General features: G+C 46.1%; 2 pseudogenes across 2 annotated transcripts in view; one reads left to right on the top strand and one right to left on the bottom strand.

The window, feature by feature from the left end:
• Positions 1 to 22,586, top strand: part of LOC309568378 (nephrocystin-4-like) — a 24,053-nt pseudogene extending 1,467 nt beyond the window's left edge. Inside the window, exons 2-4 of the transcript in view lie at positions 8,933 to 9,111; positions 16,208 to 16,349; positions 22,428 to 22,586. The product of the transcript in view is annotated as a nephrocystin-4-like (transcript). The remainder of the gene's footprint in view (positions 1 to 8,932; positions 9,112 to 16,207; positions 16,350 to 22,427) is intronic.
• A 17,097-nt stretch (positions 22,587 to 39,683) lies between these two features.
• On the bottom strand, positions 39,684 to 65,767 carry LOC309567909 (nephrocystin-4-like; annotated as a pseudogene). The gene is made up of 4 exons: positions 65,693 to 65,767; positions 55,496 to 55,674; positions 47,604 to 47,744; positions 39,684 to 40,012 (listed from the first exon to the last, which is right to left on the bottom strand). The product of its transcript is annotated as a nephrocystin-4-like (transcript).
• Between the last annotated feature and the right edge of the window lie 6,322 nt (positions 65,768 to 72,089).

The raw sequence follows: 72,089 nt of genomic DNA, 5'->3' as shown, positions 1-72,089 counted from the left end.
ATGGATGGCACCCCTGCTCCTGGACAAGCCGTGGTTGGTGATCTCTCTGCACCTGGTGAGGATGAAGATGCTGGATCCATTCGGGAGCGAGTGGTGGCCGGGATCAAAGTCCTCAATAAGGAAAGAGACAAGCTCTACAAGCTTAGAGCGGATTTAAAGCGTCTGAGAAAGCAGCGTGAAGGCTTGTTCAGCAAGAACCGCGGATCCATGGATTCAGAGGTCCAATTAGCTAAGGTCCGTGTGGAACATCAGGAAACCATCGTGGCCATAATGGAAGGCAGGGATGGTCCCTTCAGGGAGAAGTTTAGCAACGACCGAAGGTTTGCAAAGATGGAGGTGGAGGAGGAGACCCCATGTTCTGACCCCCTTCCCCCTCAAGGTGAGGTAAGCAGCCCATTGCCATCTCAGGGCTCAGGAGGCATGCTAAAGGTAATCCAAGTAATGGAGTCTCCAGTACAGGGAGATAAGCTGGTGTTTGGTGATGTGGAGGACTTGCCGGATCATGTACCTGATAAGATAAAAGCTATCAAGTCTCAGGTAATAGACAAAACTGTTTTTGTGCCTTTTAGCACCTTGCCTAATAATGAGGGTTTTCCCAGTGACACCCAGGATGATACCCCTGTGCTCAGCAATGCTTTGCCTGCTGAGAAAATGTTACGTTTAAAAAATGACATTTCTGCTCAGGAACTACAAAACCCAGAAGAGCCGATTAACCCTGCTTCTGCTGAGCCCAAAACTGTCTCAGTAATAACTAACCAGGACTCTACAGCGCAGCAGCAGGAAGCATTTGGTACTGCATTAGAAACAGTAACTACACCTAATAACATTGCAGGTGTGGTGGGACCCACCATTGTATGTTTAACTGATAATGCTGCTGATTTAGGCCAAGCTGAAAATAATAATAGAAATGTACCTGATAATGTGACATCAGTGTGGGGTCTTGGCCCTAATAAGCCTACATTTGCACAGGTGGTAAGCTGTGCTCCTGGCAATATCATCAAGCCAGGAATACAATCAAGGAGGAGCTCCGCTTCCAATCGGGGTTTTCCCTTGCAGGCTGCCACTATGAGCACCATTGGATCTGGTCTTGGGTCTATGGCTCCTGCTGGGGGTCCAAGGCGGAACGTAGTCCTCCTTAAATGGGAAGGTGGTGCAGTCCCTGTAGCACGGCGTATGGTTGTGGACCTGATCTTGGATATGGGTTTTGGGGCTAATGACCTATATGCCTTGATACATGTGGCTGGAAGTCGGGAGTACACGGTTAGTTTCACCAGACCAGAGGGTCTTGACCTGTTCTGGGAACGATATATGGCTCGGTGCAGGTCAAGACCCGAATGGGAAGGTCTGGTGCCAGTGGCAGTTTCCCAAAGGTCAACAGTAAAGAAAATCACTATTATCCTCACAAATGAGAGTGTTCCTGCTCGGGACTTAGAGGTCTGGTTGAGAAATTATGGGGATGTTTTGACCAGGCCAGATAAAATTTATGATGAGCGTGGCATCTGGACCGGGGGTTGGTCGGTAACGGTCAGGTTGGCTAGGGATGGGAATGTTGTCCGTCACCTGCCCTCCTCTGCCTTTATAGGGAGGGATAGGATGACCATTTTTTATCCCGGTCAGCCAAAACTGTGTCACCGCTGTGGAGAAAAGGGGCATTTTAGCTCCTCTTGTTCAGCTCTGATCTGTTCAGTGTGTCGGGGGCAGGGTCATGTGGCCAGGGACTGCACCCAGGCGATAAGGTGCAACCTGTGCCTGCGCCTTGGCCACCCCTACAGCCGATGTCCTGAAGCCTTACATAATATGGATAGAGAGGTGATAGATGACCTCTTAAGGCTGGACAGGATGGAGGATGAGGCCCCTGGTGTACCACCCTCCTCTGCGGTGACTGACCCCCCTTGTCTTGTTCAGGATCCCTCCCCAGTCCCTGTGCCCACCCCTCCTGTATCTGTAAGTATTCCTTCTGTGTCTGTCCCTGTGTCCCCCCAGCCTACTGTCCCTGCTCCTCTTGTGTCAGAACCTTCCAAGTCTGTGCCCCCCAAGTCAGTTATTCCCGATAAATCTTCCCTTCCTAAGTGTGACCTTAAAGAAGCCCCCCACCCACCAGGAGTGGTAGAGGGTACCAAAAAGGGTGCTGCTGCGGCTTCCTCTGTAAAGAAGTCTTCTGTGAATACTTCAAAGAAGAAGAAGAAAACAAGAGATGAAAGCATCTCTGAATCTGACCTGCAGTACCTGGAGGAGAGAAGGAAGGTTGTGAGGCGGAAGAGACAGACGGTGAGGACGGAACAGGGACAGGATGCCCCAGTGTCTGTCCCCAACCGTTCTAGGGCTTCTGCTTGGGATATCTCCTCATCTGGGGATTCTTCTGAGCAGAATTCAGAAATTGAAATGGAGTTGGAGGAGGCTTCAAGAAAGAGAGAGGCTTCTGGTGATGAGCAGCAGAGGGGAGCTAAGAAGCAATCCACTCAATAACCCAAATGGCGGTTCCCCCTCCGTTAAAAGTGGTGACAATAAATGTCGCCAGTATTAAGTCAGTAAGAGCTCGTTCTATGGCCTTCTTTTTGTTCAGCCAATTAGATGCTGAAATTTTATTTTTGCAGGAGACTAGGCTCACCTCCTTGGCAGATATTCATATGGCCAAGAGAGAGTGGAGGTATGGTCCATCTTACTGGTCTCTTGCGGCCGAGCCTTACGGCGGGGTGGCGGTGTTGTTTAAAACCGGCATGGTAACTGTCCGGCGGGTTATTGAGGTGGAGATTGGGAGATGTATGGTCTTAGACGTTCTTGTGGGAGGGCAGGACCTGCGCCTAATTAATATTTATGGGCCGCACACAAAGTGGGACAGGAAATGCCTTTTTACAAGGATCAAGCCATTTCTTTTTACATCCCGGCAAGTGGTTTTTGGAGGTGACTTTAATACTGTGACTAGGCCCAAGGACAGGAAGGACTTCAAAGACCGGCTGGGATATGATAGCGTTTTTTTTAAATAGTATGGTTAGGGATGCTGGTCTTGTGGATGTGCACATTAAGCACCTTCCGGATGACACAGGGTTCACATTTCATCGAGGTAATAGTCAGAGTAGAATAGATAGGTTTTTTTTGAAGGAGGCCTCTGCTTTCTCACCCCCAGTGGTGCAGGCAGTGGAGTTCTCTGATCACTGTATGCTATCTGTGGTCTTGAATGCTTCAGACTTCCCTCAGAGGGGCAAAGGCATCTGGAGATTAAATTCGACTCTCCTTGAGGAAGAACATGTTAGACAATCCTTTGAGGAATTCTTTCAGGCACAGGTGACCATCCTGGACTTTTGTAGCAGCAAGGCTGAGTGGTGGGAGCTGACCAAAAAGAGGATTGCTGGATTCTTCAGGGGCCTAGCCAATAAAAAACAGTTTAATAGATACATGACCTACCAACGTTTGCGGAGGAAGCTGGATATTCTTGTCTCGAGAGGAGGAGATCCTGGGGCAATCTCTGAAGTGAAAATCCTCCTCAGGAAGTGTCAATATGACCGGCATACCTCTTTGGTTCTGGAGCGGGACTATGGGAAATACCACTCGCCTGACCCTTACCAGAACTGCAAACAGGGTGTAGCTGTTAAGATGGTCGTTGGCCTTAAGGATAGTACAGGTTCCTTGACAAAGTCCAGGTCAGGGATCCTGGAGGTCGTGAGGTCTTTTTATGCTGAACTTCTTGGGAGGAAAGAGCTTGACCGAGACAAGATGGAAAGCTTTTTGGACTCTACTCCAGGTCTAAATGGTGGAGATGTCCCTTTGATGAATTTGACAGAAGAGATCACAGTTGAAGAGGTGACGAGGGCAATTGAACAGCTTGCCATCAAAAAGTCACCTGGACCGGATGGTCTGACGGCTGAGTTTTACAAAGCCTTTAAGTCTATTCTGGCCCCACATTTGGTAGAGGTTTTTAACAGTTGTCTTGCGGAGGGGGTGCTTCCCCCTTCCATGAGACACTCAGCTGTGATTCTTCTTTCAAAAGGTAAAGATCCTTCGATGATTGAGAATTGGCGCCCCATCAGCCTTCTCAATGTCGATAGAAAGGTGCTGGCGAAGATACTTTTCTGGCGCCTATCGGCAGTAGCAGAGTCTTTGCTTTCTCGCCATCAGCACTGTTCGATCCAGGGTAGGAGCACCTTCACAGCGGTTTTAGCTGTCCGGGAGGCCTTGGAGCAGTGCAGGGCTGCAGGCTGGGGAAAGTATCTACTGGCATTGGATCAGGCAAAGGCTTTCGATCGTGTCAACCATGAGTACCTTTGGTTGCTCTTTAGTAAGTACGGTCTGCCGGGTGGTTTTGTCGATTGGTTAAAAGTTTTGTATAAGGGGGCAGAAAGCTTCCCTCTTGTTAATGGTTGGGTTGGACAGTCCTTTGAGGTTGGTTCTGGGGTGTGCCAGGGTTGTCCGCTGAGTCCCCTGCTCTATGTGTTTGCAATCGACCCCTTCATCAGGAGGCTAGAGAGCAGCATGTTGTGTGGGGTACCAGTGGGAATCCCGGGTGAGCCGCCTTTGAGGGTTGTTGCCTATGCGGATGATGTGTCAGTGATTGTCACTGGGACAGATGAAGCGGAGGAGGTGGTCTCTCTGACATCACGGTACTCTGAAGCATCAGGCTCCAAGATCAATCAGGAAAAGAGTGAAGTTTTTTGGATGGGAAAGGAAGGTGAGGGGTTTGATCTCCCGGACACCTTTCCAGTGCCCCAGGAAAAAATTAAGATATTAGGCATTGAATTTGGACCTGGCGATTATGGCCTCAAAAACTGGGAAGGCAGGCTGGAAGTTGCCAATACTAAGGTGGTCAGCTGGAAGAGATGGAAGTTATCTCTGAGGGAAAGGGTTGATCTGATTAAGACTTGCCTGATACCGATCTTCTTGTATGTCAGCCCTGTCTGCATCTTGCCAGTGTCTCTCTATGCTAGGATCTATAGTGTGTTCTTCCAGATGCTGTGGGGGAACAGACTGAACCCCATCAAGAGGAATGTCACCTATCTATCCAGGAGGGAGGGTGGCTTAGGTATGGTCAACCCCGTTCTTTTCTTTTCACTGCTATTTCTCAAGTTTAACATTGGTAGTATGCTTGCAGTAGAACCTCCTGGATGGGCAGGCATGTTTAGATCTTGGTTTAGGCCTTTTCTGCGACTTTGGGAAGAAGGTGGCCAAGTGAAGAATCTCAGGGGTCATCGTGGTCAGCTCCCAGCATATGTCGCTCCGTGTCTGAAGTTGCTGCGGCAGTGGCGACTGTCGGCTGAAGATCTCAGATCCGCTCCGAGGAAAGTCCTTATGAGCCGAGTCTTGAGTGAAGTCTTTCATGACCCACTGGCCTTAAGGGATTGCCCAGGCCCAATTTTGAGGGAAGGGTTAAGATTGATTAATTTGGCTAGAGTCCCCCTTAAATTCAGGGATCTGGCCTGGTTGTGCTTCCACGGGAGGCTCTATGTTCGGGGCAATTTGAAATTCCGCAGTGGGATGGATCGTGGTTGTCCTCGGGAGGAATGTGCAGGTGAGGAGGAGACTATGGACCATTTTCTGCTTCGTTGCCCTTTTAACATAGAGGTATACAAACAGGTTGGGCGGGCCCTCTGTGTTCCTTTCCTCTCCAGGCTGGGTTATGCTGAGTGGGTGTACGGAGCATTCAATACTGGTGGGGGCTTTTGTTTGGATACACTTTTTTTAGTTAGTTTAGTAGTCCGTTATTACACATGGAACGCACGGTGTCAGGTCACCCTTCGGAGTAAAATCCTTCCTGTTCAGGTGGTGGTGTGTGACATTCTGCATGAGGTGGGGAAGATTCGGGCGCTTGAGAGAGACAAGTGGGGTCAGAGGTCTTGGCTGAAGGCGTGGAGGGGTTTCAAGCCTCCCTGACTGCCAGGAGTCTCTTTCCCGGGTGTGGCTTTCTGTCTCTTATCACCCTAGATTTTTTCTTAATGCTTAGTTTTTGATAAATGGCTGCATACATAGGTGATGGGTTGTGCCTCTTAGGCCCTCTCTGCTGCTTTATGTAAATAGTTTTCTAAGAATGTTGGAAGTGGATTATGTATATATTGTATATATTCTGCACATGGATGTGAATTCCTTTGTTTTTTTCTGTTGGAATATTGTACTATAGTTCTGTTTTTTACTTTTGTATAAAATATGTTGCTTGATTCTTTTCAATAAAAGATCAATAGTGCCCCATCATTGGTGTCAGTTGGAGGAATAGTGTCCCATCATTGGTTTCAGTGGGAGGAATAGCACCCCATCATTGGTGTCAGTGGGAGGTATAGTGTCCCATCATTGGTGTTAGTGGGAGGGATAGTGTCCCATCATTGGTGTCAGTGGGAGGGATAGTGTCCCATCATTGGTGTCAGTGGGAGGGATAGTGTCCCATCATTGGTGTCAGTGGGAGGGATAGTGGCCCATCATTGGTGTCAGTGGGAGGAATAGTGCCCCATCATTGGTGTCAGTTGGAGGACTAGTGCCCCATCATTGGTGTCAGTGGGAGGAATAGTGTCCCATCATTGGTGTCAGTGGGAGGAATAGCGCCCCATCATTGGTGTCAGTTGGAGGAATAGTGCCCCATCATTGGTGTCAGTGGGAGGAATAGTGTCCCATCATTGGTGTCAGTGGGAGGAATAGCGCCCCATCATTGGTGTCAGTTGGAGGAATAGTGCCCCATCATTGGTGTCAGTGGGAGGAATAGCGTCCCATCATTGGTGTCAGTGGGAGGAATAGTGCCCCATCATTGGTGTCAGTGGGAGGAATAGTGCCCCATCATTGGTGTCAGTGGGAGGAATAGTGTCCCATCATTGGTGTCAGTGGGAGGAATAGTGTCCCATCATTGGTGTCAGTGGGAGGAATAGTGTCCCATCATTGGTGTCAGTGGGAGGAATAGTGTCCCATCATTGGTGTCAGTGGGAGGAATAGTGTCCCATCATTGGTGTCAGTGGGAGGGATAGTGTCCCATCATTGGTGTCAGTGGGAGGGATAGTGTCTCATCATTGGTGTCAGTGGGAGGGATAGTGTCTCATCATTGGTTTCAGTGGGAGGAATAGCACCCCATCATTGGTGTCAGTGGGAGGTATAGTGTCCCATCATTGGTGTTAGTGGGAGGGATAGTGTCCCATCATTGGTGTCAATGGGAGGGATAGTGTCCCATCATTGGTGTCAGTGGGAGGGATAGTGGCCCATCACTGGTATCAGTGGGAGGAATAGTGCCCCATCATTGGTGTCAGTGGGAGGAATAGTACCTCATCATTGGTGTCAGTGGGAGGAATAGTGCCCCATCATTGGTGTCAGTGGAAGGAATAGTACCTCATCATTGGTGTCAGTGGAAGGAATAGTACCTCATCATTGATGTCAGTAGGAGGAATAGCGCCCCATCATTGGTGTCAGTGGGAGGAATAGCGCCCCATCATTGGTGTCAGTGGGAGGAATAGTGTCCCATCATTGGTGTCAGTGGGAGGAATAGTGTCCCATCATTGGTGTCAGTGGGAGGAATAGTGTCCCATCATTGGTGTCAGTGGGAGGAATAGTGTCCCATCATTGGTGTCAGTGGGAGGGATAGTGTCCCATCATTGGTGTCAGTGGGAGGGATAGTGGCCCATCACTGGTGTCAGTGGGAGGAATAGTGCCCCATCATTGGTGTCAGTGGGAGGAATAGTACCTCATCATTGGTGTCAGTGGGAGGAATAGTACCTCATCATTGGTGTCAGTGGGAGGAATAGTGCCCCATCATTGGTGTCAGTGGAAGGAATAGTACCTCATCATTGATGTCAGTAGGAGGAATAGTGTCCCATCATTGGGGTCAGTGGGAGGAATAATGTCTCATCATTGGTGTCAGTGGGAGGAATAGTGTCTCATCACTGGTGTCAGTGGGAGGAATAGTGTCTCATCATTGGTGTCAGTGGGAGGAATAGTGTCTCATCATTGGTGTCAGTGGGAGGAATAGTGTCTCATCACTGGTGTCAGTAGGAGGAATAGTGCCCCATCATTCTTGTCAGTGGGAGGAATAGTGCCCCATCATTGGTGTCATCGGGCAGAATAGTGCCCCATCATTGGTATCAGTCGGAGGAATAGTGCCACATCATTGGTGTCAGTGGGAGGAATAGTGCCCCATCATTGGTGTCAGTGGGAGGAATATTGTCCCATCATTGGTGTCAGTGGAAGTAATAGTGCCTCATCACTGGTGTCAGTAGGAAGGAAAGTGTCCCATCATTGGTGTCAGTAGTGAGTCAAGCAGAGTTCAGAGGTCAGTAGTAAGGCATACTCTCCCTAACCTAGGGGTAATAGAGCAGTTAAAGGGAAAGCCCTGTCCCCTCGCCTGGTCCATTACCCTTGGCGTGGGAGAGTATGCCTTACTACTGACCTTTGAACTCCATCTCACTTACTCCGGTTTCCTCGCACACTCCAAAGACATGCTGGGAGGTTAAATGGCTCCTGTCTAAATTGGCCCTAGAATGTGAGTTAGGGGCCTTAGATTGTAAGCTCCTTAGGGGCAGAGACCGACGTGAATGTATAGTATACAGTATATGTAACATACTGTGTAAATTGTCAGCACTATATAAATACCCGTAATAAATAAACTCAAAATTTAAATCCAAAATGACCCTTGCAGTGGGGGTCATTATATGTGTTTGTATGTGAGATAAGGACCTTAGATTGTAAGCTCCCGAGGATAGAGACTGATATGAATGTACAAAATGTAAAGCACTGTGTAAACTGTCGGCACTAAATAAATACCTGTACTAATACATATTAAGAATATACAGAAAAGTCATCTCTGCTCACTGCTCTCTCCACCTACCACCTGTCAGTACATACTGATTGGCTCTTAGTGCTGCTCCTCCCACTCCTGCTCTGCTGTGGGTGGCTGGAATGTAACATTTAGTTGTGTTGACTGGTGTATTTTATTATCTCCCCGGAATTCAGTTTTAACCCTTTGTTTGGTGTATAGGTGGATCCCAGTGACGTGTTTGTGCTCCCACCAACGGCATCCAAGACCTTCACATTGCTGTGCGCCCCAACAAAGCCGGCAGCAGATTCATCTACCTCAACATAGTAGATGTTGACCAACATCAGCTGGTAGCCTCCTGGTTAGTCTGTGTAATGAGCCGAAATCCCATCATTTCTAAGGTGAGCTGTGGATTTCAATGTTCTGTTAAATTGAATTTAGATATCTGAAGCCACATTTGTGTTGTGTGCCTTTAATTGGTTGTCACTCCCGGTGTGATTTAAAGAAACTGAGCTTTTACCATTTTATTTTCCATTTATATATATATATATATATATATATATATATATATATATATATACTATATTGTCAAAAGTATTGGTACGCCTGCCTTTACACACACATGAACTTTAATGGCATCCCAGTCTTAGTCCGTAGGGTTCAATATTGAGTTGGCCCACCCTTTGCAGCTATAACAGCTTCAACTCTTCTGGGAAGGCTGTCCACAAGGTTTAGGAATGTGTCTATGGGAATGTTTGACCATTCTTCCAGAAGCATATTTGTGAGGTCAGGCACTGATGTTGGATGAGAAGGCCTGGCTCGCAGTCTGCCCTCTAATTCATCCCAAAGGTGTTCTATCGGGTTGAGGTCAGGACTCTGTGCAGGCCAGTCAAGTTCCTCCACCCCAACACCACTCATCTATGTTCCTACAAAGTTGGGAGCATGAAATTGTCCAAAATGTCTTGGTATGCTGAAGCCTTAAGAGTTCCCATCACTGGAACTAAGGGGCCAAGCCCAACCCCTGAAAAGCAACCCCACGCCATAATCTCCCCGCCACCAAATGATTTGGACCAGTGCACAAAGCAAGGTCCATAAAGACATGGATGAGGGAGTTTGGGGTGCGTGTAAAGGCAGGCGTCTCAATACTTTTGACAATATAGTGTAACCTCTTTTAGGTTTTCATTGCTATCTCTGGCTCTGTTGGGGAGATTTCTCCTCATTGAGTGACTTAGTGGCTTCCTTGTAAGAATTGTGGAGACCGGGAGCACCAGGACAGGAGGGCACCCACAGCAAGAAAGTGTAACTGCCATTCCATCGCTAAAACTCTCGTTGGGGCTCTGTTGGAGAGATTTCTCCTCGTTTAGTGTGTTATTGATGTTCCTCCGACAACATGGTAATAAATATAGTGAAGGGGGTCACTAGGATAGGAGGGCACCCACAGCAATAAAAAAAACTAACTGCCATTACAGTACTAAAATTGTGTGCCGACCCTCTGTGTCACTGCTCAGGAAGTGCGAGAAAATTTCCTAGGGTGTGATTTAGGAAGTATTACCAAAAAAATGGTAGATGACACCATGTTGGCTAAGATTACCGCCTGGAGCCCATGACAGGGGCCACACTAATCCTCAACAAGCTCCTGCCAGCCTGAGAAAGGCCTAGCTCCCTCTGCAAGTCTAGTAGATAATTTGCAATGCTATGGAGGAAAGTGGGAAAATTGGAGTAGACAACACCATGTTGGCCAAGGTGACCGACTGGAGCCCATGACAGGGGACAAACTCATCTTCAACAAGCTCCTGCCAGCCTGAGAAAGGGGCCTAGCTCCCTCTGCAGGTCTAGTAGATCATTTGGAATGCTATGGAGGAAAGTGGAAAAATTGGAGTAGATGATACCATGTTGGCCAAGATGCCCAACTGGAGCCCATGACAGGGGACAACCTCGTCCTCAACAAGCTCCTGTCAGCCTGAGAAAGGACTAGATCCCTCTGCAGGTCTAGTAGATAATTTGCAATGCTATGGAGGAAAGTGGAAAAATTGGAGTAGATGATACCATGTTGGCGATGATGAGCGACTGGAGCCCATGACAGGGGACAACCTCGTCCTCAACAAGCTCCTGTCAGCCTGAGAAAGGACTAGCTCCCTCTGCAGGTCTAGTAGATAATTTGCAATGCTATGGAGGAAAGCGAAAAATTGGAGTAGAGGACACCATGTTGGCCAAGATGACCGACTGGAGCCCATGACAGGGGACAAACTCGTCTTCATCAAGCTCCTGCCAGCCTGAGAAAGGGGCCTATCTCCCTCTTCAGACATGCAGACATATTGCAACACCATGGAGGAAAGTGGAAAAATAGCACTGAACCCGTATCTCATTGGAATACCAATGTTGATGTAAATGACCTGGTTCCTGGGCAGGCGGCTTCTACACCCCTGAGGATCTCCGCTGTCTTCTTGGCTTGTAGTGTTATGTACCAAAAATTGAAATTGAAGAGCCACACCAAGAAGTCCAGATACAACTTTATTCTGATAAAAGTCAAGGGGACAAATACAAAATAAAATAAAAAAAGTAACCAAAGCATTTTGGGGGTCCAAAAGCACCCCCTTTGATCAGGGCTAGAAAAATATAAAAACATCTCCATATCAATCTGATATCAATACACTATCCCCTCCTTGGGGTCATATTTATAAAGAACAGAAATGGGAGTAGATGACACCATGTTGGCCAAGATGGCAACCTGGAGCCCATGACGGGACAACCTAATTCTCAACAAGCTCCTGTAAGCTTGACTAAGTGACACAGCGCCCTCTTCAGGCCTGCAGACATATCGCAACACCATAGAGGAAAGTTGAAAATAGCGTTGAATCTGTAGTTGTATCTCACTGGTATTATCTTCAAGTATTGATGTTGATGGAGGTGACCTGGTTCCAGGGCAGGCAGCTTCTATACCCCAGAGCAGGGATCTCCAGCTGTTGTGGAACTACACGTCCCATGAGGCATTGTAAAATTCTGACATTCGCAGACATGACAAGGCATGATGGGAATTGTAGTTCCTGAACAACTGGAGGGCCATAGTTTGGTGACACCTGCCCCAGAGGATCTCCATGGTCTACTTGGCTTGTAATGTAATATAACAAAAGTGGAAATTGAAAAGCCACACCAAGGCTAAGAGGTCCAGATACAACTTTATTTTGATAAAAAGTCAAGCGGATAAAAAAGTAGCCAATGCGTTTCAGCAGTCCAAGAGCGCCCCTATTCACCAGGGCTAGAAAAATATAAGGACCTTTCCATATCAATCCTATATCAATAAAATATCCCCTCCTTGGGGTCATATTTTGAAAAACATTGCAGTAGATGACACCATGTTCACCAAGATGGCAACCTGGAGCCCATGACAGGGGACAACCTAATCCTCAACAAGCTCCTGCCAGCCTGAGGAAACCACACAGTGCCCTCTTCAGGTCAGCAAATATATTGCAGCTCCACACCTGCCTACACACAGACTACAATGAAAACCCAACAGAGGTTCTAACCGGCCTCTTCTCTGTCCAAAAGTAAAGGTTAAATCTGAATCTGAGCTTTAAATTACTTTTTTTGCATCAGTTTTACGAAGGTGACGTTCTTCTCCAACACATGAGCAATGCGTATTTCCCAGCTCAGCACGGAAGGCTGCATGTAGTATTTGGCAGAGGATATGCATTGTTAATCTAGAAGAAGATAATTGTCTATGGAGTTATAGGACATTAGTGCCCATCACATGGTCATCCATCATCCAGGCTTCATTCCAGCTTTACTGCCCTCTCATGGACCGTCATACAAAGTTTCCAAAGTTTAGGTGGAAAACTTCCTCCGTTCCCTGACAGTGTTAAATGAGCTCCTAATGGGCAGCCATTAATTTTCATGGCTATCCTCTGAGTTTTTTAATCTCCGCCGAGTTTATTAAAACCATCAGACGCTGCGTCCTGAAATGTACTTGTGGCCTTTATAAGAGTCGTAATGTTCCAACAGAAAAATGAAGATTCTAATTGAGTGCAGAATGGAAATGGAATGTTCGGCTCAATACTTGTTTATTTGTAATATACCGATATCAGAGCGAGGGGAAATTAAAGGTGAATGCTGCCTGCATGATGTTTCTAAGAAGCACGGATTTTATATTAAACCTCTTGCCATCCGCAGAACGCATATGTACGGTGACAAATAGGGCGGGCTTTATTGACCCATCTGCTGCACATGTGCATTCATGGGCGGCGGAGGTAACTATGCTGCAGCACATCGTAGCAAAAAGTGGATGTGTTTTACATTCAGCTGAATATTGGCTGTGACTTAAAGTGATGCAGAGTTCAGAGGTCAGTAGAAGGTGAAGCAGAGTTCAGAGGTCAGTAGTAGGTGAAGCAGAGTTCAGAGGTCAGTAGTAGGTGAAGCAGAGTTCAGAGGTCAGTAGTAGGTGAAGCAGAGTTCAGAGGTCAGTAGTAGGTGAAGCAGAGTTTAGGGGTCATGAGTAAGTGATGCAGAGTTTAGGGGTCATGAGTAAGTGATGCAGAGTTTAGGGGTCATGAGTAAGTGATGCAGAGTTTAGGGGTCATGAGTAAGTGATGCAGAGTTTAGGGGTCATGAGTAAGTGATGCAGAGTTTAGGGGTCATGAGTAAGTGATGCAGAGGTCAGGGGTCAGTAGTAAGTGAAGCAGAGTTTAGGGATCAGTAGTAAGTGAGGCAGAGTTCACCCCCAAACCACTAACACCCCGTTCACGTCCAATTACGGACATCCATGACTGACCCCCCCCCCCCCCCCCAACTACTATGTGTGAGGGAATATTGGGACCCATGTTCAGGGCACACATATTGCACCCATAGAGGATACTCCACTGATTCTCATACATGTAATGTGGGTCCTTCATCACCCAATGCAAGCCTTGCTATAGCTGTGTGGGCGGAGCTTATTATGGAGGAGGAGCTATGGCATCAGAACAACCTTACAGACGTGAAACTCTTTGGTTGTAACTCACACTTAAAATTGTGAACACCGTTTTTTTTTCCTGTTGCCCCCGGCCTAGTTTGGCTAAGTGATAATTACTGCCCTGGTAGCGCGGTTCATGTCTATGCGGTTCCTCTGTAAATATAGAGCACAGACATCATTCTGCATTATGATAAATTGCTGGAGCGCTCTCTCTGAAAAGGGATTATTACAAGCTGACATGTATAATTTTGCTCGGCTGTTCATTGTTAAAACAATTTGAATTAGTATGTCTGGCATTCATTCCTAGGGGAGCTGCAATGAAACATTGCAATCTGAAAATATTAAAGCTCTCCTGTAATTTGTTTCTGAAAGTGCTGTGCGCGCCGAATCCACCGCCTCTGATGGAAATGGATTAACGAGCCGGAGAGCGGGCGCAGCCGCTACGCGGGGTTCTATGGCCTGACCACTACTTATCTGCTCTGCTTCCAACCACTCATTAAATCCGACCCGTGCTCAGATAAAGTTATATAAATGTCTTTCCGAGATCCTATTACCGAGGGTTCAAATGCATTCCTTCCTGGAGAAAATGCTGCTCTGGGCTCCCTACTGACCAGTCATGTGATTTGTATTGTAGGGGCGGGTCAGAGTTTGGCTGAACTTCCCATTTAGCAGAAAGCATTTTATTTAAATGATTATTTTATAGTATTTTTTAATGATTTTTTTATAATTATTTTATTTGATGATTATTTTATATAATGATTATTGTATAATATTATTATATAAAATGTTATTTTATTCAGAAAATGCTGGGGAAAATGCTGCTCTGGGCTCCCTACTGACCAGTCATGTGATTTGTGTTGAAGGGGCGGGTCAGAGGTCACATTGGCTGAACTTCCCATTTAGCAGAAAACATTTTATTTAATGCTTTTTTTATAATATTATTATTTTATAGGATTTTTTCATGATTATTTTATAACATTTTTAGTTAATGATTATTTTATTTAATGATTAATGTATAATATTATTATATAAAATGTTATTTTATTTAGAAATTTATATATAGTAATATTATTATTTTATAGGAATTTTTAATGATTATTTTATAACATTTTTATTTAATGATTATTGTATAATATTATTATATAAAATTTTATTATATTTAGAAAATGCTGGAGAAAATGCTGCTCTGGGCTCCCCAAACTGACCAGTCATGTGATTTGTGTTGAAGGGGCGGGTCAGAGGTCACATTGGCTGAACTTTCCATTTGGCAGAAAACATTTTATTGAAATTAATATTTTATAATAATATTAGTTTATATCATTATTTTAAGATTATTTTAAAATATTTTTCTTTAATGATTATTTTTTAATGATTATTGTATAGCATTATTATTTAAATTGTATTTTATTTAACGATTATTAATATAATTAGTTATGTATTATTATAATAAAATTTAAATAATAGTATTATAAAATGTTAATTAAATAAAATCATGAAATAATAATATAACACAATAATCATTAAATAAATAGATCATTAAATGAAAATATAATAAAATAGTATTCCACTGAAATAAACATTAAATAATAATATTGTAAAATAATAATATTAAATAACCATTAAATAATATTCTCATAAAATAATTAAATTACAGTATTTTAAAATAATATTATTATGAAATAATAATTAAATAATAATATTAAACAATAATAATAAAATAAAATAAAAAAATTATCATTTAATAATATACATATTTTTTTTATTTGCAAAAATTTAGAAAATACAAAACATAATACAAAATAACAATACATGGCAATACATTTACATAAATAATAGTATATAAAATGGTCATTAAATAAAATAATCATTAAATAACAATATTATATCAAAATCAATAAATAAAAATATAACAAAAAATAATAATCCAGTTAAATAATCATTAAATAATATTTTAAAATAATAATTAAATAATAATATTAAACAATAATAATTAAATTAAATAATCATTTAACAATATTTTTTTTATTTGCAAACTTTTAGAAAATACAAGACATAATACAAAATAACAATACATGGCAATACATTTACATAACTAATAGTATATTAAATAAAATAATCATTAAATAATCATATTATACAATAATCATTAAATGATCATTAAATAAAATTTAATAAAATAACTATCCAGTTAAATAATCATTAAATGATAATACTATAAAATAATAATATAACATCATTAAATAATAATATTATAAACTAATAATGAAATAATAATATTAAACAAAAATAATTACAATAATTTAATAATAATATTTTTTTTTTTATTTACAAACTTTTAGAAAATACAAGACATAATACAAAATAGCAATACATTTACAACACCAATAATGCAAAAAAAAAAAAAAAAAACACGCATAACACCCAAAATAACTCAAATAATAATGTTATAAAAAAAAAATAACAATATTATTGAATAATTATTAAATAATTATAATGTAAAAAAAAAAAAATAATAATTTAAACAACAACAAAAATATTTTATGTTTTTAAAGGCCTTTTGAAATTACAATTCCCTCCGGAGACAAGGGCTGCAACAAAAGGATCACCTATACCAATCCCTACCAATCCAAGAAGAGATACTCCCTCCATACAAACAGGGTGGACCTACTGCAGTTCAAGAAGAACACCTTCAAGGTAACCGCTGCTTTTTACCTTTTCTTTGCTGATGCTTCATATATATAACTGTATGTGTGTGTATATATATATATATATATACACACACAGTGCCTTGAATAAGTATTCACACCCCTTGAAATTTCCCACATTTTGTCATGTTACAACCAAAAACGTAAATGTATTTTATTGGGAGCTCCTTCTTCCACATGTTTGCTGTGTCCCCCACATGGCTTCTCCCAAACTGCAAACAGGACTTCTTATGGCTTTCTTCCACCAATGGCTTTCTTCTTCTCACTCTTCCATAAAGGGCAGATTTGTGGAGCGCACGACTAATAGTTGTCCTGTGGACAGATTCTTCCACCTGAGCTGTGGATCTCTGCAGCTCCTCCAGAGTTCCCATGGGCCTCTTGGCTGCTTCTCTGATGAATGCTCTCCTTGCCTGGCCGGTCAGTTTAGGTGGATGGCCATGTCTTGGTAGGGGCCCGGCCGGTCAGTTTAGGTGGACGGCCATGTCTTGGTAGGGGCCCGGCCGGTCAGTTTAGGTGGATGGCCATGTCTTGGTAGGGGCCCGGCCGGTCAGTTTAGGTGGATGGCCATGTCTTGGTAGGGGCCCGGCCGGTCAGTTTAGGTGGACGGCCATGTCTTGGTAGGGGCCCGGCTGGTTAGTTTAGGTGGACGGCCATGTCATGGTAGGGTTGCCCGGCCGGTCAGTTTAGGTGGACAGCCATGTCTTGGTAGGGGCCCGGCCGGTCAGTTTAGGTGGACGGCCATGTCTTTGTAGGGGCCCGGCCGGTCCGTTTAGGTGGACGGCCATGTCTTGGTAGGGTTGCCCGGCCGGTCAGTTTAGGTGGACGGCCATGTCTTGGTAGGGGCCCCGCCAGTCAATTTAGGTGGACGGCCATGTCTTGGTAGGGGCCCGGCCGGTCAGTTTAGGTGGACGGCCATGTCTTGGTAGGGTTGCAGTTGTGCCATACTCTTTCCATTTTCCCATGATGGATTGAACAGCGCTCCGTGAGATGGTCAAAGCTTGGGAGATTTTTTTATAACCTAACCCTGCTTTACACTTCTCCACAACTTTATCCCTGACCTGTCTGGTGTGTTCCTTGGCCTTCATGATGCTGTTTAATCACTAAGGTTCTCTAACAAACCTCTGAGGGCTTCACAGAACAGCTGTATTTATACTGAGATTACATTACACACAGATGGACTCTATTTACTAATTAGGAGACTTCTGAAGGTAATTGGTTCCACTAGATTTTAGTTAGGGGTATCAGAGTAAGGGGGGGGGGGGGGTGAATACAAATGCAGCCACACTTTTCACAGATTTATTTGTATCATTTATCATTTTCCTTCCACTTCACAATTATGGCCACTTTGTGTCGGTCTATCACATAAAATCCCAATAGAATTTTTGGTTGTAACATGAGAAAATGTGGAAAATGTCAAGGGGTGTGAATGCTTTTTCAAGACACTGCGTGTGTATATATATATATATATTTGTGTGTGTGTGTGTGTGTATATATATATATACATATACACACGCAGTGTCTTGAAAAAGCATTCACACCCCTTGACATTTTCCACATTTGATTAAACAAAAAAAAAATTTATATATATAATTTTTTATTTTGTTTAACCACTTCTGGACCGGAAGGATTTGCCCCCTTAATGACCAGACCACTTTTTGCGATTCGGCACTGCGTTACTTTAACGGACAATTGCGCGGTCGGGCGATGCTGTACCCAAATGAAATTGATGTCCTTTTTTTCCCACAAACAGAGCTTTCTTTTGGTGGTATTTGATCACCTGTGCGATTTTTACTTTTTGCGCTATAAACAAAAAAAGAGCAACAATTCTGAAAAATGTTTTTTTTAACATTTTAGGCCAATTTGTTTTCTGCTACATATTTTTTTAAAAAGAAATCCCAATAAGCGTATTTTCATTGGTTTGCACAAAAGTTATCACCTCTACAAACTAGGGGAAAGATTTATGTCATTTTTATTGTGTTTTTTTTTACTAGTAATGGCAGCGATTAGCGATTTATAGCGGGACTGCGACATTGCGGCGGACAGATCGGACCCCTGACTGACATTTTTGACAATTTTGGGGGTACCAGTGACATCACTACAGTAATCAGTGCTATACATATGCACTGTCACTGTAATAATGACACTGGCAGGGAAGGGGTTAACAGTATTGGTGATCAAAGGGTTAAATGTGAGCCTAGGGGAGTGATTCTAACTGTGGGGGGGGCGTGGCTTGTGAAATGATCATAGAGACCTGTGTTCCTGTATAGAAGGATCACAGGCGCTCTGTGATCATTCCAGGGAGAAGAACGGTCAGCTGTGTTTACAACATCCGACCGTCCTTCTCTCTCAGCGGGGAGCGATCGTGGGTGTCAGGGGGCAATCGGAGCCGCCTGTCCCGTGCATCGGAGTCCCTGCTGACGAGTGAGGGCAGGAGCGCGCCCCCTAGCTGCAGGCGCACGACCGATGTATACTTAAGGCGGTTTGCGCAGGAGCGGCTGCGCGGCGGGCAGTAGTAAAGTGGTTAATTTAGTTTCTTTTTTTTACACTTTTTTTTTTTTTAACTTTATTACTATTACAAAGGGCTAACAAGCCCCTTATGTGATAGCACAGGACAGGGAACAGGTCCTCTTTACGGAGACATCAGGGGTCTATTAGACTCCCAATGTCTCCCTCGTCCTCCAGTGTAGCTAACCAACCACAGGTTGTGCTTGATTAGCTTCCTCCTTGGCTCCAGTAGCTGAGGAATGACAGCCGTGAACCTGGAAGTGATATTATACACATTGCTTCTGGGTTCATTTGTCACAGGGAAGATCTCACTGTGGGAGCCTTTACTGCAGTTCAGACCTCCCCTGGGTGCTGTTGGCAGGTGGGGGAGGGGCAGGCCTTCATACCCCAATAAAAATCCATGCCCCCTTATCTGAATGCCCTTTGCTCAGTGCTGGGACAAGGTGATCTAGAGCCCAGGGTGAATATGCCAAACTGCGCCCCCCAACCCTCCCCCCTCCCCCAAAGGCAATATGAGCATCTAGGCCCCTTTCACACTTGTGTGACTTGTTCTGTGACAGAGCGAGAGCAATAAAAAAAAAAAAAGAAGAGCTACTCTAAACTGGTAAGCGTTAAAAATGTTTAAAGAATCGCCTATGGAGATTGTTATTGACCATAGTTTGTCGCCATTCCGCCGGTGTGCGCAATATTAAACCGTAACATGTTCGGTATCTATTTACTCGGCGTGACATCATCATTACAACCGTCCGCCGCAGGCAGCCACTCCTGTGCAAACTGACTTAGGTATACGTTGGTCGCGCACAGGGAGCTAGGGGGCGAGCGCACACCACCGCTCGTCAGCGGGGAAGCCGATGCACGGGGCATCGCTCCCCGCTGAGAGAGAAGAACGATCGGATGTTGTAAACACAGCTGATTGTTCTTCTCTCTGAAATGATCACAGAGCTCCTTCTATATAGGATCACAGGTCTCTATGATCATTTCACAAGTCCCTCCCCCAGACATTTAGTAAACACTCCCCTAGGCTCACAATTAACCCTCTGATCACCCCTGGTGTTAACCCCTTCCCTGCCAGTGTCATTAGTACAGTGACAGTGCATATTTTTTAGCACTGATTACTGTAGTAATGTCTCTGGTCCCCCCAAAAGTGTCAAAAATGTCAGTTAGGGTTCCGATCTGTCCGCCGCAATGTCGCAGTCCTGCTAAAAATCGCTGATCGCCGCCATTACTAGTAAAAAAAAAAAAACAATAAATATGTCATAAATATTTCCCGTAGTTTGTAGGCATGATAACTTTTGCGCAAACCAATCAAAATACGCTTATTGCGATTTTTTTTTTTTTTTTTTTTTTTTTTTTTTTACCAAAAATATGTAGCAGAAAACAAATTGGCCTAAAATGTTAAAAAATTTTGATTTTAAAATTTTTTTGGGGAATTTCATATAGCAGGAAGTTAAAAAATATTGTATTTTTTTTTTTTTTCAGAATTGTCGCACTTTTTTGTTTATAGCACGAAAAATAAAAATCGCACAGGTGATCAAATACCACCAAAAGAAAGTTCTATTTGTGGGAAAAAAAGGACATTCATTTCATTTGGGTACAGCGTCGCACGACTGCGCAATTGTCAGTTAAAATAACGCAGTGCCGAATCGCAAAATATGGCCTGGTCATTAAGGGGGAAAAACCTTCCAGTCCAGAAGTGGTTAAACAAAATAAAAAATTATATATATATAATTTTTTTTTTTTTTTTTGTTTAATAATATGAGGAAAATGTCAAGGGGTGTGAATGCTTTTTCAAGACACTCTGTGTATATATATATATATATATATATATATATACAGCACCTTGATAAACTATTCACACCCCTTGACATCTTCCTCATTTTCTCATGTTACAACCAAACATGTAAATGTATTTTATTGGGATTTTATGTGATAGACCGACACAAAGTGGCCATAATTGTGAAGTGGAAGGAGAATGATAAATTATACAAATAAATCTGTTAAAAGTATGTGTGGGGGGGGGGCATATGTATTCACCCCCCTTTACTTTGCTACCCCTAACTAAAATCAAATGGAACCAATTGCCTTCAGAAGTCATCTAAATAGTAAATAGAGTCCACCTTCCAGTCCAGAAGTGGTTAATAAGTCCTCACTGACGCAGCAGAAGACGCACGGTCCCCCCGCTCCGACATGACGAACGTCCTGTACGCTGCGCCTTCTTCCTCCATCCTCCATCTACACGACTTCATTAGGCCGTTCTAATTGTGCGGTGCGGCAGGCCACCCATTTTTTGCTCCGACACTTGTACACGGCGAGTTCTGCGTACGCACGCGTGAGCTAATGAAAGTTCATAGGAAGCCGCTCTGAAAGTTCTTAAATCAAGAGCCTGCGCGTGTCTGCTCCATCATTCACAGACCCTTATTAGAGAGCCGCACGGCCGCAATCTCCAGGCTCCTCCTCCTCTCTATATATAAATCCGGATTCTGCAGCCGGGAGGGATGATGATCTCCGGAAGACCGGAATCATTCGTTATCGGGGGCAAATCACCGGGAGCCACGATAATAACCCTCATTAGTTAGGATAATGCCGGGACTCAGGACTGATGGAGCCCCCATTAACTGAAATGTGAAATATATTTATATTCGGGGGGGGTTATTGCTGCAGAGTCTTACATAAAGGGCAACTTTCATGGGGAAAAAAATAGCAAATACAAAAAAAAAACATAGCATATATAATCACTACACAAGTCATATTACAATGAATGTTATTGACCACTTGCTCTGCCTATCTGTGTCAGATCTAATTACTGTGTAGCTCTCCCCTGCAGAGCACTAGACTGAGAGGCCCGGGGATTGTGGGATATGTAGTTTCTGAACAGGAAGTGTCAGTTCTCACACTACAGAGTGTATTTCATATGCATCTCTCTTGGCTGTCATGTTTCGGGCACTGTCATGGGGGGGGGGGGGGTGAGGTGACAGATGGTATAACCCCAGCGCCAGGAGTGGGGGGGGGGTAACGGATGGTATAACCCCAGGGCCAGGAGGGGGCGGGGTCAGCGGTATAACCCCAGGGCCAGGAGAGGGGTAACGGACGGTATAATCCCGGGGCCAGGAGGGGGGGGGGATCAGCGGTATAACCCCAGGGCCAGGAGAGGGGGGTAACAGAACGGTATAACCCCAGGGCCAGGAGAGGGTGGGGTCAGCGGTTTAACCCCAGGGCCAGGAGGGGGGGTAACGGACAATATAACCCCGGGGCCAGGAGGGGTGGGCGGGGTCAGCGGTATAACCCCAGGGCCAGGAGGGGGGTTAACGGGCGGTATAACCCCGGGGCCAGGAGGGTGGGGCGTTGTCAGCGGTATAACCCCAGGGCCAGGAGGGGAGGTAACGGACGGTATAACCCCGGGGCCAGGAGGGGTGGGCGAGGTCAGCGGTATAACCCCAGGGCCAGGAGGGGGGGCGGGGGTCAGCAGTATAACCCCAGGGCCAGGAGATAGAATGGATACAATAGCCAATATTATTTCCTGGAAAGGTTTTTTATTCATTGATTGGATGAATTTTTCTTTCAGGTGGGGGCGGGGGAAACCTACACCATCGGACTTCGCTTTGCACCCAGCGACAGCGGCGGATTGGAAGAAATTCTCATATTTATCAATGACCACGAAGATAAAAACGAGGAGACGTTCTGCGTGAAGGTCATCTATGAAGAAACGAGGAAATCCCTCTGAAGGTTCGGACTGATCTGAAGGATGACGTTCCCACAATGATGGACATTAATTGTTGGTGAAGCCCAGATCCAGACAAAACATGATCCTTCTTGGGTTAGAACCTCTGCTGAGCTTTTACTGCTGGTGACTCCCTGTCATACTCTGACGCACAAGGTGTCACCGGGACAAGAATAGAGTTGGAATCCCCCCAAAAGAAGCCCCTTTAGTAGAGTTGGAGAGGTGTAAAGCCTCTGTCGTGTGTTTGTTGCAGTCTACTGCAGTGTTTCTCAACCAGGGTGCCGCGGCATCCCAGTGTGCCATTTGGGTACCCCTCAGGTGCCACGAGAGCGAAAGGACTCTAATCTGGGGGGGGGGGGGACTCTTTGGCGTTGGACCTTTCTCATTGTGATTCTCTGATGTGATGGGGGGCTCTCACATATAGGGGGACACTGAAGTAATAGGGGGCTCTCATATAAAGGGGGACACTGATGTGATGAGGGGCTCTCATATATATGGGGACACTGATGTGATGGGGGGCTCTCATATATAGGGGGACACTGAAGTGATGGGGGGCTCTCATATAAAGGGGGACACTGATGTGATGGGGGGCTCACATATAAAGGGGGACACTGAAGTGATGAGGGGGGCTTTCATATATATGGGGAAACTGATGTGATGGGGGGGCTCACATATAAAGGGGGACACTGATGTGATGGGGGGCTCTCATATATATGGGGACACTGGTGTGATGGGGGGCTCTCATATATAAGGGGACTCTGATGTGATGGGAGGCTCTCATATATAGGGGGACACTGATGTGATGAGGGGGGCTTTCATATATAGGGGGACACTGATGTGATGGGGGGCTCACATATATAGGGGGACACTGATGTGATGGGCTTTCATATATAGGGGGACTCTGATGTGATGGAGGCTTTCATATATAGGGAGACACTGATGGGATGGGGGGGCTCTCATATATAGGGGGACTCTGATGTGATGGGGGGGCTCTCATATATAGAGGGGGACACTGATGGGATGGAGGCTCTCATATATAGGGAGACACTGATGGGATGGGGGGCTTTCATATATATAGGGGGACACTGAAGTGATGGAGGCTCTCATATATAGGGGGACGGGGGACACTGATGTGATGGGGGGGCTCTCATATATAGGGGGACACTGATGGGATGGGGGGCTCTCATATATAGGGGGACACTGATGTGATGGGGGGTCTCTAATATATATATATGGGGACACTGATGTGATGGGGGGCTCTAATATATATGGGGACACTGATGTGATGGGGGGCTCTAATATATATGGGGACACTGATGTGATGGGGGGCTCTAATATATATGGGGACACTGATGTGATGGGAGGCTCTAATATATATGGGGACACTGATGTGATGGGAGGCTCTAATATATATGGGGACACTGATGTGATGGGGGGCTCTAATATATATGGGGACACTGATGTGATGGGAGGCTCTAATATATATGGGGACACTGATGTGATGGGAGGCACTCATATATAGGGGGACACTGATGTGATGGGAGGGCTCTCATATATAGGGGGGACACTGATGGGATGGGGTGCTCTCATATATAGGGGGACACTGATGTGATGGGGGGTCTCTAATATATATATGGGGACACTGATGTGATGGGAGGCACTCGTATATAGGGGGACACTGATGTGATGGGAGGCACTCGTATATAGGGGGACACTGATGTGATGGGAGGCACTCGTATATAGGGGGACACTGATGTGATGGGAGGCACTCGTATATAGGGGGACACTGATGTGATGGGAGGCTCTCATATATAGGGGGACACTGATGTAATGGGGAGGCTCTCATATATAGGGGGACTCTGATGTGATGGGAGGCTCTCATATATAGGGGGACACTGATGTGATGGGAGGCTCTCATATATAGGGGGGCACTGATGTGATGGGAGGCTCTCATATATAGGGGGACACTGATGTGATGGGAGGCACTCATATATAGGGGGGCACTGATGTGATGGGAGGCTCTCATATATAGGGGGGCACTGATGTGATGGAGGCTCTCATATATAGGGGGGCACTGATGTGATGGGAGGCTCTTATATTTAGGGGGACACTGAAGTGATGGGGGCTCTCATATAAAGGGGGACACTGATGTGATGGGGGGGCTCTCATATATAGGGGGACACTGATGTGATGGGGGGGCTCTCATATATAGGGGGACACTGATGTGATGAGGGGCTCTCATATATAGGGGGACACTGAAGTGATGGGGGCTCTCATATATAGGGGGCACTGATGTGATGGGGGGCTCTCATATATAGAGGGCACTGATGTGATGGGGGGCTCTCATATATAGGGGGACACTGATGTGATGGGGGGCTCTCATATATAGGGGGACACTGATGTGATGGGGGGGCTCTCATATATAGGGGGACACTGGTGTGATGGGGGGCTCTCATATATAGGGGGACACTGATGTGATGGGGGGCTCTCATATATAGGGGGACACTGATGTGATGGGGGGGCTCTCATATATAGGGGGACACTGATGTGATGGGAGGCACTCATATATAGGGGGACACTGATGTGATGGGAGGCTCTCATATATAGGGGGACACTGATGTGATGGGAGGCACTCATATATAGGGGGACACTGATGTGATGGGAGGCTCTCATATATAGGGGGACACTGATGTGATGGGAGGCTCTCATATATAGGGGGACACTGATGTGATGGGAGGCACTCATATATAGGGGGACACTGATGTGATGGGAGGCACTCATATATAGGGGGACACTGATGTGATGGGAGGCTCTCATATATAGGGGGACACTGATGTAATGGGGGGCTATCATATATAGGGGGACACTGATGTAATGGGGGGCTCTCATATATATGGGGACACTGATGTGATGGGAGGCTCTCATATATAGGGGGACACTGATGTAATGGGGGGCTCTCATATATAGGGGGCACTGATGTAATGGGGGGCTCTCATATATAGGGGGACACTGATGTGATGGGAGGCTCTCATATATAGGGGGACACTGATGTGATGGGAGGCTCTCATATATAGGGGGGCACTGATGTGATGGGAGGCTCTCATATATAGGGGGACACTGATGTGATGGGGGGGCTCTCATATATAGGGGGACACTGGTGTGATGGGGGGCTCTCATATTTAGGGGGGCTCTGCTGTAAAGTAATTTCACTCAGGTGGTTGTTTCATTGGCTCAGGTGCAGGTCTCCCATTGATAAGTTACATTTACATATTGGGGGGGGTCCCCAGATTTTACAAACTTTTAGTGCTGGTTCACACATAAGCGATGTCAGACATGGCATGTGATTCAGAGGGCACTGCTCTGCAAATCACATGCGATGTCTGTGCGATGAAAATTCAGCCATACAGATTGTACGGCTGAATTCGCATCACATTGGGACACAACTCGCACAGCACCCTTTTTTTGGTCCACACCAGAATCGGATCGCATGGGTGTTCACACCTATGCGATCCGATTCCTGTCCGAACTGACAGTATGCACTTGCGATATGCAAACTAATCTGGGGGTGTCGCTAACCTTGTATTGACACCCCCCAGCGATTCGCATTTGGCAGTGTGAACTTCCTGCGAGTTAAATGCGATGCGGGAACCCGCAGTGGATTCGCAGGGTTCCCGCATCGCATATATGTGAACCTGCACTTAAAAGGATGTTGGATATTAGGAACGGTTGAGAAACATTGGTCTGCTGTATATCTTTCTGGGGGGATTTCTCCTCACTTCCTGTCTCGGTGACACGCCGGGCCGTGTCATAGTGTGACTGTGTAATAAAAGGGCGCACCACTCCCAATTCTTGGAGCTCCTCCCACTTTATGATGAAGGATCAGAAGACACAACATTGGCTGCGATTCAGTGTATTAAAAGAAAACCCCGTCAATGCATTTTAAGGATCTATATCCGCTTCCTCAGGGCTCCGCCCAGAATTTTATCCAATGGTAGAATTTTGCTTTAAAAAGTACAGAAAGAAGAATAAATGGTCCGTTTGCGTTAGAATGAGTCCGCGGACGCCATGTTGTCTCTACATAGAGAAGATCCAATCAGCTTCCTATTGATTGTAAGTTTGTATTATTTGTATATTTCTATTGTGTGATCTTTGATACAATGTATAGCTGTATATTGTACAAATTCTATTTATATATATATTTTGCACAGATTTTGCACAGAGATTGTTGGTTTGCTCCTTTTGTACTCATTGCTTCAAATAAAATATTTTTGTTTTTGTGTTTTTTTGCACATATTTTGGAAGTTTTTTGCTAAATTCTGTTTCTTCTTAATTGTATGTTACTATGGGTGACCAGCAATGAATGACCTCCCACTCAAGGTTTACTCCGCCCACAACTGATGGTGACTAGTTAAATTCGGTATTGGCTTCCTACAACCTATGCGTTCCTAGCTCCGCCCAACTTCCAAAGTCATGGGGGATGGGGGGGGTGTTACTCTCATTGTTGGGTTATTCATTTACTATAGAGCCCTGGTGCCTGGGAACTGCAAGTGGCCCTTTGGCAATTTTTCTGCAGCCCTCTGGGTCCCTGCAGAGAATAATCCGTGTCTGCAGTCTCTGAAAATCTCCTTTAGTATGTCTGTCTGCAGTCTCTGACCATCTCCTGTACTATGTCTGCAGTCTCTGACCGTCTCCTGTAGTATGTCTGCAGTCTCTGCCCATCTCCTGTAGTATGTCTGCAGTCTCTGACTATCTCCTGTAGTATGTCTGCAGTCTCTGACTGTCTCCTGTACTATGTCTGCAGTCTCTGACCGTCTCCTGTACTATGTCTGCAGTCTCTGACCGTCTCCTGTACTATGTCTGCAGTCTCTGACCGTCTCCTGTGCTATTTCTGCAGTCTCTGACCGTCTCCTGTACCATGTCTGCAGTCTCTGACCATCTCCTGTATCATGTCTGCAGTCTCTGACCGTCTCCTGTACTATGTCTGCAGTCTCTGACCGTCTCCTGTACTATGTCTGCAGTCTCTGACCGTCTCCTGTGCTATTTCTGCAGTCTCTGACCGTCTCCTGTACTATGTCTGCAGTCTCTGACCGTCTCCTATACTATGTCTGCAGTCTCTGACCATCTCCTATACTATGTCTGCAGTCTCTGACCGTCTCCTATACTATGTCTGCAGTCTCTGACCGTCTCCTTTTGTGTGTCTTTGCTATCTCTGATAATAAATATTCATAGAATTTTATGTGTGTCCCTTTGGTGATGTCCATTGTGGAGCCCATGACTGAAGTGGGCGTGTTCCACTGGCTTACCATAGAGATGACCGAGGACCCGAACTTTCCTGATCATCTCTATGGTCTAAGAAACTGGAAGTGACGAGTATTTTGTCACGGTTTCTGTAAACAGACTGTCACAGGCCTGTGAAAGTATCAGATCAAACCAATCCCGGTTTGGTCTGATGCTTTTAAGGGCAGAGGAGAGGTCTAGGGTCTAGTAAACCCCAGCTGTCTCAGTAAAGAGAACCTGTCACCGCCTGTGTTATCACAAGGGACGTTGTTCATATTTTTACCTTCAGCACTGTCGCACTTTGAGTGCAACACTGTACCCATATGAAATTTATATCATTTTTTGAGACAGAGCCCTCTTTTGGTGGCATTTAATCACCACTGGGTTTTATTTTTGTGCCAAACAAAAAAAGACCAAAAAAATGTTGAAAAAAAAAACCTTTCTTCACTAATTTTACTTCTTCACTCATGGGGCACTGATGAGGCTGCACTCATAGGCAATGATGAGGCTGCACTAATGGACACTGATGACCACTGGTGAAGCTGCACTGATGGGCACTGATAGTTTGCACTGATGTGCACTAATGAGGCTGAATTGATGGGCAATGATGAGGCTGCACTGATGGGCATTGATGAGGCTGCACTGATGAGAATACATGGATGGGTAATTCCATCAATGTCACCTGTCCTTCATCACAGAGAATAGACCCCGGCTGCACAGAGACGGCCCCCGAAATTCTGGATTTTAAACATTGATTGCCAAACTCAACTTCCTTATTAAACCCATGTTGTTTTTTAATACATTTATAGATATAGAAAGGAGAAATAGGTTTCGGTGAAAGGGGTTTGGGGCTATTGGCTTTGGCGTAGGACTGTGAATTCCATGACGGTACTTTCAGCGTCAGTATACCGAGCATGCAGAACTCTCCCTCACTACATGGGTAACCTGCTGCATTTTGTCTAGGGGAGAGGAGAGCCAAGATATACTCACCAAATCCGCTGATCCTTCCCGCACAAGACCGGTACCTGCCGCTCCTGCCCCCCCCCCCCCAAATTTAGCAGTCTTATGCTGTAAACTTTTCCTGACATCATCTCGCCCATAGACCGCCTCTGGATGTGAAGAAGGTGAGAACAGTCCACCGCTGGATGGGGGGTAGCCCCATTTTCCTGAGGATTGAAGGATCGGGTGAATATAACCTTTGTGTTCACCCCTAAACAAATCAAGCAGTTAACCCATGCAGTGTGGGCACAAAAATGGGGAAAAATAAAAATTTCCCAGAGTTCTGCCCAGCAGTGCAACCTCATCAGTGCCCATCAATGCAGCCTATCAATACCCATCCATGTATTCTCATCAGTGCAGCCTCATCAATGCCCATCAGTGCAGCCTCATCATTGCCCATCAATTCAGCCTTATTAGTGCACATCAGTGCAAACTATCAGTGCAGCTTCATCAGTGGTCATCAGTGTCCATTAGTGCAGCCTCATCATTGCCCATGAGTGCAGCCTCATCAGTGCCCCATGAGTGCAGCCTCATCAGTGCCCCATGAGTGCAGCCTCATCAGTCCCTTATGAGTGCAGCCTCATCAGTGCCCCATGAGTGCAGCTTCATCAGTGCCCCATGAGCGCAGCCTCATCAGTGCCCCATGAGCGCAGCCTCATCAGTGCCCCATGAGCGCAGCTTCATCAGTGCCCATGAGTGCAGCCTCATCGGTGCCCATTAGTGAAGAAGTAAAATTAGTGAAGAAAGTTTTTTTTTTTCAACATTTTTTTGGTCTTTTTTTGTTTGGCACAAAAATAAAACCCAGTGGTGATTAAATGCCACCAAAAGAAAGCTCTGTCTCAAAAAATGATATAAATTTCATATGGGTACAGTGTTGCACTCAAAGTGCGACAGTGCTGAAGGTAAAAATATGAACAACGTCCCTTGTGATAACACAGGCGGTGACAGGTTCTCTTTACTGAGACAGCTGGGGTTTACTAGACCCCAGACCTCTCCTCTGCCCTTAAAAGCATCAGACCAAACCAGGATTGGTTTGATCTGATACTTTCACAGGCCTGTGACAGTCTGTTTACAGAAACCGTGACAAAATACTCGTCACTTCCAGTTTCTTAGACCATAGAGATGATCAGGAAAGTTCGGGTCCTCGGTCATCTCTATGGTAAGCCAGTGGAACACGCCCACTTCAGTCATGGGCTCCACAATGGACATCACCAAAGGGCCACACATAAAATTCTATGAATATTTATTATCAGAGATAGCAAAGACACACAAAAGGAGATGATCAGAGACTGCAGACATAGTACAGGAGATGGTCAGAGACTGCAGACATGTACAGGAGACAGTAAGAGACTGCAGACATAGTACAGGAGATGGTCAGAGACTGCAGACATGTACAGGAGACAGTCAGAGACTGCAGACATAGTACAGGGGACAGTCAGAGACTGCAGACATAGTACAGGGGACAGTCAGAGACTGCAGACATACTACAGGGGACAGTCAGAGACTGCAGACATAGTACAGGAGATGGTCAGAGACTGCAGACATAGTACAGGAGATGGTCAGAGACTGCAGACATACTACAGGAGATGGTCAGAGACTGCAGACATAGTACAGGAGATGGTCAGAGACTGCAGACATACTAAAGGAGATTTTCAGAGACTGCAGGCACAGATTATTCTCTGCAGGGACCCAGAGGGCTGCAGAAAAATTGCCAAAGGGTCACTTGCAGTTCCCAGGCACCAGGGCTCTATAGTAAATGAATAACCCAACAATGAGAGTAACACCCCCCCCATCCCCCATGACTTTGGAAGTTGGGCGGAGCTAGGAACGCATAGGTTGTAGGAAGCCAATACCGAATTTAACTAGTCACCATCAGTTGTGGGCGGAGTAAACCTTGAGTGGGAGGTCATTCATTGCTGGTCACCCATAGTAACATACAATTAAGAAGAAACAGAATTTAGCAAAAAACTTCCAAAATATGTGCAAAAAAACACAAAAACAAAAATATTTTATTTGAAGCAATGAGTACAAAAGGAGCAAACCAACAATCTCTGTGCAAAATCTGTGCAAAATATATATATAAATAGAATTTGTACAATATACAGCTATACATTGTATCAAAGATCACACAATAGAAATATACAAATAATACAAACTTACAATCAATAGGAAGCTGATTGGATCTTCTCTATGTAGAGACAACATGGCGTCCGCGGACTCATTCTAACGCACACGGACCATTTATTCTTCTTTCTGTACTTTTTAAAGCAAAATTCTACCATTGGATAAAATTCTGGGCGGAGCCCTGAGGAAGCGGATATAGATCCTTGAAATGCATTGACGGGGTTTTCTTTTAATACACTGAATCGCAGCCAATGTTGTGTCTTCTGATCCTTCATCATAAAGTGGGAGGAGCTCCAAGAATTGGGAGTGGTGCGCCCTTTTATTACACAGTCACACTATGACACGGCCCGGCGTGTCACCGAGACAGGAAGTGAGGAGAAATCCCCCCAGAAAGATATACAGCAGACCAATGTTTCTCAACCGTTCCTAATATCCAACATCCTTTAAAGCGGAGTTCCGGGCACAGATGTCATTTTTCACTAAGCATACCCCCGGGACAGTCAGGGCTAGTACATTCCACAATGGCTAGCCTCTGATCTGTCCCGGTTCGCACTTACCTTTTAGAAGAAATACTTACTTATAAAATTTCTTCCACAGCGTTTCCATCTCTCTTGTGGGCAGCTGAAGCCGGCGCGATCCTCTTCTGCGTCTTCTTCCGCGTCTTCTTCTCCCAGAATGCGCCGCACCGGCCCCTCTCGTCACTTCCGGTGCGGCGTCGCCAGGAAATGACGTGCGGGGCCGGTGCCGTCGCATTGATTCCTGGGAGCTATGACGTTCAGCTCCCAGGAATCATCGCGAGGCAGGAAGTGACGGGGTGAGCCGCGGCTCCGAGGGAGGAAGTACCCTGAGGTGAGTATTTACGATCTACAATTACAAGGTGAGTTTTAAAAAAAAACAAAAACCTAACTATCCAATTCCTTTTCAGGTTATCCAGAACTAGCGGACGGGCAGAAAAAAAAACACATTGATTTTGTGCCCGGAACTCCGCTTTAAGTGCAGGTTCACATATATGCGATGCGGGAACCCTGCGAATCCACTGGGGGTTCTCGCATCGCATTTAACTCGCAGGAAGTTCACACTGCCAAATGCGAATCGCTGGGGGGTGTCAATACAAGGTTAGCGACACCCCCAGATTAGTTTGCATATCGCAGTGCATACTGTCAGTTCGGACAGGAATCGGATCGCATAGGTGTGAACACCCATGCGATCCGATTCTGGTGTGGACCAAAAAAAGGGTGCTGTGCGAGTTGTGTCCAAATGCGATGCAAATTCAGCCGTACAATCTGTATGGCTGAATTCGCATCGCACAGACATCGCATGTGATTTGCAGAGCAGTGCCCTCTGAATCACATGCCATGTCTGAAATCGCTTATGTGTGAACCAGCACTAAAAGTTTGTAAAATCTGGGGACCCCCCCCCCCCCCCCAATATGTAAATGTAACTTATCAATGGGAGACCTGCACCTGAGCCAATGAAACAACCACCTGAGTGAAATTACTTTACAGCAGAGCCCCCCTAAATATGAGAGCCCCCCATCACACCAGTGTCCCCCTATATATGAGAGCCCCCCATCACATCAGTGTCCCCCTATATATGAGAGCCTCCCATCACATCAGTGTCCCCCTATATATGAGAGCCCCCCCATCACCTCAGTGCCCCCTATATATGAAAGCCCCCATCACACCAGTGTCCCCCTATATATGAGAGCCCCCCATCACACCAGTGTCCCCCTATATATGAGAGCCCCCCATCACACCAGTGTCCCCCTATATATGAGAGCCCCCCATCACATCAGTGTCCCCCTATATATGAGAGCCCCCCCATCACATCAGTGTCCCCCTATATATGAGAGCCCCCCCATCACCTCAGTGTCCCCTATATATGAGAGCCCCCCCATCACATCAGTGTCCCCCTATATATGAGAGCCCCCCATCACATCAGTGTCCCCCTATATATGAGAGCCCCCCCATCACATCAGTGTCCCCCTATATATGAGAGCCCCCCCATCACCTCAGTGTCCCCTATATATGAGAGCCCCCATCACATCAGTGTCCCCTATATATGAGAGCCCCCCCATCACCTCAGTGTCCCCTATATATGAGAGCCCCCATCACATCAGTGTCCCCTATATATGAAAGCCCCCCATCACACCAGTGTCCCCTATATATGAGAGCCCCCCATCACATCAGTGTCCCCCTATATATGAGAGCCCCCCCATCACCTCAGTGTCCCCTATATATGACAGCCCCCCATCACAGCAGTGCCCCCTATATATGAGAGCCCCCCATCATTTCAGTGTGCCCCTTTATATGAGAGCCTCCCATCACATCAGTGCCCCCTATATATGAGAGCCCCCCATCACATCAGTGCCCCCTATATATGAGAGCCCCCCCATCACATCAGTGTCCCCCTATATATGAGAGCCCCCCATCACATCAGTGCCCCCTATATATGAGAGCCCCCCATCACATCAGTGCCCCCTATATATGAGAGCCCCCCCATCACATCAGTGTCCCCCTATATATGAGAGCCCCCCCATCACATCAGTGTCCCCCTATATATGAGAGCCCCCCCATCACATCAGTGCCCCCTATATATGAGAGCCCCCCATCACATCAGTGCCCCCTATATATGAGAGCCCCCCCATCACATCAGTGCCCACTGTATATGAGAGCTCCCCATCACACCAGTGTCCCCCTATATATGAGAGCCCCCCATCACATCAGTGTCCCCCTATATATGAGAGCCCCCCCATCACCTCAGTGTCCCCCTATATATGAGAGCCCCCCATCACACCAGTGTCCCCCTATATATGAGAGCCCCCCTGTTATACCTGAAGGGTTTCACATGTACTGTCACTTTAAGGCTGGCTCCACCCAGGAGTGATGACAAGGGTCAAGGGGCAGAGTGGCCATCTTTAGACATGTAGAGATGTATTGATATGCAGAGCTGTCCTGTAATGCTGTACAGTGAGTCCTGAATAAACAACCGTTGTTCCAGACCAGAGTCCTGTGTCTCTCACAACACGGAGAATATAACAGTGGCGACGAGGATGGGATTTACAAGGTTACTATCCGTGTGAGAAAGGAAAGGAAGAAAAAAAACTCTGGATTGTCAGGAATACAAAACCCACAGAGCCCAGCAGGAAAATGTCATTGATCGGGACATTAAGTGAATTTGATGGCGAACAGACAACGTGGATTTCTTGGATTGAAAGATTAGAACAATATTTCTGTGCAAATGCCATCCCAGGCGACAGGCAAGTAGCAGTGTTTCTGACACTGGTTGGTGCTAGGACATATGACACTCTTAGGGATCTCCTTTTCCCTGAAAAACCAGCAACTAAGACTTTGGCAGAGCTCCTGACACTGTTAGGAAATCACTTCCAGCCTAAACCACTAGAGATTGCAGAAAGATTCAGGTTCTATCAGCGGCAGCAGCAGCCAGGTGAAGATATTAAGGCTTATGTGCTCGCCCTTCGCAGACTAGCCTCAACTTGTTCTTTTGGGGAGTATTTACCAACTGCACTGAGGGATAAGTTTGTCATGGGACTGAATAGTGAGTCTAGCCAAAAGAGACTGTTAACAGAGAAAGACCTTACCCTTACAAAGGCAATTGAGATAGCTTCAGTGATGGAAATGGCTGTGAAAGATACAGAAGCTTTGAACCCCCAGAGCAGAAGGGAAGAGGTTAAAGAGGAAGTTTTCAGAACAGCAGTCAAGCAAACTGCAGCTAACTGTAAATATAGAACCTCACCAACCAGGACGTCAGCTTGCTACCGTTGTGGGAATACAGACCATGATCACAAAGTCTGCTGGTTTAAGGATCAGTTCTGTCATAATTGTGGAAAGGCAGGCCATCTGAAACGAGTCTGCCGTAGTAAGAAGGTGCGAAATAAACAACCTCTGAACCCCAGGACAAAGGCATATATGATGGGAAGATATACATCGTCATCGGAATCAGAGGATGAGGAAGTGCTCCACAGATTGGACATACATCATATGCATTCAGCACCCTCTGCAATGACTGTAGAGGTAACCGTGGAAGGAAAGAAACTCAAGATGGATGTAGACACAGGAGCAGCAGTTTCAGTTATCACCCAGAAACAATGGAGAAAACTTCTGATCCGAACAACTGTCCGTCCAACACCAATCAAACTGCAGACATATTCAAAGCAGATACTCCACCCACTGGGGTACGTGAAAGTACAGGTATCCTACAAGGGTCAGACAAAGAGAATGCCATTATATATCCTAGAACATGGGGGACCCCCTCTTTTTGGGAGAGACTGGATTGCTCACTTTGGCATGCCAGACATCGCCATTAACCCCTGCAACACCGTGACCATCCCATCAGGGGATGAAGAGGGATGGGTGAAGTCCCTGAAACAGCGATTCCCGCAAGTCTTTGATAACCATTTGGGAAAAATAAAGCATGACTGTGTGAGACTCAGGCTGAAACCCAATGCCCAGCCTAGGTTCTTCAAAGCTCGGACGGTACCTTTCGCACTCCGAGCAGGTGTGGAAGCTGAACTAAGCCGGCTGGAGGAACAAGGTGTCATCTCAAAGGTAGAGCACAGCGAGTGGGCATCACCAGTTGTACCAGTAAAGAAAGCGAATGGGGACTTACGCATTTGTGGCGATTTCCGCATGGCACTAAATTCTCAACTGGAGATAGACCAGTATCCCCTACCCAGAGTAGATGACATTTTTGCCTCTCTTGCAGGAGGTCAAAAGTTCACCAAGCTTGATCTCAGGCAAGCTTATTTACAGTTTGAGGTCCACCCTTCGTCCCGCAAGTTTCTAACAATCAACACTCACAAGGGACTGTATGAATACAATCGGATGGTGTTTGGGGTAGCCTCCGCCCCAGCCATTTGGCAACGCAAAATGGATGAGATTTTGGCGGACATTCCTTTCACACAGTGCCTGTTAGATGACATGCTCATCACGGGCCTGACGGACCAGGAACACAAGCGTAACGTGGAGCTTGTGTTGGCCAGACTCCAAGAGCAGGGTCTAAAAGTGAACTTAGCGAAATGCCAATTCATGGTACCTAAATTGGAGTTTTGTGGCCACCTTGTGGATGCAGAGGGTATACACACCACGGAAGCCAAAGTTGATGCTTTAGTAAAAGCTCCAGCCCCGACCAACGTCCAGCAGCTGCGATCATACCTGGGCTTGCTGAACTATTACCACAAATTCCTGCCGGATCTAGCACACACTTTGTTTCCATTAAACAAGCTTTTGGAGAAACACTCCAGATGGAACTGGTCGGCTGCATGCCAACGTGCTTTTGAAGTTTCTAAGCGAAAGCTGTTGGCGTCACGCATGCTCGTGCACTATGACCTCCAAAGGCCTCTCACCTTGGCTTGTGATGCCTCACCCTATGGTCTAGGGGCTGTACTATCTCACGTTTTACCAGATGGGTCAGAGAAACCTGTGGCATTCGCCTCCAGGTCCTTGACAAAAGCAGAAAGCAATTACTCTCACATTGACAAAGAGGCTCTGGCGCTCATATGGGCAATTAAGAAGTTTCATCTTTACCTGTATGGTAGGGAATTCACCATACTGACTGATCATAAACCACTCCTTCAGATCTTTAGCCCTGACAAAGGCATCTCCCAGACGACTGCAGCCCGTCTTCAACGCTATGCCCTATTCTTGGGAGCATATAGCTACAAAATCCAGTATCGCAGCCATGATGCCAACGCTAATGCAGACGCCATGTCCCGTCTGACAAGGACATTAACAGACTCTTCTCCACCTGTCAAGAGTTGTCGTTACACTAGCCTGTCCTTTCTGTCTTCCGGGGAAGTAGCAGCCCATACAGCCAAGGATACCTTCCTTAAGACAATACTCTCCTGGGTACGGTACGGTTGGCCTGCAACTGTCACACAGGATTATGAGCCTTACTTCCGTAGGCGTCTGGAATTAACTGTGTCTGGCAACTGTGTTTTATGGGGAGACCGAGTGATCGTTCCACAGACCCTCCGGAGACACATTCTGGAATTGCTACATACTGGTCATCCCGGGGGCACACGTATGAAACAAAAGGCCCGAGGCTATGTGTGGTGGCCAAACCTCGACTCCGATATCACGACATATGTGAATGCGTGTGCTGGATGTGCACAAACTGCGAGAGACCCTCCTCGAGGGTGCGTCCAGCCCTGGACTTGGCCCACGGTTCCCTGGTTTCGCCTACACTTGGACTTTGCAGGCCCGATCAGAGGACACACCTTTTTGATCATTATTGATGCCCATTCAAAGTGGCCTGAGGTCGTTCCTGTTACTCAGCCAACGACTAAGGCGACGATTTCCATACTGTTACATCTCGCTGCTACGTTTGGATACCCCAGAGAAATTGTCACAGACAACGGTGCACAATTCACAAGCCAGGAGTTTCAGGGTTTCCTGACTGCCCACAACATCAAACACAAGTTGACCGCACCTTACCACCCGGCTACAAATGGTCAAGCAGAAAGGTTTGTACAGACCTTCAAACGCTATTTCAAAGCTACTGTGGCTACAAGTAAACAACAGTCCCTGTCACCCCAGCAGCTGGACTCCTTCCTTTCTGCTTACAGAACCACACCACATGCAACCACTGGGAAAACTCCAGCTGAACTTCTTTTGGGTCGGCAGCCATGGACTGTTTTGGATATGCTCCGCCCTCAAACGGTCCAGGAACATGTACGGCAGTCCCAAGACAAGAGGGTCGAACACGACGAGATTCCCCGGTTTACAGCCCAGCAAAAGGTATGGGCCCGATCTTATGGCGCTTCCAACACTCGTTGGCTTCCTGCTATCGTCGCAGAGACTTTGGGACCCAAAATGTATAGGGTCTGCCTGGAAGATGGTTCCATTTGCAGAAGGCATGTGGACCAATTGCGTTCTCGTTCTCAGCTGCCCGAATCCCTGACATCGGCTGCACCTCCAGTGTCTCAAGGATCTGCTCCTACCGGATCAGGAGGCATTGAGACTGATGCTTGGGGAGACTCTGAACTTTTGAACTCAGCTCCAACAGAGCCCTCCAGCCCTGGTCCAGAGGTCTGCTCACCCTCTGAGCTAGGGAATCCCCTCTTGGCCCCGCCGGTGTCCATTCCGGCCAGCCCTGCTTCCTCCAGCCCCGAGTCGCTGGGTGCCCGTCCTCAACGACACTGTCGCCCTCCTGACCGGTTTCAAATGCAAGACCGGTTACGAGACTTTCGACGGGCCCGCCGAAAGTGATCCGCTGCCATTTTCCCCCCGGAGCTTCCCTGGAAGTTGTTCTCACATCCGGACGTGGAAGAAACCATGTAAATCTCCTGAGTTGGAGGACTGTATTGGACAATTATGAGTTACTGTTTTATGCCTGTTCTCGTTTTGTTGTTTTTTTTTTTTTTGTTTTTTGTTTTTTTTTTAGGTATGGATGGAAGGTGTTATACCTGAAGGGTTTCACATGTACTGTCACTTTAAGGCTGGCTCCACCCAGGAGTGATGACAAGGGTCAAGGGGCAGAGTGGCCATCTTTAGACATGTAGAGATGTATTGATATGCAGAGCTGTCCTGTAATGCTGTACAGTGAGTCCTGAATAAACAACCGTTGTTCCAGACCAGAGTCCTGTGTCTCTCACAACACGGAGAATATAACACCCCCCATCACATCAGTGCCCCCTATATATGAGAGCCCCCCATCACATCAGTGTCCCCCTATATATGAGAACCCCCTATCACATCAGTGTCCCCCTATATATGAGAACCCCCCCATCACATCAGTGCCCCCTATATATGAGGAGCCCCCCCATCACCTCAGTGTCCCCCTATATATGAAAGCCCCCCATCACATCAGTGTCCCCCTTTATATGTGAGCCCCCCATCACATCAGTGTCCCCCTATATATAAGAGCCCCCCATCACATCAGTGTCCCCCTATATATAAGAGCCCCCCATCACATCAGTGTCCCCCTATATATAAGAGCCCCCCATCCCATCAGTGTCCCCCTTTATATGTGAGCCCCCCATCACATCAGTGTCCCCCTTTATATGTGAGCCCCCCATCACATCAGTGTCCCCCTATGAGAGCCCCCCATCACATCAGTGTCCCCCTATATATAAGAGCCCCCCATCACATCAGTGTCCCCCTATATATGAGAGCCTCCCATCACATCAGTGTCCCCTTATATATGAGAGCCCCCCCCATCACATCAGTGTCCCCCTATATATGAGAGCCCCCCATCACATCAGTGTCCCCCTATATATAAGAGCCCCCCATCACATCAGTGTCCCCCTATATATGAGAGCCTCCCATCACATCAGTGTCCCCTTATATATGAGAGCCCCCCCATCACATCAGTGTCCCCTTATATATGAGAGCCTCCCATCACATGAGTGTCCCCCTTTATATGTGAGCCCCCCATCACATCAGTGTCCCCCTATATATGAGAGCCCCCCATCACACCAGTGTCCCCCTATATATGAGAGCCCCCCATTACATCAGAGAATCCCAATGAGAAAGGTCCAACGCCAAAGAGCCCCCCCCCCCCCCCAGATTAGAGTCCTTTCGCTCTCGTGGCACCTGAGGGGTACCCAAATGGCACACTGGGATGCCGCGGCACCCTGGTTGAGAAACACTGCAGTAGACTGCAACAAACACACGACAGAGGCTTTACACCTCTCCAACTCTACTAAAGGGGCTTCTATTGGGGGGATTCCAACTCTATTCTTGTCCCGGTGACACCCTGTGTGTCAGAGTATGGCAGGGAGTCACCAGCAGTAAAAGCTCAGCAGAGGTTCTAACCCAAGAAGGATCATGTTTTGTCTGGATCTGGGCTTCACCAACAATTAATGTCCATCATTGTGGGAACGTCATCCTTCAGATCAGTCCGAACCTTCAGAGGGCTTTCCTCGTTTCTTCATAGATGACCTTCACGCAGAACGTCTCCTCGTTTTTATCTTCGTGGTCATTGATAAATATGAGAATTTCTTCCAATCCGCCGCTGTCGCTGGGTGCAAAGCGAAGTCCGATGGTGTAGGTTTCCCCCGCCCCCACCTGAAAGAAAAATTCATCCAATCAATGAAATAATATTGGCTATTGTATCCATTCTATCTCCTGGCCCTGGGGTTATACCGCTGACCCCGCCCACCCCTCCTGGCCCCGGGGTTATACCGCCCGTTATCCCCCCTCCTGGCCCTGGGGTTATACCGCTGACCCTGTCCCCCTCCTGGCCCTGGGGTTATACCGCTGACCCCACCCACCCCTTATGGCACCGGGGTTATACCGTCCGTTACCCCCCTCCTGGCCCTGGGGTTAAACAGCTGACCCCACCCTCTTCTGGCCCTGGGGTTATACCGTTCGTTACCCCCCCTCCTGGCCCTGGGGTTATACCGCTGATGCCCCCCATCCTGGCCCTGGGGTTATACCGTCCGTTATCCCCCCTCCTGGCCCTGGGGTTATACCACTGACCCCGCCCCCCCTCCTGGCCCTGGGTTTATACCGTCCATTATCCCCCCCTCCTGGCCCTGGGGTTATACAGCTGACCCCGCCCACCCCTCCTGGCCCCGGGGTTATACCTTCCATTACCCCCCTCTCCTGGCCCTGGGGTTATACCGCTGATCCCCCCTCCTGGCCCCAGGATTATACCATCCGTTACCCCCCTCCTGGCCCTGGGGTTATACCGCTGACCCCGCCCCCCTCCTGGCCCCGGGGTTATACCGTCCGTTATCCCCCCTCCTGGCCCTGGGGTTATACCGCTGACCCCGTCCACCCCTCCTGGCCCTGGGGTTATACCGCTGACCCCGTCCCCCCTCCTGGCCCCAGGATTATACCGTCCGTTACCCCTCTCCTGGCCCTGGGGTTATACCGCTGACCCCGCCCCCCTCTCCTGGCCCTGGGGTTATACCGCTGATTCCCCCTCCTGGCCCCTGGATTATACCGTCCATTACCCCCTCCTGGCCCTGGGGTTATACCGCTGACCCCGCCCCCCCTCCTGGCCCCGGGGTTATACCGCCCGTTAACCCCCCTCCTGGCCCTGGGGTTATACCGCTGACCCTGCCCACCCCTCCTGGCCCCGGGGTTATACCATCCGTTACCCCCCCTCCTGGGGTTAAACCGCTGACCCCACCCTCTCCTGGCCCCGGGATTGTACCGTCCGTTACCCCGCTCCTGGCCCTGGGGTTATACCGCTTACCCCACCCCCTCCTGGCCCTGGGGTTATACCATCCGTTACCCCCCCCCACTCCTGGCGCTGGGGTTATACCATCTGTCACCTCACCCCCCCCCCCCCATGACAGTGCCCGAAACATGAGACAGCCAAGACAGATGCATATGAAATACACTCTGTAGCGTGAGAACTGACACTTCCTGTTCAGAAACTACATATCCCACAATCCCCGGGCCTCTCAGTCTAGTGCTCTGCAGGGGAGAGCTACACAGTAATTAGATCTGACACAGATAGGCAGAGCAAGTGGTCAATAACATTCATTGTAATATGACTTGTGTAGTGATTATATATGCTATGTTTTTTTTTTTGTATTTGCTATTTTTTTCCCCATGAAAGTTGCCCTTTATGTAAGACTCTGCAGCAATAACCCCCCCCCCCCCCCCGAATATAAATATATTTCACATTTCAGTTAATGGGGGCTCCATCAGTCCTGAGTCCCGGCATTATCCTAACTGATGAGGGTTATTATCGTGGCTCCCGGTGATTTGCCCCCGATAACGAATGATTCCGGTCTTCCGGAGATCATCATCCCTCCCGGCTGCAGAATCCGGATTTATATATAGAGAGGAGGAGGAGCCTGGAGATTGCGGCCGTGCGGCTCTCTAATAAGGGTCTGTGAATGATAGAGCAGACACGCGCAGGCTCTTGATTTAAGAACTTTCAGAGCGGCTTCCTATGAACTTTCATTAGCTCACGCGTGCGTACGCAGAACTCCCCGTGTACAAGTGTCGGAGCAAAAAATGGGTGGCCTGCCGCACCGCACAATTAGAACGGCCTAATGAAGTCGTGTAGATGGAGGATGGAGGAAGAAGGTGCAGCGTACAGGACGTTCGTCATGTCGGAGCGGGGGGACCGTGCGTCTTCTGCTGCGTCAGTGAGGACTTATTAACCACTTCTGGACTGGAAGGTGGACTCTATTTACTATTTAGATGACTTCTGAAGGCAATTGGTTCCATTTGATTTTAGTTAGGGGTAGCAAAGTAAAGGGGGGTGAATACATATGCCCCCCCCCCCACACACATACTTTTAACAGATTTATTTGTATAATTTATCATTCTCCTTCCACTTCACAATTATGGCCACTTTGTGTCGGTCTATCACATAAAATCCCAATAAAATACATTTACATGTTTGGTTGTAACATGAGAAAATGAGGAAGATGTCAAGGGGTGTGAATAGTTTATCAAGGTGCTGTATATATATATATATATACACACACAGAGTGTCTTGAAAAAGCATTCACACCCCTTGACATTTTCCTCATATTATTAAACAAAAAAAAAAAAAAAATTATATATATAATTTTTTATTTTGTTTAACCACTTCTGGACTGGAAGGTTTTTCCCCTTAATGACCAGGCCATATTTTGCGATTCGGCACTGTGTTATTTTAACTGACAATTGCGCAGTCGTGCGACGCTGTACCCAAATGAAATGAATGTCCTTTTTTTCCCACAAATAGAACTTTCTTTTGGTGGTATTTGATCACCTGTGTGATTTTTATTTTTCGTGCTATAAACAAAAAAGTGCGACAATTCTGAAAAAAAAAAAAATACAATATTTTTTAACTTCCTGCTATATGAAATTCCCCAAAAAAATTTTAAAATCAAAATTTTTTAACATTTTAGGCCAATTTGTTTTCTGCTACATATTTTTGGTAAAAAAAAAAAAAATCGCAATAAGCGTATTTTGATTGGTTTGCGCAAAAGTTATCATGCCTACAAACTACGGGAAATATTTATGACATATTTGTTTTTTTTTTTTTACTAGTAATGGCGGCGATCAGCGATTTTTAGCAGGACTGCGACATTGCGGCGGACAGATCGGAACCCTAACTGACATTTTTGACACTTTTGGGGGGACCAGAGACATTACTACAGTAATCAGTGCTAAAAAATATGCACTGTCACTGTACTAATGATACTGGCAGGGAAGGGGTTAACACCAGGGGTGATCAGAGGGTTAATTGTGAGCCTAGGGGAGTGTTTACTAAATGTCTGGGGGAGGGACTTGTGAAATGATCATAGAGACATGTGATCCTATATAGAAGGAGCTCTGTGATCATTTCAGAGAGAAGAACAATCAGCTGTGTTTACAACATCCGATCGTTCTTCTCTCTCAGCGGGGAGCGATGCCCCGTGCATCGGCTTCCCCGCTGACGAGCGGTGGTGTGCGCTCGCCCCCTAGCTCCCTGTGCGCGACCAACGTATACCTAAGTCAGTTTGCACAGGAGTGGCTGCCTGCGGCGGACGGTTGTAATGATGATGTCACGCCGAGTAAATAGATACCGAACATGTTACGGTTTAATATTGCGCACACCGGCGGAATGGCGACAAACTATGGTCAATAACAATCTCCATAGGCGATTCTTTAAACATTTTTAACGCTTACCAGTTTAGAGTAGCTCTTCTTTTTTTTTTTTTATTGCTCTCGCTCTGTCACAGAACAAGTCACACAAGTGTGAAAGGGGCCTAGATGCTCATATTGCCTTTGGGGGAGGGGGGAGGGTTGGGGGGCGCAGTTTGGCATATTCACCCTGGGCTCTAGATCACCTTGTCCCAGCACTGAGCAAAGGGCATTCAGATAAGGGGGCATGGATTTTTATTGGGGTATGAAGGCCTGCCCCTCCCCCACCTGCCAACAGCACCCAGGGGAGGTCTGAACTGCAGTAAAGGCTCCCACAGTGAGATCTTCCCTGTGACAAATGAACCCAGAAGCAATGTGTATAATATCACTTCCAGGTTCACGGCTGTCATTCCTCAGCTACTAGAGCCAAGGAGGAAGCTAATCAAGCACAACCTGTGGTTGGTTAGCTACACTGGAGGACGAGGGAGACATTGGGAGTCTAATAGACCCCTGATGTCTCCGTAAAGAGGACCTGTTCCCTGTCCTGTGCTATCACATAAGGGGCTTGTTAGCCCTTTGTAATAGTAATAAAGTTAAAAAAAAAAAAAGTGTAAAAAAAAGAAACTAAATTAACCACTTTACTACTGCCTGCCGCGCAGCCGCTCCTGCGCAAACCGCCTTAACCACTTTACTACTGCCTGCAGCTAGGGGGCGCGCTCCTGCCCTCACTCGTCAGCAGGGACTCCGATGCACGGGACAGGCGGCTCCGATTGCCCCCTGACACCCACGATCGCTCCCCGCTGAGAGAGAAGGACGGTCGGATGTTGTAAACACAGCTGACCGTTCTTCTCCCTGGAATGATCACAGAGCGCCTGTGATCCTTCTATACAGGAACACAGGTCTCTATGATCATTTCACAAGCCACGCCCCCCCCCACAGTTAGAATCACTCCCCTAGGCTCACATTTAACCCTTTGATCACCAATACTGTTAACCCCTTTCCTGCCAGTGTCATTATTACAGTGACAGTGCATATGTATAGCACTGATTACTGTAGTGATGTCACTGGTACCCCCAAAATTGTCAAAAATGTCAGTCAGGGGTCCGATCTGTCCGCCGCAATGTCGCAGTCCCGCTATAAATCGCTAATCGCTGCCATTACTAGTAAAAAAAAAACACAATAAAAATGACATAAATCTTTCCCCTAGTTTGTAGAGGTGATAACTTTTGTGCAAACCAATCAAAATACGCTTATTGGGATTTCTTTTTAAAAAAAATATGTAGCAGAAAACAAATTGGCCTAAAATGTTAAAAAAAACATTTTTCAGAATTGTTGCTCTTTTTTTGTTTATAGCGCAAAAAGTAAAAATCGCACAGGTGATCAAATACCACCAAAATATAGCTCTGTTTGTGGGAAAAAAAAGGACATCAATTTCATTTGGGTACAGCGCCGCCCGACCGCGCAATTGTCCGTTAAAGTAACGCAGTGCCGAATCGCAAAAAGTGGTCTGGTCATTAAGGGGGCAAATCCTTCCGGTCCAGAAGTGGTTAAACAAAATAAAAAATTATATATATAAATTTTTTATTTTGTTTAATCAAATGTGGAAAATGTCAAGGGGTGTGAATGCTTTTTCAAGACACTGCGTGTGTATATGTATATATATATATACACACACACACAAATATATATATATACATATACACACACACACACACAAATATATATATATATACACACACACACACAAATATATATATATATACACACACACACACAAATATATATATATACATATACACACACACACACAAATATATATATATATATACACACGCAGTGTCTTGAAAAAGCATTCACACCCCTTGACATTTTCCACATTTTCTCATGTTACAACCAAAAATTCTATTGGGATTTTATGTGATAGACCGACACAAAGTGGCCATAATTGTGAAGTGGAAGGAAAATGATAAATGATACAAATAAATCTGTGAAAAGTGTGGCTGCATTTGTATTCACCCCCCCCCCCCCCTTTACTCTGATACCCCTAACTAAAATCTAGTGGAACCAATTACCTTCAGAAGTCTCCTAATTAGTAAATAGAGTCCATCTGTGTGTAATGTAATCTCAGTATAAATACAGCTGTTCTGTGAAGCCCTCAGAGGTTTGTTAGAGAACCTTAGTGATTAAACAGCATCATGAAGGCCAAGGAACACACCAGACAGGTCAGGGATAAAGTTGTGGAGAAGTGTAAAGCAGGGTTAGGTTATAAAAAAATCTCCCAAGCTTTGACCATCTCACGGAGCGCTGTTCAATCCATCATGGGAAAATGGAAAGAGTATGGCACAACTGCAACCCTACCAAGACATGGCCGTCCACCTAAACTGACCGGCCGGGCCCCTACCAAGACATGGCCGTCCACCTAAACTGACCGGCCGGGCCCCTACCAAGACATGGCCGTCCACCTAAACTGACCGGCCGGGCCCCTACCAAGACATGGCCGTCCACCTAAACTGACCGGCCGGGCCCCTACCAAGACATGGCTGTCCACCTAAACTGACCGGCCGGGCAACCCTACTATGACATGGCCGTCCACCTAAACTAACCAGCCGGGCCCCTACCAAGACATGGCCGTCCACCTAAACTGACCGGCCGGGCCCCTACCAAGACATGGCCGTCCACCTAAACTGACCGGCCGGGCAACCCTACCAAGACATGGCCGTCCACCTAAACTGACCGGCCGGGCCCCTACAAAGACATGGCCGTCCACCTAAACTGACCGGCCGGGCCCCTACCAAGACATGGCTGTCCACCTAAACTGACCGGCCGGGCAACCCTACTATGACATGGCCGTCCACCTAAACTAACCAGCCGGGCCCCTACCAAGACATGGCCGTCCACCTAAACTGACCGGCCGGGCCCCTACCAAGACATGGCCGTCCACCTAAACTGACCGGCCGGGCCCCTACCAAGACATGGCTGTCCACCTAAACTGACCGGCCGGGCAACCCTACTATGACATGGCCGTCCACCTAAACTAACCAGCCGGGCCCCTACCAAGACATGGCCGTCCACCTAAACTGACCGGCCAGGCAACCCTACTATGACATGGCCGTCCACCTAAACTAACCAGCCGGGCCCCTACCAAGACATGGCCGTCCACCTAAACTGACCGGCCGGGCAACCCTACTATGACATGGCCGTCCACCTAAACTAACCAGCCGGGCCCCTACCAAGACATGGCCGTCCACCTAAACTGACCGGCCGGGCCCCTACCAAGACATGGCCGTCCACCTAAACTGACCGGCCGGGCAACCCTACAAAGACATGGCCGTCCACCTAAACTGACCGGCCGGGCCCCTACAAAGACATGGCCGTCCACCTAAACTGACCGGCCGGGCCCCTACCAAGACATGGCTGTCCACCTAAACTGACCGGCCGGGCAACCCTACTATGACATGGCCGTCCACCTAAACTAACCAGCCGGGCCCCTACCAAGACATGGCCGTCCACCTAAACTGACCGGCCGGGCCCCTACCAAGACATGGCCGTCCACCTAAACTGACCGGCCGGGCCCCTACCAAGACATGGCCGTCCACCTAAACTGACCGGCCGGGCCCCTACCAAGACATGGCCGTCCACCTAAACTGACCGGCCAGGCAAGGAGAGCATTCATCAGAGAAGCAGCCAAGAGGCCCATGGGAACTCTGGAGGAGCTGCAGAGATCCACAGCTCAGGTGGAAGAATCTGTCCACAGGACAACTATTAGTCGTGCGCTCCACAAATCTGCCCTTTATGTAAGAGTGAGAAGAAGAAAGCCATTGGTGGAAGAAAGCCATAAGAAGTCCTGTTTGCAGTTTAGGAGAAGCCATGTGGGGGACACAGCAAACATGTGGAAGAAGGAGCTCCCAATAAAATACATTTACGTTTTTGGTTGTAACATGACAAAATGTGGGAAATTTCAAGGGGTGTGAATACTTATTCAAGGCACTGTGTGTATATATATATATATATATATACACACATACAGTTATATATATGAAGCATCAGCAAAGAAAAGGTAAAAAGCAGCGGTTACCTTGAAGGTGTTCTCCTTGAACTGCAGTAGGTCCACCCTGTTTGTATGGAGGGAGTATCTCTTCTTGGATTGGTAGGGATTGGTATAGGTGATCCTTTTGTTGCAGCCCTTGTCTCCGGAGGGAATTGTAATTTCAAAGGCCTTTAAAAACATAAAATATTTTTGTTGTTGTTTAAATTATTATTTTTTTTTTACATTATAATTATTTAATAATTATTCAATAATATTGTTATTTTTTTAATAACATTATTATTTGAGTTATTTTGGGTGTTATGCGTGTTTTTTTTTTTTTTTTTTGCATTATTGGTGTTGTAAATGTATTGCTATTTTGTATTATGTCTTGTATTTTCTAAAAGTTTGTAAATAAAAAAAATAAATATTATTATTAAATTATTATTGTAATTATTTTTGTTTAATATTATTATTTCATTATTAGTTTATAATATTATTATTTAATGATGTTATATTATTATTTTATAGTATTATTTAATGATTATTTAACTGGATAGTTATTTTATTAAATTTTATTTAATGATCATTTAATGATTATTGTATAATATGTTTATTTAATGATTATTTTATTTAATATACTATTAGTTATGTAAATGTATTGCCATGTATTGTTATTTTGTATTATGTCTTGTATTTTCTAAAAGTTTGCAAATAAAAAAAATATTATTGTTAAATGATTATTTAATTTAATTATTGTTTAATATTATTATTTAATTATTATTTTAAAATATTATTTAATGATTATTTAACTGGATTATTATTTTTTGTTATATTTTTATTTATTGATTTTGATATAATATTGTTATTTAATGATTATTTTATTTAATGACCATTTTATATTACTATTATTTATGTAAATGTATTGCCATGTATTGTTATTTTGTATTAGGTTTTGTATTTTCTAAATTTTTGCAAATAAAAAAAATATGTATATTATTAAATGATAATTTTTTATTTTATTTTATTATTATTGTTTAATATTATTATTTATTATTTCATAATAATATTATTTTAAAATACTGTAATTTAATTATTTTATGAGAATATTATTTAATGGTTATTTAATATTATTATTTTACAATATTATTATTTAATGTTTATTTCAGTGGAATACTATTTTATTATATTTTCATTTAATGATCTATTTATTTAATGATTATTGTGTTATATTATTATTTCATGATTTTATTTAATTAACATTTTATAATACTATTATTTAAATTTTATTATAATAATACATAACTAATTATATTAATAATCGTTAAATAAAATACAATTTAAATAATAATGCTATACAATAATCATTAAAAAAATAATCATTAAAGAAAAATATTTTAAAATAATCTTAAAATAATGATATAAACTAATATTATTATAAAATATTAATTTCAATAAAATGTTTTCTGCCAAATGGAAAGTTCAGCCAATGTGACCTCTGACCCGCCCCTTCAACACAAATCACATGACTGGTCAGTAGGGAACCCAGAGCAGTATTTTCTCCAGCATTTTCTAAATAAAATAACATGTTATATAATAATATTATACAATAGTCATTAAATAAAATAATCTTTAATTAAAAAAAATATATAAAAAAATAATTAAATAATTCTATAAACTAATATTAGTATAAAATTGTCATTTAAATAAAATGTTTTCTGCCAAATGGGAAGTTCAGCCAATGTGACCTCTGACCCGCCCCTTCAACACAAATCACATGACTGGTCAGTAGGGAACCCAGAGCAGTATTTTCTCCAGCATTTTCTAAATAAAATAACATGTTATATAATAATATTATACAATAGTCATTAAATAAAATAATCTTTAATTAAAAAAAATATATAAAAAAATAATTAAATAATTCTATAAACTAATATTAGTATAAAATTGTCATTTAAATAAAATGTTTTCTGCCAAATGGGAAGTTCAGCCAATGTGACCTCTGACCCGCCCCTTCAACACAAATCACATGACTGGTCAGTTTGGGGAGCCCAGAGCAGCATTTTCTCCAGCATTTTCTAAATATAATAAAATTTTATATAATAATATTATACAATAATCATTAAATAAAAATGTTATAAAATAATCATTAAAAATTCCTATAAAATAATATTACTATATATAAATTTCTAAATAAAATAACATTTTATATAATAATATTATACATTAATCATTAAATAAAATAATCATTAACTAAAAATGTTATAAAATAATCATGAAAAAATCCTATAAAATAATAATATTATAAAAAAAAGCATTGAATAAAATGTTTTCTGCTAAATGGGAAGTTCAGCCAATGTGACCTCTGACCCTCCCCTTCAACACAAATCACATGACTGGTCAGTTGGGAGCCCAGAGCAGCATTTTCTCCAGGAAGGAAAGCATTTGAACCCTCGGTAATAGGATCTCGGAAAGACATTTATATAACTTTATCTGAGCACGGGTCGGATTTAATGAGTGGTTGGAAGCAGAGCAGATAAGTAGTGGTCAGGCCATAGAACCCCGCGTAGCGGCTGCGCCCGCTCTCCGGCTCGTTAATCCATTTCCATCAGAGGCGGTGGATTCGGCGCGCACAGCACTTTCAGAAACAAATTACAGGAGAGCTTTAATATTTTCAGATTGCAATGTTTCATTGCAGCTCCCCTAGGAATGAATGCCAGACATACTAATTCAAATTGTTTTAACAATGAACAGCCAAGCAAAATTATACATGTCAGCTTGTAATAATCCCTTTTCAGAGAGAGCGCTCCAGCAATTTATCATAATGCAGAATGATGTCTGTGCTCTATATTTACAGAGGAACCGCATAGACATGAACCGCGCTACCAGGGCAGTAATTATCACTTAGCCAAACTGGGCCGGGGGCAACAGGAAAAAAACGGTGTTCACAATTTTTAAGTGTGAGTTACAACCAAAGAGTTTCACTTCTGTAAAGTTGTTCTGGTGTCACTGCTCCTCCTACATATTAAGCTCCGCCCACACAGCTATAGCAAGGCTTGCATTGGGTGATGAAGGACCCACATTACATGTATGAGAATCAGTGGAGTATCCTCTATGGGTGCAATACGTGTGCCCTGAACATGGGTCCCAATATTCCCTCACACATAGTAGTTGGGGGGGGGGGGGGGGGGGGTCAGTCATGGATGTCCGCAATTGGACGTGAACGGGTTGTTAGTGGTTTGGGGGTGAACTCTGCCTCACTTACTACTGATCCCTAAACTCTGCTTCACTTACTACTGACCCCTGACCTCTGCCTCACTTACTACTGACCTCTGCCTCACTTACTACTGACCTCTGCCTCACTTACTACTGACCTCTGCCTCACTTACTACTGACCTCTGCCTCACTTACTACTGACCTCTGCCTCACTTACTACTGACCTCTGCTTCACCTACTACTGACCTCTGAACTCTGCTTCACCTACTACTGACCTCTGAACTCTGCTTCACCTACTACTGACCTCTGAACTCTGCTTCACCTACTACTGACCTCTGAACTCTGCTTCACCTACTACTGACCTCTGAACTCTGCTTCACCTACTACTGACCTCTGAACTCTGCTTCACCTACTACTGACCTCTGAACTCTGCTTCACCTACTACTGACCTCTGAACTCTGCTTCACCTACTACTGACCTCTGAACTCTGCCTCACCTACTACTGACCTCTGAACTCTGCCTCACCTACTACTGACCTCTGAACTCTGCCTCACCTACTACTGACCTCTGAACTCTGCCTCACCTACTACTGACCCCTGAACTCTGCATCGCTTACTACTGACCCCTGAACTCTGCATCACTTTAAGTCACAGCCAATATTCAGCTGAATGTAAAACACATCCACTTTTTGCTACGATGTGCTGCAGCATAGTTACCTCCGCCGCCCATGAATGCACATGTGCAGCAGATGGGTCAATAAAGCCCGCCCTATTTGTCACCGTACATATGCGTTCTGCGGATGGCAAGAGGTTTAATATAAAATCCGTGCTTCTTAGAAACATCATGCAGGCAGCATTCACCTTTAATTACCCCTCGCTCTGATATCGGTATATTACAAATAAACAAGTATTGAGCCGAACATTCCATTTCCATTCTGCACTCAATTAGAATCTTCATTTTTCTGTTGGAATATTACGACTCTTATAAAGGCCACAAGTACATTTCAGGACGCGGCGTCTGATGGTTTTAATAAACTCGGCGGAGATTAAAAAACTCAGAGGATAGCCATGAAAATTAATGGCTGCCCATTAGGAGCTCATTAAACACTGTCAGGGAACGGAGGAAGTTTTCCACCTAAACTTTGGAAACTTTGTATGACGGTCCATGAGAGGGCAGTAAAGCTGGAATGAAGCCTGGATGATGGATGACCATGTGATGGGCACTAATGTCCTATAACTCCATAGACAATTATCTTCTTCTAGATTAACAATGCATATCCTCTGCCAAATACTACATGCAGCCTTCCGTGCTGAGCTGGGAAATACGCATTGCTCATGTGTTGGAGAAGAACGTCACCTTCGTAAAACTGATGCAAAAAAAGTAATTTAAAGCTCAGATTCAGATTTAACCTTTACTTTTGGACAGAGAAGAGGCCGGTTAGAACCTCTGTTGGGTTTTCATTGTAGTCTGTGTGTAGGCAGGTGTGGAGCTGCAATATATTTGCTGACCTGAAGAGGGCACTGTGTGGTTTCCTCAGGCTGGCAGGAGCTTGTTGAGGATTAGGTTGTCCCCTGTCATGGGCTCCAGGTTGCCATCTTGGTGAACATGGTGTCATCTACTGCAATGTTTTTCAAAATATGACCCCAAGGAGGGGATATTTTATTGATATAGGATTGATATGGAAAGGTCCTTATATTTTTCTAGCCCTGGTGAATAGGGGCGCTCTTGGACCGCTGAAACGCATTGGCTACTTTTTTATCCGCTTGACTTTTTATCAAAATAAAGTTGTATCTGGACCTCTTAGCCTTGGTGTGGCTTTTCAATTTCCATTTTTGTTATATTACATTACAAGCCAAGTAGACCATGGAGATCCTCTGGGGCAGGTGTCACCAAACTATGGCCCTCCAGTTGTTCAGGAACTACAATTCCCATCATGCCTTGTCATGTCTGCGAATGTCAGAATTTTACAATGCCTCATGGGACGTGTAGTTCCACAACAGCTGGAGATCCCTGCTCTGGGGTATAGAAGCTGCCTGCCCTGGAACCAGGTCACCTCCATCAACATCAATACTTTAAGATAATACCAGTGAGATACAACTACAGATTCAACGCTATTTTCAACTTTCCTCTATGGTGTTGCGATATGTCTGCAGGCCTGAAGAGGGCGCTGTGTCACTTAGTCAAGCTTACAAGAGCTTGTTGAGAATTAGGTTGTCCCGTCATGGGCTCCAGGTTGCCATCTTGGCCAACATGGTGTCATCTACTCCCATTTCTGTTCTTTATAAATATGACCCCAAGGAGGGGATAGTGTATTGATATCAGATTGATATGGAGATGTTTTTATATTTTTCTAGCCCTGATCAAAGGGGGTGCTTTTGGACCCCCAAAATGCTTTGGTTACTTTTTTTATTTTATTTTGTATTTGTCCCCTTGACTTTTATCAGAATAAAGTTGTATCTGGACTTCTTGGTGTGGCTCTTCAATTTCAATTTTTGGTACATAACACTACAAGCCAAGAAGACAGCGGAGATCCTCAGGGGTGTAGAAGCCGCCTGCCCAGGAACCAGGTCATTTACATCAACATTGGTATTCCAATGAGATACGGGTTCAGTGCTATTTTTCCACTTTCCTCCATGGTGTTGCAATATGTCTGCATGTCTGAAGAGGGAGATAGGCCCCTTTCTCAGGCTGGCAGGAGCTTGATGAAGACGAGGTTGTCCCCTGTCATGGGCTCCAGTCGGTCATCTTGGCCAACATGGTGTCCTCTACTCCAATTTTTCGCTTTCCTCCATAGCATTGCAAATTATCTACTAGACCTGCAGAGGGACCTAGTCCTTTCTCAGGCTGACAGGAGCTTGTTGAGGACGAGGTTGTCCCCTGTCATGGCCTCCAGTCAGGCATCTTGGTCAACATTGTATCATCTACTCCAATTTTTCCACTTTCCTCCATAGCATTGCAAATTATCTACTAGACTTGCAGAGGGATCTAGTCCTTTCTCAGGCTGACAGGAGCTTGTTGAGGACGAGGTTGTCCCCTGTCATGGGCTCCAGTCGCTCATCATCGCCAACATGGTGTCATCTACTCCAATTTTTCCACTTTCCTCCATAGCATTGCAAATTATCTACTAGACCTGCAGAGGGACCTAGTCCTTTCTCAGGCTGACAGGAGCTTGTTGGGGACGAGGTTGTCCCCTGTCATGGGCTCCAGTTGGGCATCTTGGCCAACATGGTATCATCTACTCCAATTTTTCCACTTTCCTCCATAGCATTCCAAATGATCTACTAGACCTGCAGAGGGAGCTAGGCCCCTTTCTCAGGCAGGCAGGAGCTTGTTGAAGACGAGTTTGTCCCCTGTCATGGGCTCCAGTCGGTCACCTTGGCCAACATGGTGTTGTCTACTCCAATTTTCCCACTTTCCTCCATAGCATTGCAAATTATCTACTAGACTTGCAGAGGGAGCTAGGCCTTTCTCAGGCTGGCAGGAGCTTGTTGAGGATTAGTGTGGCCCCTGTCATGGGCTCCAGGCGGTAATCTTAGCCAACATGGTGTCATCTACCATTTTTTTGGTAATACTTCCTAAATCACACCCTAGGAAATTTTCTCGCACTTCCTGAGCAGTGACACAGAGGGTCGGCACACAATTTTAGTACTGTAATGGCAGTTAGGTTTTTTTATTGCTGTGGGTGCCCTCCTATCCTAGTGACCCCCTTCACTATATTTATTACCATGTTGTCGGAGGAACATCAATAACACACTAAACGAGGAGAAATCTCTCCAACAGAGCCCCAACGAGAGTTTTAGCGATGGAATGGCAGTTACACTTTCTTGCTGTGGGTGCCCTCCTGTCCTGGTGCTCCCGGTCTCCACAATTCTTACAAGGAAGCCACTAAGTCACTCAATGAGGAGAAATCTCCCCAACAGAGCCAGAGATAGCAATGAAAACCTAAAAGAGGTTACACTATATTGTCAAAAGTATTGAGACGCCTGCCTTTACACGCACCCCAAACTCCCTCATCCATGTCTTTATGGACCTTGCTTTGTGCACTGGTCCAAATCATTTGGTGGCGGGGAGATTATGGCGTGGGGTTGCTTTTCAGGGGTTGGGCTTGGCCCCTTAGTTCCAGTGATGGGAACTCTTAAGGCTTCAGCATACCAAGACATTTTGGACAATTTCATGCTCCCAACTTTGTAGGAACATAGATGAGTGGTGTTGGGGTGGAGGAACTTGACTGGCCTGCACAGAGTCCTGACCTCAACCTGATAGAACACCTTTGGGATGAATTAGAGGGCAGACTGCGAGCCAGGCCTTCTCATCCAACATCAGTGCCTGACCTCACAAATATGCTTCTGGAAGAATGGTCAAACATTCCCATAGACACATTCCTAAACCTTGTGGACAGCCTTCCCAGAAGAGTTGAAGCTGTTATAGCTGCAAAGGGTGGGCCAACTCAATATTGAACCCTACGGACTAAGACTGGGATGCCATTAAAGTTCATGTGTGTGTAAAGGCAGGCGTACCAATACTTTTGACAATATAGTATATATATATATATATATATATATATATATATATATATATATATATATATATATAATGGAAAATAAAATGGTAAAAGCTCAGTTTCTTTAAATCACACCGGGAGTGACAACCAATTAAAGGCACACAACACAAATGTGGCTTCAGATATCTAAATTCAATTTAACAGAACATTGAAATCCACAGCTCACCTTAGAAATGATGGGATTTCGGCTCATTACACAGACTAACCAGGAGGCTACCAGCTGATGTTGGTCAACATCTACTATGTTGAGGTAGATGAATCTGCTGCCGGCTTTGTTGGGGCGCACAGCAATGTGAAGGTCTTGGATGCCGTTGGTGGGAGCACAAACACGTCACTGGGATCCACCTATACACCAAACAAAGGGTTAAAACTGAATTCCGGGGAGATAATAAAATACACCAGTCAACACAACTAAATGTTACATTCCAGCCACCCACAGCAGAGCAGGAGTGGGAGGAGCAGCACTAAGAGCCAATCAGTATGTACTGACAGGTGGTAGGTGGAGAGAGCAGTGAGCAGAGATGACTTTTCTGTATATTCTTAATATGTATTAGTACAGGTATTTATTTAGTGCCGACAGTTTACACAGTGCTTTACATTTTGTACATTCATATCAGTCTCTATCCTCGGGAGCTTACAATCTAAGGTCCTTATCTCACATACAAACACATATAATGACCCCCACTGCAAGGGTCATTTTGGATTTAAATTTTGAGTTTATTTATTACGGGTATTTATATAGTGCTGACAATTTACACAGTATGTTACATATACTGTATACTATACATTCACGTCGGTCTCTGCCCCTAAGGAGCTTACAATCTAAGGCCCCTAACTCACATTCTAGGGCCAATTTAGACAGGAGCCATTTAACCTCCCAGCATGTCTTTGGAGTGTGCGAGGAAACCGGAGTAAGTGAGATGGAGTTCAAAGGTCAGTAGTAAGGCATACTCTCCCACGCCAAGGGTAATGGACCAGGCGAGGGGACAGGGCTTTCCCTTTAACTGCTCTATTACCCCTAGGTTAGGGAGAGTATGCCTTACTACTGACCTCTGAACTCTGCTTGACTCACTACTGACACCAATGATGGGACACTTTCCTTCCTACTGACACCAGTGATGAGGCACTATTACTTCCACTGACACCAATGATGGGGCACTATTCCTCCCACTGACACCAATGATGTGGCACTATTCCTCCGACTGATACCAATGATGGGGCACTATTCTGCCCGATGACACCAATGATGGGGCACTATTCCTCCCACTGACAAGAATGATGGGACACTATTCCTCCTACTGACACCAGTGATGAGACACTATTCCTCCCACTGACACCAATGATGAGACACTATTCCTCCCACTGACACCAATGATGAGACACTATTCCTCCCACTGACACCAATGATGAGACACTATTCCTCCCACTGACACCAGTGATGAGACACTATTCCTCCCACTGACACCAGTGATGAGACACTATTCCTCCCACTGACACCAATGATGAGACACTATTCCTCCCACTGACCCCAATGATGGGACACTATTCCTCCTACTGACATCAATGATGAGGTACTATTCCTTCCACTGACACCAATGATGGGGCACTATTCCTCCCACTGACACCAGTGATGGGCCACTATCCCTCCCACTGACACCAATGATGGGACACTATCCCTCCCACTAACACCAATGATGGGACACTATTCCTCCCACTGACACCAATGATGGGACACTATTCCTCCCACTGACACCAATGATGGGACACTATTCCTCCCACTGACACCAATGATGGGACACTATTCCTCCCACTGACACCAATGATGGGGCGCTATTCCTCCCACTGACACCAATGATGGGGCGCTATTCCTCCTACTGACATCAATGATGAGGTACTATTCCTTCCACTGACACCAATGATGGGGCACTATTCCTCCCACTGACACCAATGATGAGGTACTATTCCTCCTACTGACACCAATGATGGGGCACTATTCCTCCCACTGATACCAGTGATGGGCCACTATCCCTCCCACTGACACCAATGATGGGACACTATCCCTCCCATTGACACCAATGATGGGACACTATCCCTCCCACTAACACCAATGATGGGACACTATACCTCCCACTGACACCAATGATGGGGTGCTATTCCTCCCACTGAAACCAATGATGAGACACTATCCCTCCCACTGACACCAATGATGAGACACTATCCCTCCCACTGACACCAATGATGGGACACTATCCCTCCCACTGACACCAATGATGGGACACTATTCCTCCCACTGACACCAATGATGGGACACTATTCCTCCCACTGACACCAATGATGGGACACTATTCCTCCCACTGACACCAATGATGGGACACTATTCCTCCCACTGACACCAATGATGGGACACTATTCCTCCCACTGACACCAATGATGGGACACTATTCCTCCCACTGACACCAATGATGGGGCACTATTCCTCCCACTGACACCAATGATGGGACACTATTCCTCCCACTGACACCAATGATGGGGCACTATTCCTCCAACTGACACCAATGATGGGGCGCTATTCCTCCCACTGACACCAATGATGGGACACTATTCCTCCCACTGACACCAATGATGGGGCACTAGTCCTCCAACTGACACCAATGATGGGGCACTATTCCTCCCACTGACACCAATGATGGGCCACTATCCCTCCCACTGACACCAATGATGGGACACTATCCCTCCCACTGACACCAATGATGGGACACTATCCCTCCCACTGACACCAATGATGGGACACTATCCCTCCCACTAACACCAATGATGGGACACTATACCTCCCACTGACACCAATGATGGGGTGCTATTCCTCCCACTGAAACCAATGATGGGACACTATTCCTCCAACTGACACCAATGATGGGGCACTATTGATCTTTTATTGAAAAGAATCAAGCAACATATTTTATACAAAAGTAAAAAACAGAACTATAGTACAATATTCCAACAGAAAAAAACAAAGGAATTCACATCCATGTGCAGAATATATACAATATATACATAATCCACTTCCAACATTCTTAGAAAACTATTTACATAAAGCAGCAGAGAGGGCCTAAGAGGCACAACCCATCACCTATGTATGCAGCCATTTATCAAAAACTAAGCATTAAGAAAAAATCTAGGGTGATAAGAGACAGAAAGCCACACCCGGGAAAGAGACTCCTGGCAGTCAGGGAGGCTTGAAACCCCTCCACGCCTTCAGCCAAGACCTCTGACCCCACTTGTCTCTCTCAAGCGCCCGAATCTTCCCCACCTCATGCAGAATGTCACACACCACCACCTGAACAGGAAGGATTTTACTCCGAAGGGTGACCTGACACCGTGCGTTCCATGTGTAATAACGGACTACTAAACTAACTAAAAAAAGTGTATCCAAACAAAAGCCCCCACCAGTATTGAATGCTCCGTACACCCACTCAGCATAACCCAGCCTGGAGAGGAAAGGAACACAGAGGGCCCACCCAACCTGTTTGTATACCTCTATGTTAAAAGGGCAACGAAGCAGAAAATGGTCCATAGTCTCCTCCTCACCTGCACATTCCTCCCGAGGACAACCACGATCCATCCCACTGCGGAATTTCAAATTGCCCCGAACATAGAGCCTCCCGTGGAAGCACAACCAGGCCAGATCCCTGAATTTAAGGGGGACTCTAGCCAAATTAATCAATCTTAACCCTTCCCTCAAAATTGGGCCTGGGCAATCCCTTAAGGCCAGTGGGTCATGAAAGACTTCACTCAAGACTCGGCTCATAAGGACTTTCCTCGGAGCGGATCTGAGATCTTCAGCCGACAGTCGCCACTGCCGCAGCAACTTCAGACACGGAGCGACATATGCTGGGAGCTGACCACGATGACCCCTGAGATTCTTCACTTGGCCACCTTCTTCCCAAAGTCGCAGAAAAGGCCTAAACCAAGATCTAAACATGCCTGCCCATCCAGGAGGTTCTACTGCAAGCATACTACCAATGTTAAACTTGAGAAATAGCAGTGAAAAGAAAAGAACGGGGTTGACCATACCTAAGCCACCCTCCCTCCTGGATAGATAGGTGACATTCCTCTTGATGGGGTTCAGTCTGTTCCCCCACAGCATCTGGAAGAACACACTATAGATCCTAGCATAGAGAGACACTGGCAAGATGCAGACAGGGCTGACATACAAGAAGATCGGTATCAGGCAAGTCTTAATCAGATCAACCCTTTCCCTCAGAGATAACTTCCATCTCTTCCAGCTGACCACCTTAGTATTGGCAACTTCCAGCCTGCCTTCCCAGTTTTTGAGGCCATAATCGCCAGGTCCAAATTCAATGCCTAATATCTTAATTTTTTCCTGGGGCACTGGAAAGGTGTCCGGGAGATCAAACCCCTCACCTTCCTTTCCCATCCAAAAAACTTCACTCTTTTCCTGATTGATCTTGGAGCCTGATGCTTCAGAGTACCGTGATGTCAGAGAGACCACCTCCTCCGCTTCATCTGTCCCAGTGACAATCACTGACACATCATCCGCATAGGCAACAACCCTCAAAGGCGGCTCACCCGGGATTCCCACTGGTACCCCACACAACATGCTGCTCTCTAGCCTCCTGATGAAGGGGTCGATTGCAAACACATAGAGCAGGGGACTCAGCGGACAACCCTGGCACACCCCAGAACCAACCTCAAAGGACTGTCCAACCCAACCATTAACAAGAGGGAAGCTTTCTGCCCCCTTATACAAAACTTTTAACCAATCGACAAAACCACCCGGCAGACCGTACTTACTAAAGAGCAACCAAAGGTACTCATGGTTGACACGATCGAAAGCCTTTGCCTGATCCAATGCCAGTAGATACTTTCCCCAGCCTGCAGCCCTGCACTGCTCCAAGGCCTCCCGGACAGCTAAAACCGCTGTGAAGGTGCTCCTACCCTGGATCGAACAGTGCGAAGGATCTTTACCTTTTGAAAGAAGAATCACAGCTGAGTGTCTCATGGAAGGGGGAAGCACCCCCTCCGCAAGACAACTGTTAAAAACCTCTACCAAATGTGGGGCCAGAATAGACTTAAAGGCTTTGTAAAACTCAGCCGTCAGACCATCCGGTCCAGGTGACTTTTTGATGGCAAGCTGTTCAATTGCCCTCGTCACCTCTTCAACTGTGATCTCTTCTGTCAAATTCATCAAAGGGACATCTCCACCATTTAGACCTGGAGTAGAGTCCAAAAAGCTTTCCATCTTGTCTCGGTCAAGCTCTTTCCTCCCAAGAAGTTCAGCATAAAAAGACCTCACGACCTCCAGGATCCCTGACCTGGACTTTGTCAAGGAACCTGTACTATCCTTAAGGCCAACGACCATCTTAACAGCTACACCCTGTTTGCAGTTCTGGTAAGGGTCAGGCGAGTGGTATTTCCCATAGTCCCGCTCCAGAACCAAAGAGGTATGCCGGTCATATTGACACTTCCTGAGGAGGATTTTCACTTCAGAGATTGCCCCAGGATCTCCTCCTCTCGAGACAAGAATATCCAGCTTCCTCCGCAAACGTTGGTAGGTCATGTATCTATTAAACTGTTTTTTATTGGCTAGGCCCCTGAAGAATCCAGCAATCCTCTTTTTGGTCAGCTCCCACCACTCAGCCTTGCTGCTACAAAAGTCCAGGATGGTCACCTGTGCCTGAAAGAATTCCTCAAAGGATTGTCTAACATGTTCTTCCTCAAGGAGAGTCGAATTTAATCTCCAGATGCCTTTGCCCCTCTGAGGGAAGTCTGAAGCATTCAAGACCACAGATAGCATACAGTGATCAGAGAACTCCACTGCCTGCACCACTGGGGGTGAGAAAGCAGAGGCCTCCTTCAAAAAAAACCTATCTATTCTACTCTGACTATTACCTCGATGAAATGTGAACCCTGTGTCATCCGGAAGGTGCTTAATGTGCACATCCACAAGACCAGCATCCCTAACCATACTATTTAAAAAAAACGCTATCATATCCCAGCCGGTCTTTGAAGTCCTTCCTGTCCTTGGGCCTAGTCACAGTATTAAAGTCACCTCCAAAAACCACTTGCCGGGATGTAAAAAGAAATGGCTTGATCCTTGTAAAAAGGCATTTCCTGTCCCACTTTGTGTGCGGCCCATAAATATTAATTAGGCGCAGGTCCTGCCCTCCCACAAGAACGTCTAAGACCATACATCTCCCAATCTCCACCTCAATAACCCGCCGGACAGTTACCATGCCGGTTTTAAACAACACCGCCACCCCGCCGTAAGGCTCGGCCGCAAGAGACCAGTAAGATGGACCATACCTCCACTCTCTCTTGGCCATATGAATATCTGCCAAGGAGGTGAGCCTAGTCTCCTGCAAAAATAAAATTTCAGCATCTAATTGGCTGAACAAAAAGAAGGCCATAGAACGAGCTCTTACTGACTTAATACTGGCGACATTTATTGTCACCACTTTTAACGGAGGGGGAACCGCCATTTGGGTTATTGAGTGGATTGCTTCTTAGCTCCCCTCTGCTGCTCATCACCAGAAGCCTCTCTCTTTCTTGAAGCCTCCTCCAACTCCATTTCAATTTCTGAATTCTGCTCAGAAGAATCCCCAGATGAGGAGATATCCCAAGCAGAAGCCCTAGAACGGTTGGGGACAGACACTGGGGCATCCTGTCCCTGTTCCGTCCTCACCGTCTGTCTCTTCCGCCTCACAACCTTCCTTCTCTCCTCCAGGTACTGCAGGTCAGATTCAGAGATGCTTTCATCTCTTGTTTTCTTCTTCTTCTTTGAAGTATTCACAGAAGACTTCTTTACAGAGGAAGCCGCAGCAGCACCCTTTTTGGTACCCTCTACCACTCCTGGTGGGTGGGGGGCTTCTTTAAGGTCACACTTAGGAAGGGAAGATTTATCGGGAATAACTGACTTGGGGGGCACAGACTTGGAAGGTTCTGACACAAGAGGAGCAGGGACAGTAGGCTGGGGGGACACAGGGACAGACACAGAAGGAATACTTACAGATACAGGAGGGGTGGGCACAGGGACTGGGGAGGGATCCTGAACAAGACAAGGGGGGTCAGTCACCGCAGAGGAGGGTGGTACACCAGGGGCCTCATCCTCCATCCTGTCCAGCCTTAAGAGGTCATCTATCACCTCTCTATCCATATTATGCAAGGCTTCAGGACATCGGCTGTAGGGGTGGCCAAGGCGCAGGCACAGGTTGCACCTTATCGCCTGGGTGCAGTCCCTGGCCACATGACCCTGCCCCCGACACACTGAACAGATCAGAGCTGAACAAGAGGAGCTAAAATGCCCCTTTTCTCCACAGCGGTGACACAGTTTTGGCTGACCGGGATAAAAAATGGTCATCCTATCCCTCCCTATAAAGGCAGAGGAGGGCAGGTGACGGACAACATTCCCATCCCTAGCCAACCTGACCGTTACCGACCAACCCCCGGTCCAGATGCCACGCTCATCATAAATTTTATCTGGCCTGGTCAAAACATCCCCATAATTTCTCAACCAGACCTCTAAGTCCCGAGCAGGAACACTCTCATTTGTGAGGATAATAGTGATTTTCTTTACTGTTGACCTTTGGGAAACTGCCACTGGCACCAGACCTTCCCATTCGGGTCTTGACCTGCACCGAGCCATATATCGTTCCCAGAACAGGTCAAGACCCTCTGGTCTGGTGAAACTAACCGTGTACTCCCGACTTCCAGCCACATGTATCAAGGCATATAGGTCATTAGCCCCAAAACCCATATCCAAGATCAGGTCCACAACCATACGCCGTGCTACAGGGACTGCACCACCTTCCCATTTAAGGAGGACTACGTTCCGCCTTGGACCCCCAGCAGGAGCCATAGACCCAAGACCAGATCCAATGGTGCTCATAGTGGCAGCCTGCAAGGGAAAACCCCGATTGGAAGCGGAGCTCCTCCTTGATTGTATTCCTGGCTTGATGATATTGCCAGGAGCACAGCTTACCACCTGTGCAAATGTAGGCTTATTAGGGCCAAGACCCCACACTGATGTCACATTATCAGGTACATTTCTATTATTATTTTCAGCTTGGCCTAAATCAGCAGCATTATCAGTTAAACATACAATGGTGGGTCCCACCACACCTGCAATGTTATTAGGTGTAGTTACTGTTTCTAATGCAGTACCAAATGCTTCCTGCTGCTGCGCTGTAGAGTCCTGGTTAGTTATTACTGAGACAGTTTTGGGCTCAGCAGAAGCAGGGTTAATCGGCTCTTCTGGGTTTTGTAGTTCCTGAGCAGAAATGTCATTTTTTAAACGTAACATTTTCTCAGCAGGCAAAGCATTGCTGAGCACAGGGGTATCATCCTGGGTGTCACTGGGAAAACCCTCATTATTAGGCAAGGTGCTAAAAGGCACAAAAACAGTTTTGTCTATTACCTGAGACTTGATAGCTTTTATCTTATCAGGTACATGATCCGGCAAGTCCTCCACATCACCAAACACCAGCTTATCTCCCTGTACTGGAGACTCCATTACTTGGATTACCTTTAGCATGCCTCCTGAGCCCTGAGATGGCAATGGGCTGCTTACCTCACCTTGAGGGGGAAGGGGGTCAGAACATGGGGTCTCCTCCTCCACCTCCATCTTTGCAAACCTTCGGTCGTTGCTAAACTTCTCCCTGAAGGGACCATCCCTGCCTTCCATCATGGCCACGATGGTTTCCTGATGTTCCACACGGACCTTAGCTAATTGGACCTCTGAATCCATGGATCCGCGGTTCTTGCTGAACAAGCCTTCACGCTGCTTTCTCAGACGCTTTAAATCCGCTCTAAGCTTGTAGAGCTTGTCTCTTTCCTTATTGAGGACTTTGATCCCGGCCACCACTCGCTCCCGAATGGATCCAGCATCTTCATCCTCACCAGGTGCAGAGAGATCACCAACCACGGCTTGTCCAGGAGCAGGGGTGCCATCCATCCGACCAGGGGATGGCTGAGAGCCTCCAGCAGGAGAGGCCCCGCTGGCCTGCATGGCCTCCCCAGGAAGGAGCCAGCAGGGCTGGGAGGGATTTCACCTCACTCCCCTCTCAAACAGATCACCTGGAGCAGCTCCAGACACACAGCCAGAGAACCTTGCAGCAGCCACACCCGAAGCTGAATGATGGGAAACGACTCCTCCCACTGACAGCAATGATGGGACACTATTCCTCCCACTGACACCAATGATGGGGCACTATTCCTCCCACTGACACCAATGATGGGGCACTATTCCTCCCACTGACACCAATGATGGGGCACTATTCCTCCCACTGATACAATGATGGGGCGCTATTCCTCCCACTGACACCAATAATGGGCACTATTCCTCCCACTGACACCATTGATGGGACACTATTCCTCTCACTGACACCAATGATGGGGCACTATTCCTCCCACTGATACCAATAATGGGCACTATTCCTCCCACTGACACCATTGATGGGACACTATTCCTCTCACTGACACCAATGATGGGGCACTATTCCTCCCACTGACACCAATAATGGGCACTATTCCTCCCACTGACACCATTGATGGGACGCTATTCCTCCCACTGACAGGACGCTATTCCTACCACTGACACCAATGACGGGGCACTATTCCTCCCACTGACACCAATGATGGGACACTATTCCTCCCACTGACACCAATGATGGGACAATATTCCTCCCACTGACACCAATGATGGGGCACTATTCCTCCCACTGACACCAATGATGGGGCACTATTCCTCCCACTGACACCAATGATGGGACACTATTCCTCCCACTGACACCAATGATGGGGCACTATTCCTCCAACTGACACCAATGATGGGGCGCTATTCCTCCCACTGACACCAATGATGGGACACTATTCCTCCCACTGACACCAATGATGGGGCACTATTCCTCCAACTGACACCAATGATGGGGCGCTATTCCTCCCACTGACACCAATGATGGGACACTATTCCTCCCACTGACACCAATGATGGGGCACTATTCCTCCCACTGACACCAATGATGGGGCACTATTCCTCCAACTGACACCAATGATGGGGCGCTATTCCTCCCACTGTCACCAATGATGGGACACTATTCCTCCCACTGACACCAATGATGGGACACTATTCCTCCCACTGACACCAATGATAAGGGTTTTTTTACTTCCATTAGTCATAGGCCCTTTGTTTAGAGAGTTTGGAGGCCTCTGGTTTACAACAATACAGAAGAATAGGATACGTGGAAATATAACAATAGGGACAGTTAGGTGAAGAAGTTACTCTCGGCAGACGGGCCCGATGTCCCTTTTGGTGCAATGTGTAATTGGGGTAAAGTATAACACTGACCTTCAGTTCATGCGGGTGAGACGCGTACGCTCTGACTTTCCGCACCGCTTACGTCCCTCGAAGGACCAGAGACATTTGTGTGAGCTGACCGGTTACACAGCTGAGGTCCACCCTTTTCAGGGAATGGACGTAGATCTGCCAGATTTGGATTGGAGCCGCCAGCCATCGGTCCCTGTGCCAATATTAGGAGATAACAGGAATTAATCACATATATCAATAATAATGTCACAATGTCCCTACTCCCATACATTAGAGTAGGACCATCACTGCAGAGGCAGCTTGAGTGATTAGAAGCTTCTATATAAATTGATTATAATGTAAATCAACTGAAACTTCTATTTAGTGAAGAGACATAAATGGGTTTTATTAGGAGTATCCTTTGCTGGCTAGCAGGGCCTAGTGATGGGGATTTTGTTTTAGTGGCATGTGACGATAAACTGTATAAAATGGTTTTTAGCCGCAGCGGCCGCCGCACACACAGTCTGCACCTCCCAAAACACTGAATTGACACAGGAGAGGGGCTCCCAATACCACACAGCGCCAGCAGTGCAATAAAAAAGACCCCCGCAGGGATCGCATCAGGGAGCCCCACAAACGCATGAGGGAGAAACAGACATGAGGGGGGACACAGCAACACAGGACTGCCACCCCAGACAGAGGCCCCACACAGAAAAGTACTTACCTGTACCGGATGGCATGGGGTGCCTCTATGACACGGAAAGCCTCTGTCCTCAGATGACAGGGAATGCCATCAGCCAAAACGCAGGACACTGCAGCACCTAACCGCATAAGTGTCCAGTGAGGTAGCCACCTCACAGGCTGCATCCCTGCTGCGAACAGGGATGGGTCGTTCATAGTGCCAGGGCGAACCATAGCCGAACGCTCGATGGCGGGCTGGGGATCCCTCTGACCCTCTGCCCTGGAGAGCCAGGGTGGCCAGTCCGATTCCCAGCTTCTCATAATCCATCTTCATCCGAAGATCCGACTAAAACTAAAGCTGACAAAATAAACAGCTAGTAAAGCAAAGAAAAAACTGACATTCTTGCAAATAAAAATCAAAAGAAAAGATTAGAAGGCTGAGACTGTAGCCCCAGCACAGGGAAGCCTATCTACTCCTAACGCTAGGCAGAGACAAACTGAGTTGGGATGGCTTACTGCAGGGGGGCATTGACCAGTGGGACAGCCCCCATGGGTGTGTCTATGCTAAAAGCTTTTGTTTCTAACAAGTCTTATGCCTAGCTACTCTTGCGGAGCGGAAGTCAATACCCATTGGTGAAGACTATATGAGGGGCGGCGACTGTCGGAGGACATAAGAGAAAATAGGAGGATTTACGGACATGCGGAACGCTCGTGTGAAAGGGCCCAAAGGCATAATGAGCTAGTATGCATTGCATACTAGCTCTTTATGAATTACTTACCTTAGACCGAAGCCCCGACACGGACCCCCGGACACCGCTGTGGGAGCTGACATGATCCCTCTGCGTCTCTTCCGGGTTCGGCAGCTCCGGCGCTGTGATTGGCAGGAGCCGCGATGACGTCACTCCCGTGCATGTGCGCGGGAGTCATTTTCCGGCAAGCTCCCGGCAAGGAAAGGTTAAGGTCCCCCGGACCTTCAGAGCGCATGCGCTGCTCGCGTGGGCGGCTGCATGCAGTGCAAATATCTCCTAAACCCTGCCGGTTTAGGAGATATTAATTGTACCTACAGGTAAGCCTTATTATAGGCTTACCTGTAGTTAAAAGTGGAAAAAAGCGGGATACTACCGCTTTAAGGGGAAAATCCTTCTGGTCCAGAATCCAGAACTGGTCTGATCTGGAAATTGCAGACCGAATTTAGCGCTACAATTTTCCGTGAAACGCACGCTCTGTAGACAAAAAAAAAAAAAATTAAGAAAATGACATCATATGGACAAAATCAGAAATGATACAATAAAAAATAAATAAATAAATAAATGTTCAAAAGGGCAAAAAAACACAGCGCTAGAGTAAAAAAACTGCTAGCACTTAGAGCAAAGATACATTCCAAATATACACGGACCAATAGTGAAGCGCTAAAAAAAAAAAAAAAAAAAGACACAATAAATACTGTATCACAAAATAAATGCATACGAATAAATTAAACATTTATAGATTTTTTTCTCCCTTATTATTCCTGCCAGTAACACACTTCCTGTCTTAGACCTCGTTCACACTTGACCCACCTAAAAGTCGCACGACTTTGATGCGACTTGAAGAAATGCCTGTGTGATATTGAGGTCTATGGACTACTTTGAAGTCGCCGCAACTTGAAGTGGCACAGATATGAATGGCACTCGTTGGAAATCATGGAGTAGAACTTGTCATGCGACTTTGCAGTCCCAAGCCTGAGGACAAGTCGCACAATTGTGAAAGGGGCCTTACAAGGTCTCTAACATCCACCAGCTCTGTGATGTCATCATGGAGGAGGGGAAGAGGACTGCAGTGACAACCTGTGAAGCTCTGGTGAACTCCATGCCCAAGAGGGTTAAGGCAGTGCTGGAAAACAATGGTGGCCACACAAAATATTGATAATTAGGGCCCAATTTGGACATTGTCACTTAGGGGTGTACTCACTTTTGCTGCCAGCGGTTTAGACATTAATGGCTGTGTGTTGAGTAAAGTTACACTGTTATACAAGCTGTACACTCACTACTTTACATTGTAGCAAAGTGTCATTTCTTCAGTGTTGTCACATGAAAAGATAGAATAAAATATTTACAAAAATGTGAGGGGTGTACTTACTTTTGTGAGCTACTGTGTATATATATATATATATATATATCAAATCAGCTGAGTCATTTAATTCACACCAGGATGCAAACAAGTGACTGTTAATTTTGGTCAACTGAAAAAAATAATTGGATCTATTTTTAGCTGAGGTCAGTGTGATTTAAAAATTGAAGACAAGCAGATAAAATCCAGTCCTAACCCCCATCTCCAGCCCCCCTCCCCCATACACCTCTATGTAGTGAAATCGGGAATTCCCCAACAGTCATACATTGGGATAAACAACATGGGGGGGTTAACCCTTCATTGACATTTTATTTGTAATGCAGTGTTGAACAATTTTACTGAACAAAGATTTTTCAGCAGTGTAATTGAGCAGAGTGCAAAAATTTAACTGCCAACACGATTCGCAGCACCGGTCGAGTGCAGCCCTAACTGCCGCTGAGAAAGCTATAAAAGGGACTGCAGGCAGAGGGCGCTGTGTCAGTTGAGATTTGACTCTTGTAGTGAACACACCTGTGTGATCTGCTCTGAGAATTCTCATTCCATTTACAAAGCGAATATTCAGATATCTTTCTGAGTAGCTGAGTGAATAAACTGATATTTATTATTTTTTTGTCACTTTTCTCTATTCTTAGTGACAAATTTGGAAAATGAGCTTTTTTAAAGTGCTCGCTATTTTCTGCTTTCTGTACCTTGTTGGTGTAGAATTTGCTCATGCCCGGCCATTGTTCACCCGCCTGGAGGTTACAGCCGGCTCTACACTGGTGATCCCATGTGTGATCACCAAAAATTATCTCTCTGGTAGAAGCAGTGTTGGGATTGCGTGGGGAATGACTCCGGAAGGAGGCGGTCCTTACACTCCCATCCTGCAGGAAGATATTAAAATACTGCAGAAAAAACAAAAAAAGGATTGCTCCTTGGTCATCAGCCCGGTCCTGCAAAGTGACAGCGGAACCTACTTGGCCAGCCTCACCGTGGACAACATCCAGCATCATCCATTCAAGAAGGTCATCGTTCACGTGATTGGTAAGTATTACAGGATTTGGTTTATTGTTCATTCTATGGGGGGTCTCTCCTGGTGTGGGGAGGTACTGAGGACCAGGACCAGGCTGGGCAGGCATAACTCAGAGTACTTGTGGGTTTCTGGGTAATCTTTTACCCTTTCCCTGCCAGTTCTCTTCCCCACACAAAGTACAACGTACATCTTATACCCAAAAATAAACACAGGAGACGGCCGGTCATTGCAATCTGATGTATTGTATCTCACCATCACTTCTTACACTATACACCTATAGGGACCTCTACACTATACACCTATAGGGACCATTACACTATACACCTATAGGGACCATTACACTATACACCTATAGAGACCTCTACACTATACACCTATAGGGACCTCTACACTATACACCTATAGGGACCTCTACACTATACACCTATAGGGACCTCTACACTATACACCTATAGGGACCTCTACACTATACACCTATAGGGACCATTACACTATACACCTATAGGGACCATTACACTATACACCTATAGGGACCTCTACACTATACACCTATAGGGACCTCTACACTATACACCTATAGGGACCTCTACACTATACACCTATAGGGACCTCTACACTATACACCTATAGGGACCTCTACACTATACACCTATAGGGACCTCTACACTATACACCTATAGGGACAATTACATTGACCGGTCCAGTCTGTCACCATCAGTAATGCAGCAATCTTAGTTTTCCTGAGTCCCCCATAACAGTTACCTGCCAGGAATTCTGTCGTTTTTCAGCTTCACCTGTTTACAAAAACAAGTTCTCCAGCAAAAGTGACAGTTATAATCAGGGGTCAAGTCCTGGGAAAAAAGTGTGGGAACTCACCCAAGATTACCACCTCAAAAATGAAAAAAAAAAAAAAGTGTGTGTTCGTGTATAGGTATATACTTTTTGAGGAGCAAGAGCCACTTTAGCGACTTGGTAACCGGTCGCGGGCCACAATGAACAGAGCGGGCACATCAGATGATAGGTCCATGTCAGCATATGCAGAGCAGACACGGACACAGCCCGTTCTACTCTATGGGCCCTCCAATCTGATCTGCCCAGACAGAAGGGGACAGATCCCCTTCTGTTTTGTTACGTGGATTGAATTGGGTTCCTGCAGGAATCGCTGGCTGCTGCTGTCCCCCAGGTGGGTATGGCTGGTGGCTGCTAACTGGCTGTTCTCCAGGGCTGGTACTGCTGGCTAGTACTAATGGTGGGTTACGTATACTTGGAGTAGCAAATTTCCCTAGTTCTCTATCTCTTGCCCCTCTCTATTCTTTCTTTCTTCTCTCTCTCACTTGTTCTTTTCTCCTCCATCCCTCTCTCTCTTTCCATTTGTCTCTTTATATCGCTCTATTTCCATCTTTCTATCTCTCTCTCTCTTCTTACCTCTTTCCTTTTTCTCCCTCCTCTCTCTCTCTCTCCCTCCTTCTCTCCCTCTCTCCCTCCTTCTCTCCCTCTCTCCCTCCTTCTCTCTCTCTCCCTCCTTCTCTCTCTCTCCCTCCTTCTCTCTCTCCTCTCTCCTTCCCTCTCTCTCCCTCCCCCTCCTTCTCTCTCTCTCCCTCCCCCTCCTCTCTCTCTCTCTCTCTCTCTCTCTCTCTCTCCCTCTCTCTCTGTCCCTCCTCACTCTCTCTCCCTCCTTCTCTCTCTCTCTCTCCCTCCTTCTCTCTCTCTCTCTCTCCCTCCTTCTCTCTCTCTCTCCCTCCTTCTCTCTCTCTCCCCCTCCTTCTCTCTCTCTCCCTCCTCTCTCCCTCCTCTCTCTCTCTCCCTCCTCTCTCTCTCTCCCTCCTCTCTCTCTCCTTCTCTCTCTCTCCCTCCTCTCTCTCTCTCCCTCCTCTCTCTCTCTCCCTCCTCTCTCTCTCTCCCTCCTCTCTCTCTCTCCCTCCTCTCTCTCTCTCTCCCTCTCCCTCTTTCTCTCACTCTCTCTCCCTCCTTCTCACTCTCTCTCTCCCTCCTTCTCACTCTCTCTCTCCCTCCTTCTCTCTCTCCTCTCTCTCTCCTTCCCCCCTCTCTCCCTCCTCTCTCTCCCTCCTCTCTCTCTCTCTCCCCCTCCTCTCTCTCTCCCCCTCCTCTCTCTCTCCCCCTCCTCTCTCTCTCCCCCTCCTCTCTCTCTCCCCCTCCTCTCTCTCTCCCCCTCCTTCTCCCCCTCCTTCTCCCCCTCCTCTCTCTCTCTCTCTCTCCCCCCTCCTTCTCTCTCTCCCCCTCCTTCTCTCTCTCCCCCTCCTTCTCTCTCTCCCTCCCTCCTTCTCTCTCTCTCTCCCTCCTTCTCTCTCTCTCTCCCTCCTCTCTCCCTCCTTCTCTCTCTCCCTCCTTCTCTCTCTCTCCCCCTCCTTTTCTCTCTCTCTCCCCCTCCTTCTCCCCCTCCTTCTCTCTCTCTCTCTCTCCCTCCTCCTCTCTCTCTCCCTCCTCCTCTCTCTCTCCCCCTCTCTCTCTCCCTCCTCCTCTCTCTCTCCCTCCTCCTCTCTCTCCCTCTCCTTCTCTCTCTTGCTATCTCCCTTTTCTCTCTCTCTCTCTCTCTCTCTCTCTCTCTCTCCCTCTCCTTCTTGCTATCTCCCTCTCCTTCTTGCTATCTCCCTCTTCTCTCTCTCTCTCTCTCTCTTT

The sequence above is a fragment of the Pelophylax lessonae genome (genome assembly GCF_965119305.1).
Source record: "Pelophylax lessonae genome assembly, chromosome: 12".
NCBI lineage: Eukaryota > Metazoa > Chordata > Amphibia > Anura > Ranidae > Pelophylax > Pelophylax lessonae.
The sequence above is the reverse complement of the archived record's forward strand: the minus strand, read 5'-3'. Positions and strand labels throughout refer to the sequence as shown.